The sequence below is a fragment of the Aythya marila genome, assembly GCF_965140915.1.
Source record: "Aythya marila genome assembly, contig: HAP1_HAP1_SCAFFOLD_580, whole genome shotgun sequence".
Classification (NCBI taxonomy): domain Eukaryota; kingdom Metazoa; phylum Chordata; class Aves; order Anseriformes; family Anatidae; genus Aythya; species Aythya marila.
Window position 1 is genome coordinate 1 of NW_028137651.1, and position 52,000 is coordinate 52,000.

Below are 52,000 nucleotides of genomic sequence, written 5' to 3' on the forward strand. Positions count from 1 at the left end.
AATATTGTTAATATGTTGTGATTTAAAGGAAAAAAATATATATTACCTCAAATATACATTAGTTGCCCACAAGTGGAGAGGGTGTACTCTGAACCTCCATAATCAAGCACTGAATCACATTCTTTTTCAGACTTGTATTTTCAAAACTGTCTGTAATGTATGTGTACATTAAGTTCCCAAGACAGTGGCACAGTGACAGAGAAACACTTATCTAACCTAATCTACATCTGGAAATAGCTCATTAAATTATAATTACAGAAAGGGCACATGGACATTTCAAGACCTGGAAATATTTATGACTTGGAATAAACAAATCTTGATAGGAAATAAAGAACCAACAACTGTTTCTCATGCTGGCAATATTTATTTACTGTCATTTTGGAAACAGGTTACCATGTGTATATCAGGACTTCAGAGTAAAAACACATCAGGATAATGACCTCTTAATATATGCCAGTTGAAAATTGAAGGACTAAATGTAAAGCTGACTTTTAGAAAACCTGAACTTGGTCTATTTTTGCCCCCCTCCCGCCTTTTTTTTTAAGCTGAACACCCCCACCCCCTCTCCATTACAATCTCAGAAAAATAAATGATCATCAAAATGCAACTTTTCCCAGTTTTACTAATGAACTAATGATCTGCTGGCCACCTCAGAACATTTATATTGTTGATTTTAACACCTTCAGAAGGAAGCTAACCTTTACAAAATATGTTCTTCCTCCACTTTAAGTAGCTACTGTGTCCAACTTAAAGGACTAAATTTAAGCAGATCCAAGATTTGGTTATATTAGACTACTGTAGTTTTATCATTGCAGTGCAAACATTCAACATATGCACTTGGCTGTTCCAGAATGAGCTGCATCAGTGCAAGATCTGAGAGTCTGTGCAAAAGAAGCTGCAGTGCTATAAACTCTTGAAAATACCTTTCCTCTCTTCTCTCACATGTATTGACTAGCAACATCTTCCTCCAGCTAAATTTCACCAATCCCATATACTATTGAAATAAGAGAGAGATGAAGATATTTCATGCTTTTATACAAAAAGCAAATACCCCCCCCCCAAAAAAAAATCCTCCTTTAATACCCATCCCCAAAACAAAGGTCAGAGCTATTTCTTCCCCACCCTCCCAATCCTCTTCTAGCTTTTTTAAGTCACCATTAGAACTAGTGCATTCAACTTGCTGTAGAAATATGAAGCTGCAGGCATTGTAATAACAGAACACTTGGAAAATATTTCAAGCATAAAAACTACACTTGATAACTGCAAAAATAAAGTCTCACTTTTTTTTAAAAAACATTTTGATCCAAGCTCTAGCAAAACAAACATTTAACAATTCCTGCTTCAGTTTACTTTCAGAGTAACGCCACCTTCAGAAATTAAAAACAAGTAACTCAGATTTTTGGTGATAAAGTAACTGACCATACCTTTTAATGACGTGAAATGGTATATACAACAATGGCACAGACCTTAAGCATCAACAACTTATGTCAGCCAAAAAGAAGTTCACAAGTCATCTGAGTAGTTCTTAGCATCAAAGAGTACTGATTACTAAGAACCATAATCTGCTAGGAATAGACATTAAGATACACTGGGATGAATGGAAGGAGAGATCCACAACATTGTACAGGCTCAGTTTTTGTCACTGAACTTTTTTTAGGCTAACAACTTCACTAGTGCAAGACCGTACGTTTACCTGATTAAATGAAACGCATAAGTGTCACAATTTAAGAACACTCATACAAAACTATTTTTTTCTTTTAAAAAAGTGCCACATACCATACTTTTACTAAAAAAAATACAAACTAATGGAAGACTGTCTGCCTCCATCTCTTGTCAACAAGGAACGGCCAAAGTGATTCCTTGATTCCAGCTCGAAATGGTGTTCTCTGACCAATCCCCAGCATCTCCAGCTTGGAGCAGTCTAGCTGAGCATTCCTTGGACGGAGGGCTCCCATAACTGGACAATCAGTAATCTAAAAAATAAATAAAAAACACATCACAAAACAGAAATGAAAAAAATGTATTATTTTATATGTTCATTTAGACGTTTCATTCATAGCTTTCTATATGGGTCATTTCCTCTGCTCCCTTCAACAATGCTATGTGCTCATTTTTTTGTGACTGTAGTTACAAGGTAAAAAAAAAAATGTGCTTAAAAAAAAAAAAAAAAAAAAAAAAAAAGGCTTTACTCATTACTAAGGACAACTATAGAACTATTCTGCAGAAACACTATCACACTGCATACAGCTCACCAGCTAGGTAATTTTCATAATCCAGCAAGTTAAAGTAGCATCCTCAGCAATAAATCTGCTATGCTAAACACACTCATCTAGATTGTCCCACAGAAGTTTACTTGCAGAACCACTGTGAGACTGTTAACCTACTACTTGAAACGATAAAGCACATCCCTCTTTCTACAGGTTCAACAACACATCACTTACTGGTCTTAAGTGGCTGCTGGGAAGGTTGAAAGCGTCTGCAATTGCGCATGCCATTTCATACTTGGTCATCTGTTCATTGCCAGACCAGTGAAATGTTCCTTTTACGGATGGGTCCTAGGAGGAAACAGTAAGCACAGGTGAAAAAATGCAGCTACCCTCCAGACTAATTCCTGTGCAGAATAAGCTTCCAGCAGGAGCCCATCCTGAGAGGCACTTCACAGCATTGCACTTTTCTGGGGACAACTCACCTTCAAGCACACCTGTCTAGGGATTGAGCCTGAAAATGTGTTACATTTATTTGGCCGGACTTTTCGAAGACAGTTTATATTTGGTAGAATTAACATAAAGGAAAGGAGCCAACCAACCAAAGTTAAACTGCTGACGAAGAACTCTGCTGTTGTATACTGTTCACTTAATTCAAGAAAAAATGCAGAAGACACCACTCACATTCCACTCACATTCTGCATGTTAAACTTGAAACCACGTAACAGTCCTGTCAGAGAGACTGACAGCACCACATCCACAATGTGTTTTTTTCATTTTTATTATTTTGCAAAGATGGCAGCCTTAAGATGCGGTGCTGAATAAATGCAATGAAGTATTTAAGTCCAGTGGTCTATCTTCTGTCGTTTCAATGTTCTTAATACAGTAATCAGTAGAATCTTTGAAAGTACTTTCAACCTCCGTGATTTTTTTTGATCAAAAGGGATAATTTGTAGAAGGCAGTGAATATATTTCTCTCCTGTATACTTGAAGAGATGTGACAGTTTTGAGAACAATCTGTTCTGTTATTTCACCCACTTTTGTTCCAAATATCAGAGCACCTGCACACACTGTCACGTAACAAAAACATACTGCAATATTACAGACAGACAGACAGTTCTTTCCTCCCTCCCAGTGTTTCAGAACTACAAAGAATAAGGCAGGTTAGATGCAGGTCTCAGTTTTTCAGAAAGAACTGGAACTGGTTTTACACTGAAGAGGCTTGTTTATTTAAATTCTTACCAGCATTCTTTTCTCTGCTAGTTGTCTGCAAACAGTTGCTACATCCTTAACGTTAGTAGGAAATCTTTGTTGCCAATGATCCATGTTGGCAGATTTATTACTGAACTGCACTTTATCAAACATAACAGTCACAGCGCTTTCCTCCAGTCTTTCTACCTCTCCATACAGGACAGGAATCCTAAGTACTGCAGCACCTAAAAAAAGAGTATTAAAAAGAGTATTAACAGTGCTTAGAAAAGGTATAAATGCTCTAGCAAAACCTGAAAGATGCTTTGGAAGCCTCAAGAATCATGTTGGTGATATTAATTGCTTTTTCCTTTTAATTTGTATGTGCTTAACATTTGTCCTCTGAATATGATTTTGAATTTAGCTCAGTTAAAACACTTCTTTACAAACACTAAGTTCACATATGCTCATTGTCATTTATGCCATTGATTTTCACAGTGTTAACAAGCTTTACTTAACGCTGCAAGCCTGTTTGAGTTAGGGAAAAACAAAGTGGAACTATGCAGTTACTCCAACATTCCCCATCTTCTCTTAGTAAAAGCAGGAACAAAAATTCCCACCATCTACAGTATTCAGGCATCAGACAAATCCATGTCACCTGGCATGCAGAAACCACTTGCATAAAGGAGGATACTCAGGCTATTATACAGCAGAAAAAGATAGGAACCTTGGAAGCAATAAGAAACATCACACATAAGGGGCAAATGCACAGAATAACTCAGTAAGTAATATTAGATGCCAAGACAGTGAATTGAGAAATTAAAGTAAGTGTAAACAAGTGCTAAGGGATGGACACCTAATGATGGAAAGCATCATACAGTTGTGTTAATAACACTAGAAAGATCTTTTGGCAAAAATTTCCAGAAGGGTAAGACATGGATTAATAGTAATGCACATTTTTTTTTGTTGTTAAAACAAACAAACAAACAAACAAAAACAACACAGCACACACTCTCTGTGAGTCACATAGAAGTAAAGAACTTAGAAAACAAAAACAAATACAATAAAAAAACCATGACATTGATTTCCTGCTGCTCTAGAAATACTTGTTGAGTGAATAACAGTGTTCTTCCTTACTTTAAATACTACTGAAGATATTTGAAAAGAGAATTGTCAAGCAGTGTTCATTAGCTAAGTAAAAGACCTTCCTTTTGTTCTCAGCTAGAGGCTTGAAACAAACATCAGCTTCATTACCCATAGTTCTATAAACCTACTGGACCTTTTTAGTTTTATATGCATGAATACTGAATATAACTTATTTCCCCTCCTAAGCAAACTAAAACATGTTTAAAAAGATACACAAAACCCAACTAATTAAACTTAAATAACTAGTGGGGATCACTGTATTACACAACAGAAATGAATAGGGAAATAAACATCTTCATATAACCACAGACATTTGATAGACTGGAAGCTATCAGTACAGTAATATCAACTTAGTGGCTAGAAAACTATTATGTGTAAAGTAGGTGTTTATGAAACATAATTGATGTTTCCAAGCATCTTACTAGGCACCATCTCAAAATGCTTTCTGCTAATACCACTGCTACTACCCACTAATGCTCGATCGTTCACGCTCAAAAAGGTTATGAAACAAAATTGCAACGTTGAACTGGGGGAAAGGATCTAGCAAGAAACCCACACGTACTTGAATTTGTTGCATCTTATCTTCATTACCAATCTAGAAGAGGGAGCAAACAGCGTCATAGTCAAACTCAGATTATATTTACTTATTGAAAGACTGTCATGCTAATTTATCAATTGGTCAATCTTGTGGTTAAATAGGGCAGACTCAGAATGACAGTACCACATTCACTTATCAGAAGCCTCTTTTACAGATGCATTGACATCTTCAAATTTCCTGAGGAAACAGGAGTGTAAACTGACAACATACTATCTAAAAACAGTCAAGCCTCTCTTACAAGAGCTAAATTTTACATACAAGGGAATATGTTCAGTCCTAAGATTTCTTCCTTGATGAAGCAGAACTTTAAAAAGTATGTTTCTGCATTTTGAGTGTTAGTTTTCATTAAGATTTATATCAAAAATAATCCAAGATGTTGCTTAAAATCAAAGTTACTAACCCTTTAGAAAGTTGTAATACTAGGAATCTAATGCATGTGGCAAGCAATGCATGTGGTGCGTAGAAATAAAACGGAAAGTCTTATGTAAAGAAAGCACAACAGGAAATTGGCAAGAAAAACAGAAGAGTACATGTAAAAGCAAAAGCATATGTTGATTTTGTCTGTATTATTGTTTTATGAAAAGTCTGTTTTTCCCTTTGAAGTGAGCACACATTCAGAACAATTGCAATGCTTCCCCCCTCAGTAACAGCAGCTATGAGTCAAGTATGGCAACGTTTCTGCTATTACAACATATTCTTGATATGTTTTATTTAGAAATAGTTGATTCACATCACACAAACTCTGGTGGATGTCCATCAGTAGAGACAAGGAAGACAAAGGAGAACAGCACAAGTACAAAATAAAGAGTTAGTCAACCTGTAAGTAGCAGAAATGCCTGATGAGCAAGGCGACTGACTCCTTGTCACACTGCTTTCCAACTCTGTTGTCAACAGTTTCACAACTTCATCACTGACGAAGTTGTATGTTAGCTTAATCAACTCCTAAGTAAAAATAGAAATCATGAAAAATGAACAAGTGTATTCTTACCATCATTATTCTCCAGGACTGCCTTTTCACCCTCCAGTTTGGTTTTACCATACAAATTCAGGGGATTTGGTATATCAGTCTCTTTATAAGGAGGGTTTGTTCCATCAAATACGTAGTCTGTACTAATGTAGATGAGAAATGCTCCAATTCCAGCTAGAAGGAAAACATTTGTAAGCATTATTTTAATGCACGCCTTCCTTGAAGTCTTAATTGAAGTTTAAGCAAATCTCCAGAAGACCTCATCTCCTAGCCCCATTCATTGCCTCTGTTTGTCTTTTCACGGATTCTTCACCTAAGATCACATAAGCTAGTCTTACGGAAAGTGCGACTGACACTGGTAGCAGAAACAACTGCTTCAGAACTTCAAGCAACTTATTCATTTGTGCATCAGCATAAATAAATGCAGTAGTCTAACAAGAAAACAAATCCATGAGACAGTCTCCTTACCTGCTTCTTTTGCTAGGTTCCCTGAAGCAGCCACATTGAGCTGAGAAGCAGCATCTGGTTGGCTTTCTACAACATCTGGCCGTCTCTCAGCAGCACAATGCACTATAACATGAGGCTGGAAATCAAAGAAAAATTTTGAACAAACATCCTCAAGAAGCTGCAGTTCCATCCTAACTGGAGAGATCCACTCCCTCAGGCAAACAGGCATTTTACTAAGCTGTAAGAAGTAATAAAAGTTGTATTGTTTTTAATCATTGCAATCTGAGGAGCATGTTTTCCTTAGGAAGCAAAACCACCAAGCTGCTTCAAGGTTTCACATCAGAATACCAAAGCTTTGACCATTAATTTTGCAACCACGACCTTCAGTATCTTCTATCTTACAGAATACCAAGGCTGTCTTATTTTTTTCTTCAACAGTGTAATAACATAAAATAGGGGAAAATGCAACACCTCACGTATGTAATTAAAATAGTTGGATTAAGTCTTTTTGGATAAACTATTTACCCATGGATTATTTGACATACCAAAACTATTAACAAGATATTTTTTAGAGTGGCACCCTACATCATGCTCTTCAGGTTTTATATATTCCTGTTGCAAGTTGGAGTGAAAGGACTGTGCACTCCTTGCCCTACTGCACGCTCAACAAGCCACAGCTGCTGTATTCTAGTGTTCTTCAACTTCAAAAGAACTACTTCGTGTTACTGGGTTAACAACTCACGTTTATCTTTTCCTTTAAACCACCCACGTGAGTGTACTGACACATACATCTGTCACCTGCATTCTCTCTGTGGTGACTGCAGAGAAGTTCGGAACTGTTTGCACCTACAGAGCAAACCCTGCTCCAGATAGCTCAGGCATGACAGCTGTATCCTATTTCAGGGCTCTGCTAATGCATTAGTTCCACCAAAGCCACATGACCCGAGTATCACAACAGCACTGCCAGCTCACTGCTAGACATATCAAGTACTGCTCATACTTGTACCTGCTCCCAAAACTCACCTGAAAATCACGGATAATCTCATGAACTGCGACAGAGTCGAGAAGATTAATCTGTTCAAATTTAGGCTGAGCTCTTCTGTATCCACAGCCAACTGCATTCCAATTATTTTGATTGAATTCTTTAAACACTGCTCTGCCGAGAAGTCCCGTAGCACCAGTAATTAAAACTCGTCTACTGGGAATATCGACATCTTCCTAGGGAAATGAGAACAGGACAAGGTTGCCTTCTAATGTTATTTAGTCGTTTTGCTTGTTTTCTGTCGCCTTTCTTATAAAGTTAGCAAGATTGCACCAAGTGCTACTGTATTCATTAGCTTTCCTTGTGATGCAAGTGTTTTGACTGGAGCGTCTCATGGAACACAACCATCCGGGAGCACTGATACCGTACTGAGCCAAGTACTTACACATAGTCTTGAAGATGCTGAAAATAAAATTCAAATAGGAAACTTCTTCCACAAGAAGTGGGGGAAACAAACCAAACAAACAACACAGACAAACTCAAAGGGCAGAATTTAAATTTCACTCAGAATCTGATAACGTTATTAAACTTGAAATAGAAGAGAGAACTTCTTTTGAACATGGACCTGAATCTTTCAGATTTAGGGTCCACATCCTACAGTAAATTATTTTGGACTGTGCCTGTAAAAAGCCCCAACAATACACTGCACCGTGGGCCTACACATTTGAAGACATATTTTAATATTAAATGCAGCACTAATTCATCAGCAACCGACACACTGGTTTAATATCCAAACAAAAATACAGCTCTCTAATCTTTGTTTTACTACATGCTTGTGGAAATGATGTGATCGTTTCAACTCTCCATCCATACTGCTAACTCAAGCTTCGCTTCAGCCACAGCACGTTTCAGTGCTTGAGATGGGCGTGCACATGAATCTGCAAAGTTCATTCCTCTCCACCACCACTCACTCGATCCTCAAGCTCTCAAGAAAACAAACACCAGATTCCCAGCGGTCTGTGCAACCTTTACTTCCACGTTTTACTTCTGCATTAGTCATTGAACAAGAGCCTGCCAACAACAATAAAAATGTGCTTATATGTCAATACTGAAGAAAGCTGCAGGTGTACAGAACTTCTACATCTTGGATCTTCCAAGCACGTTATATGCAGACAGCTTGTGATAACTGATGATATTTTTGTAAACGCTGTCTTACTACGCAGCTGTAACATTTCAGCCCCTTCTGAGCCCTCTCACATTTCCAGCACCGTAACCCACCACTGCCTGCTGGTCACGGCACGGGGCTCCTGCCCTCGGCCCTGCACGTTTGAACACTTTTGCTCCACAAAGGCCAATGCAGAGGTGTGCTACGGAGCTGGGCCTAGTCCAAAGCAACTGCTGACAGCACATCACATGTATTTTCTTTAAGGCTGTGGACAAAGGATGACTTATTCCCGCAAGTTACATGTAAAATTAGTAACTTTTATGTGGACTGTTTCCTGAAAGGGACAAACTACAGAAAACCCTGTTTAAAAAATCACTTTTATGTTTACAGTGAATTCAGCCTCACGATGCCAGTTGCGTGATTGTTCCTTAAAGCTGCCCGCGTCGGTCTGCACCGGGTGAGCGCAGGAGGGCCCCGATTCCCGGCTGCGTTTCGCACCCCCGAGCCTGGCAGGACAGACCACCGGCACCTGGCACGGGCAGCGCCTGCCCCCAGTAACCAAAGGCCGGCGGCGGAAAGGCGACGCGCACCCTGGTTTAATCGCCAGGACGGCTCCAGGCAGGATCGGTGCCCACAGCCGAGCCGCGGCTCTCCGGGAGCAGCCGGTGGCAGCCTCACGAGTGCTGGGACAGCCCCGGCCCCCGGCGCTGCTCGCAGGACACCGCCCCGCGCCGCGAGGAGCCCGGCCCGGCCCAGCCGGCGGCAGGAGGCCGCGCCCCGCCGCCCGGCACCTCCCGGGGCAGGGAGCGCCCCGCCGAGCCCCCCCCCGGCCCCGCGCACCTCCACCAGCTGGCAGCAGCCGGGCACGAAGCGGATCCGCAGCTCCTTCTCGCCGCCCACCATGGCGGGGCCCGGCGCGGCCCCGGCCCGGGCCTGCTCCTGTCACCGCCCCGCAGCACGCCCCGAGGGGCCGCCCCGCGCATGCGCCGCCCGGCCCCGAGCGGCCCCAAGGGAGCGGGCGGCGGAGGGGGCGCGGGAGGGGCCGGGCGGGCTCGGGCCGCCCCCGCCGCGGTACCTGCTGAACGCGGGCCCGGCCGACGGGATTAAAAGCAGCGGGGGCGGTTCAGGAGTTCATAAACAGCTTCTACCACAGCAATTAAGTTATTAAAAATATCAGATGATTAAACGTGAATCCTATATGAACGATCATGACGTACAGCAAACCAACAACTACAGGAGAACAGCAGAGCTATAACAACGCTTCAGCTGATTCCTCCCTTCTTGAAGGGGAAAGATTTTTTTCCCTTGTAATGAACTGTAAATAGATATTTATTCCCTTTCGGCTATCTCAGAATTTCATTCACAGTATCACTCATTCACAACTTGAAATGCAGAAGGGATGTGAAATGCCAAATTGTACAGCAATGCCAAGGAAACATCCGAACCACACCCCTTCCGCCCTATAAACACTGCCATACTTCGCGTTTTCGAAAAAAGTAGAAATAAATTCTACTTTCCAGACTTAGATCGAGATGAAAATAGGAAAACATATTAAGCCCCTAAGTCTCAAGCTATTGCTATAAATTCGTCAGTAAAATACCTTCAGCTTTGTCACCACTATACCTGCTACAAAAACTATATGCAATTTGTAAACTATATTTTGTTATAAATAACCTTAATTTGCACTGTATTCACTATTTTTTTCTAGTTTATTTTATTAGTTTTAATTATAGATATATTTATTTTGTGGAAAACGGCTTCCTTGGAGTAGTGGAATCAAAAATTGCCAATAGTCCGTATCAGTCATACCAGCATAATGCATCCCTGGATAACTGGAATGTACCATTCATAATTTAACATTTCAGGCTGTAATTGCAGGAAAAACAACTAATTTTCCCTCATTCTGCCTAGATTTTGTAACCAAAGTGTGGCAGCAAACTTCTAATGTAAATCTCCAGATTCTTACCTGATCCATTTCCACCAGCATTTCAGGCATTGCCTCAAACTGTAGGAGGAATTTCTAGTCTAGGCAATCAATGCCTGTTCAACAGTTCATTCGTGCCTTTGTCTGCTTTTGCCTGCAGAGAGCACGTGGACTGAAAGAAGCTGTAGCTCAGATGACCTTTGAAACCCAAATGCTAATCCGAGCCCTAGATCACGTGTGGTTCTGAATCCCGTTAAGCTTGGTTTTATTCCCAGTGGTACCATTTGAAAGGTGCAATATGAACTTCAATTTTGACTTCATAGTAGCCGGCATGAGCAAGTGCAACCATTGTGTGCATAAATTTATTCCAAGCACTGGCACTGAGCCTCATGCCATTTTCTTTGTATGGGAAACAGGAGGTGGGCTCTAATGAGGTCAGCCAGACTGAGGATTCTGGCGCTCTTCATCTTAAATGTAGGCAAAGTTGAACCCAAATCTTGCTACAATACTGAGAGACACGATCAGAGAATAAGTTCTTGTTACACATTGCTTTCAGTAAAAAACAGAATAAGGTATATGCCACAACATGAAATTAATGAATTCTTACAGCGACAGCTCAAGTCAGTTAAACAACTGGAAAATGGGTGGTTGATCACAAATATATTGCACATGCATGAAACAAGCAATACCCCTTTAACTGAAGCTGACAAAGCTTTCCAGAAAAAGCTTCTTTTAAAAAACAAAAACAAAACAAAACCAGGGAAGCTAACAAAGCTTTTCAGCTTTCCCCCCACCATCTCTCACAAACCTGCTCTATGCTATTTATTCATATTCTAACATTAAAGCAAAATCTGACAATGCTGTAAGGATGGTGTAATTATTTCTGAGTTGCCCTATTATTTTTATTAGTGTAAAACATTAAGAAGGATTTAAAATGGACTTTAGCAAAACTCCCAATTAAGGTAGAAAGTTCTAATCATTAAGGCTGTGTGAAAGAAGTATGTAGACAGGCATAAAAGCATACTTCTGTGATACTTGCAGTATTTTGCTTCACTTAGTGTTCTTTCACCCATTGCCCAACTCTTGCTAACTTTCTGCTATTTGACATGTTCTGCATCAGTAAGGTTCAGTTGAAAGTGTACATGAATTCAGTGCCATCATGTATGTTTGAGCTTTGGAGAGCCTTTGTTTAACATTCGTTCTTAATCTTTCATGTAATACAAGATTAGTTTACACATTTAAAAACACCTGGAACTCTTAATGTCTTTTTTTGGTCAAAAAGGTGTTTCATCAGATTTTTTGCATTCTGATTTATGAACAGTGTTTTTTTTCCTTAAAAACACCCTTAGGAGAAGAACACCAATGCAAGCGTTCAACTGTCAGCAACCTTGCTTAAGAGCATGCAATCTTGAGACAAAAACACCAGTATAATAGCAGTCAAGTGTTACAAGTGAAAATACAAGACCACAAGTTTTGTTGTTGTTGTTTTATATTTTTTTTTGTTGTTGTTGTTAGTATGGATTTTTCCCCTTGCCTTGTTACTCTTTGCTCTGTTGTTCACTCAGTCAAGTTTGGTCTAACCAACTGTTCATTTTACAACCACTGGCTGCTGGATGTAAATGACTGTGTAACATTAGGCTTTCCACAAAGACCAGGTTCTCATCAAATGAGTCAGTAAGACTAAGCTCTCTTTCTTGCATAGTTGTCTTTCATCCCACTTGCATCTTTCAGACAACTAAACCAGCTAACTTTATCATTTTCTCCACATGGAGAGAGAACTCTAGTCTTCTTAAATTATTACAGTAAGTTCCTCATTAAAATGCCTCTCTCTACTTCAGCCAACCCCATAAATTGAACACTAAGTATTTCTCAAATCAAACAGCTCATCTTCAGAAGCACAAGTAAACACACAAAGATGGCATTAATGTACAAGAACCACCAATTTATTTCTTCAGACTTAGAAAGCATTTTCAGTATTTCATTTCTCCGGTATTACTGTAAGTGACATGCTAAGCTTTGTATATTTTCTCTTTGCAGCACATGTATACAAAATATTAGTATATGCAATTAGTAAAAACACAGCTCATGTTTCACTTGAGTTCCAGTATTTATTTTTTATTAACAGAAATTCACCAGAAATAACAGAGTAAAAGAATTGCAAGCTGTATATATTGTACAGTTCAGATAAATCACTTCTTCTGTACAGTTCAAGAATTACATTGTCTTTCAGACAAGCCTGATATTAAGTTTTGTTGTGAAGATTTAAGATTAGAACACTAGGTCGCTTAGAGAGTAATTTTATGTTGCTTTTCTGAACCACTGGTTTAAGAAGGAAATGAAAAAAAAACTCATTTAAAACGTTTATTCTGCTAAAACATTCTTAATTTTAGATGCAGTTCAACAGATTCCTTCCATCTTGTCAAAATCCAAGTCTATAAAAATGAATGCGTAGTGGGCATCCTCCCACCCAATTAAAAAAAAGGTTCTGTTGATATTCCTGTCCACATAACATTGATCAGGTAAGACAGCTGGCTGCAACAGCTATGACTATTTAAGAATCCAGTGAGCACAACATTGGTAAAACAGATTTCCCTTAAGACCTTGATCTTAGCTATGGGATGCAAAGAGATTCACATAGACAAGGCAGACCAAGTCTGACCTGGAAATCCTCTTCCGGAGATCAATAGTTGCATTATCTAGCCCCAGGAAAGAAATCAGCATGTCCTGAATACAAATTAAAAAAAAAAAAATCCAAACCAACCATACAATATAACTTTTTACATCTGACCTGTATTACGTAGGCCACAAAGGAGAGAGACTCTGGAAAATGCTCCTGTCATTGCTATCAAAGCAACTATAATCAGCAAAATTAATTTAACATGGAACTGAAAAAATTAGGTACAAAATAACATCATACATGAATGCAGGGTTTGTTATCCTTTTCGCCTAATTATTATTCACCTTTTCTGAACTTAAGTTGCGCTGTTAGAAAAACAAACTAAGCAGCTTCTGAGTCCAAGATTGCGAGGATGTTACTGGGAGTCTAGAACATGCAGCCCTCTGTGGCCTCCAATTTGAGGATAACCAAGTGTAGTTTTTCTAAAAATAGGCTGTTCTATATCACTTCTCAAGTAATCATGCTAATACGTATAACATACAGCACCCAATTTTACCTTGAACAAATAGTCTGTTGAAATCTTCTGTATTACTTAAGTTTATTGATGACGTAAAATATTTTTCTTCATAGCAAGAAAAGATTACTCTTGTTTTCTATTACCTGCAATGCAAAAACATTACTAAGTTTGGATTTTGCACTACTGCTCCCTTGCATTTAACAACTATTTGTGTGCTGGGGGAAAGGAAGGCATTAGATTGCACATAACAGGCAAGACCAGAACTTCAGACACTGGAATACATTCTGAAGCAAAGGTCTGCTCAAGATCTGTATCCTTCCCCATCTCCATGTGGAATCTTCCACATTCACCTGCAGCAGGCTTTTTGCTTCCTACCTGTATACCTACAGCAGTGTAAGGTCCTGCAAGTACCAACTAAAAAAACAGGGCTCAATCCTCTAAGTCACCTTTACCCTTATTGCCGTTGCAGGAGATACTGACTACCACTGGATTAGCTACAACAGGTAAACTGTATGAGAAATCAGTGGGTGATACACAGCCACAAAACAAGGTTCGGTTGCACACTGGAACAGGCTCCCCAGGGAAGTGGTCACTGCACCGAGCCTGTCTGAATTTAAGAAGAGATTGGACTGTGCACTTAGGCACATGGTCTGAACTTTTGGGTAGACCTGTGCGGTGTCAAGAGTTGGACTTGATGATCCTTAAGGGTCCCTTCCAACTCAGGATATTCTATGATTCTATGATTCTATGAATCTCATGCAAAACAGTTGGGTCCATAACCCACTCCTCCACATTAAACACACTTTCTGTTGTCTGACCCGACAAACAGCCGTCTCAGCTAGCATTAAAACAGGGCTGGGAAATGCAATGGCCAAAAGTACACTGGAAATACCCCACAGCTGTAGCCTCCCAACACATGCTGTAAAACACAGGAGATGCTATCTCCTTCCTTCCCTAAGTGAAGCAGACTATGCAAGACTGCCGTATGTTCTTTGGATAAGTTAAAGAGATACAAGGACACAGATGAATGTCCATGCTTACCTTCTTTCAAAGGAGTTCTTGGAGAAATATTTTCCTTGCTGCCATGCTGGAAAGCTTTGGAAGGATCAAACCGCCTAATGCCCTGAATTGCACAGAGTTGCTCCTGAAGATCCCTGTTTGCTTGCTTTTGTTTTGCTAGCAGTGCACGCAGTTTGGAGACATCCTAAGGAAAACAATCCTTAGAAGTTAGATTAAGAACAAGAGAAAAGATCACCCTGTATACCACGTATCTAGTCCTCACTAAAACAGATTATCTTGCTGTTCTGGAACTGGTGGTTCATTCTAGCCTAGCACACACAAGGAATTTAAGAACCACAGAAAACAAGTAGCTTGCAGAGTTAGTCTGTAAGTGGTTAGAGAACTCAGCAAATAAACAAAAAGAATTAAGTAAATGAATTTCCAATTTCTAACATTACAATTAGACAAACCTGTTTCAAGTGGGTGTTCTCCTCCTTCAACTTCATAACATGCTTGATTTTTTGTTTCTGGTTCTGGTGGCCAAGTAGTTTCGCATATGCATCACTTAGTTTATTCAGTTCTTCTTGGGTTGCACCATGCTCACTTAAGAGAGCATTCTTCTCTGCTTCAAACGCATCTAGCTGGCGCTGAAATACATAGTACATTTTTTATTTTTCTTTTTAAGTCTAACTTTTTTTTTTTTTTTAAAGCTGAGATCTACAGAGAACGATTGTTTTGGGAAGTGACATAGCTGGATGAAGGGACGGTAACTTAGGAAATGATAACAAGGTGAATGCTGTAGAATGGGAGATAGCATGTTTATTTCTCAAGAGAAAAACTTGAGTCAATGTGCTAATAAAGTCTGAAGTCAACACCGTAATGAACATCTATTTCTTCACATACCTGAAAAGGCTTAGTTTTGTTATGCAACTCTTCATATAGATTACGCCAAGTCTTTATCTCTTCTTTTAAGCTAGAGGTCATATCTTCACTTACGGTTTTCCTAAGAAGCAAAAAATAGAATTTCAGCTCTCAGCATTTCTTCACAATAAAACGGGTGTGCTACAATACCCACCCAAGTTTAATTTCTGAAAAGTCACCTTGATCTTTGATCTGCTTCAAGTTTTTTTTGTAGATCTTCAGTTTGCTCTTTCAGTTTTTCCTGAAGCTTAGTAATTTGTGCAAGGCAAGATTCTCTTGTTCTCTCTGCTTCTGCTTCTTTCAGTGCAAGCTTTGTCTGGGCTTCTAAAAGCATCCTGAGGAAAACATCAACCATCCATAATGAACCATCCCTAACTTTTTTTATTTTATTATTTACACTAGTAATTAATATTAAAATACGAGTAACCATGTTTGAAAATCTGTTACTTGAACTGAAATGAAGGTTTGTGCTAACAGTACCGTAAGAGAACAACATAGTACAGAAAACAATCAAGTTCAAGATGTGGTTTAACTTCTATGAGGAAGCAGTGCTTTCAAAGTAAGGAAGTCTCGTGTTTCTTATTTGCGGCTGTTTAATACTAGCAGCTCTTAATGGAAGGTACTCCAGTAGGCTTTTCATGCAGAAGTTTGCTCAAGCAGAAGCTAGCCAAGATCATTCAGTGTGGATGACCTCAAGGGTTCACAAATTTTACATCTAAAATGTTGACTTCCCTCTCTTACCTAAGCTATTTATTTTTATCATCTAGGTGGAGACTAAATCCATCCCCCTGCCACACTCTACAGTAGGCATCTAAAAACAGAAAATAGCTCTTAGCTGCTTTTCTTTTAACAACTGTAATAGAAACTGGAAGAAATATCAAACAAGCAAGGAGAAAATAAAGGACATCATCTTAAAACCAAAGGTGCTTTAAAATAAGCTGCAGTAAGCTGTAATTCTTTTTTGGACTGTCTTAACATCCTGGCTATAGGTGAATGAAACAGCAGAAGCATTACAGAGACATTTTCTAAGTCAGCAAAGCGTTATGACAGATGGGGAGATCAGAAATGGCTCAACTTAGTTTGGCCAAAAAAAAGGGTTTTAATGCAGTTGCATGTGAATGGTTGACACATTCAACTGCTGAAAACATTAGAGCATAGTTGCAGACTTAAAACCAACTTCAGCTTTGGAAGCTAGCTAGTGATGACACTCAGAGAAGCAGGGAAGGAAATTTAGTGGACACACAATATACTCCATAATGCAGCACATGTACAGGCAGTTGCCTCAGTTGCTTGATAATGGCAGTTGTACACTGGGACCATTTATGACCCAATTCCCTCATTTCCTCCCATCACTTGCCCACAACAGGGAGCTTGCACATGGTCTGCCACACTGAGCTCAAAGGAGAACATGCACCACTAAGCTGCTGTTACCTGCTCAGAGAAACATATCCACAATACTGCCCAAAGACAACTGCTGGCTCTACTACTTTTCAGCTGCACTGTGATGTTGCATATTAGGAAGAGGGCAGATTTTTGTTTACTTCACTCTAGTGCGTTAATTTGAGGACTGTTAATCAGCATCTGCTTGTGAGCAGAACTTGAGATAACAGACATTATTCAGGAGAGTGGCAGATGGTTAGATCTGAATTAAATATATTTGTATGCCCCTGTGGATCTTACTAGTTCATGGAACAGTCATTATAACTAATATGTCTCATAAAAACAATATTCCAACAGAATTCGGTAAAGATTTTCCTTTACCTACGTTCCACCTAAAGGAAAATTTGCAAGCAATTAATTGAATCGATTAGTTTTCTAATACATACAATCCTAACGTATTTCGTCTATCAACATTTTCAACCTTCTGCATAGGGAAAAAGGAAGATATGTACAGTTACATCAAATGCTAATATTATTTGATAGAGCACCATGCTAAGTTCTAGTTAAGAAGGTAAGCTTCAGCTGGCTTAAGGAAAAGTTTGTCAGCCCAATACCTTGCATATTCTTCTTTTGCTTTGTCTTTAGCATACTCTGCTTCCTGAAGCAGCTGTAGATCATCTTGGCTTGTTTTTTTTAGTTCAGCAATTTGTTCTTGCAGAGATGTATTCTCCACTTTAAGGCTGCATATTTCTTCAGCTATTGTCTTCTTGTAGCTAGTATGATAGTGCAAATAAGAAAATACTTGTTACTTTAAAAGAATTCAGATTAACCAGTTCAGGCCCCATGAGAGCAATCCAAACTCAAGCTGCAAAGGCATAAAAGATTTTCTAATCCATTAAGCCATAAGCAGCAAAACTATGGCATATTCTGTGATACGTTTAACATTTCTACCTAGATATGAAAACACTTCCTATAAAAACAACTATATCTGAAGGATGCCCGATACTTCAGGTTTGCCTTACATTCTTAAAAATAACAGTATCAATATTAATATACTACAATTTGAATATTGTGACAACAAAGATCCGCAAGAACTGTAGGACAATCATCAGTTTTGAGCCTGAACAGCAGGACTTACTGCAAGATATTTTAATGTACAGAGACCATCTTTACTAGTTACAACTCTCATTGAGTATCAAGAGCACTTGGGTATTCCACTTGGTTGCATTTTAGAAGAAACATCCACAGCTTCCTCAGCAAGATTACATAGTTTGTCATTACACTTGACTAATACTCAAAAGGAATAAATAACATTTCTTAATGCTATCAAAAAAAAAAAACACACAAAAACGCTGTAATATCACACCAGCTGTCATATACAATGTGAAGTACTAAGGCAGAAGAATAAAGAGCATATGTTGTTATAGTTTCAGAGATCATTGCTGCCAGACATCTTAATGGAACTTAAATACCTTTCAAACTCAGCAAGAGTCTTTCCAAGTTTACACAATGTGTTGCTATGCTCTTCCTGGATTTGCCGAACCGCACTGCTGTGCATTTCGTTGATTTGCTCCAACTCAGCATTCTTCCTAAAATAAAAATGCAACACTCCATGCCTGAATGTGTTACCTGTTACAGAAGGCTGGTAGCAGCAGCAGCAATACTTGCATACTGACAAATCAGTAACGTCACTGCCACAACTTTTCGTGTATTAAAGCACCATCTTCATAGCAAACAAAGACTTCACCCACCCCTTAATTTCCAAGTTATCTTATGTGTGGAATAGATTTAATAGTTGCTAGTAAGATTTCAATACATAAAAGTTAAAAACAACTTGCTTGAAAAACCTATCCTAGGGATTGCCTTCTCCAGAACATAAATACCAATAAAAGAAATCCATGCAGCTTATTCTTCCCAATAACTTCACATTACTACAGTACTGGCATGTCAGACAACTCTCAGCATACTAATTAAACAGCTTTAAATAACATAATTTAAAAGTTATTTAAATCATTCAGCTAGATTGCTTCTAACTGCTGCCATTAATCAAAACCCAGCAAGAAATACATTCCGATGTGTTCAGGTTTCTTTAAAACCTGAATTAAACTTAAAAGCTTTGCTTATGCTGCTGATTTAACATGTTTTCCTTCCAAAACTGTAAACTGAGATTACTTCACTAACCCTTTCAACTTTACTTCCATCTGTGCAAGTTCAAGAGTTTTAGATTTGGTTTCTTGTTCCAACCACTTCACCAACTTCTCAGCTTTCTTCTCCTTAGCATGCAATTTATCCAGCTCATTCATTGCAACCTTCATCTCTTCTTCCAAGAGGTGTCTCTCACTTGTTACCTCATCTTGAAAATCTAGTAACCTCTGCTGGATAGATGCAGACAGCTCCTGTGGGCCGGAATATAACTGATTTTAAAATTACCAGAAGTTTTCTAGATATTGAAGGCTACTTTGCAATGCTCAAACCTTATAGCACCACAGTAAGAGCAAATTTATGGAAGAAGCAGAACTACTATCATGCCACTTTGATTCTTATAAGACATGGTATCACACAGTTTTTGCTGGCCAGCATCCATTTCTACATCCCACAGATTAAACCATTATTAGTATAGCAACTCTATGTTTAACCAAAATCAGAACATTCAGTCCCAGGCATTGGGATTAGAATATTTTTAGACTAATTTTAAGTCTGTATTTACCTTCTCTTGCTGCAGCTGAGAGAGAATCTCCTCCTGCTTCTCAAGCAGTTTTTGGTGTTCTTGTTCTTCTAAGCTGATTTTTTTTTTCAGATCTTCTATTTCAGCATTCATACTCAGGATTTTTCCCCTGCTCTCAGAAGACTCTTTTTCTGCATAGAGCAATTGTCAGTATAACAGGTAGTGCCTTCTCTACCTTCAAAGAAATACAGCACCTTTTCTTCATAGTACTTTAATTCTAATTCATCCTAACTTTAAAGTTAGACATAGGAAAACAAAAACCCTCATCTTTTACTTGCCCAGGAACTCACCAAGAATTCCACTTCAAATAATGTTTTAAGGGATAGGACTTTTAAGGGAAGTGATATTTTATCTTTCGTTCAATGAATTAGCTTTTATCAAAACAGCTAGGAATGGGGACAGCTATGGCTGAGGAAAAGCTTCTGAATGATTCCCTCAAAGATGGGCTGGTGGAGATAGGAGAGGGGAAGGGGAGAATAGGGCAGGTCTGAAGGTTTCCTGGATGCACAGTACTTCAATGAACTAGTGCATAAACCTCTAACAATGTATTACAGCAATATAGCACTGATTCTCAAGGAAGATTATGGAACAAGTCATTTGTGTTCAACTTTCAGATTAAAGCCTAGCATGCAAACAACTTTGAATTCTGTAGTGCCTACCTTAGTATACCTCCATGGAAATATAAATTTAGACTGGACAGAGGTGTTTCCAAGGAGTTTTCCCATATACATGTAATTATTGGCAAGCTGTTCTCAGTTGGAGCTTAGAGAGCTGACTTAGTTTTGAACCCACACAGACATTTTAAACAAACCCATTAGAGATGCTTTAGGATGTATAAGTGAGCCCAACTATGTGAACAGCAAAAAGGCACTAGCGATTACCTTTTTCTTGTTCAAGCAACTCACACCTTTCATTAAGTTCTCTGATCAGCATACATGATTCGTCCTCTTTTGTTTTGAGTGTATCAGTCAGGATCTTGATGTCTTGGTCTTTCTTTATCAATGTCTCTTTCATCTGGGCAGCATCTAGTTTGTATTTCTCTACAGTTTCTGCAATACTACTGTAGAAGAAAATTCAGGTATTTGTTAACACTAAGTTTCATTTTTAAGCTTACACTTCAGCACAAAGGAGAAATTCTTCAAATACTTAGTACAGGTGGTTTTCGACAGAAAAGCAGCCTTCAGCTAGTGTTCCAGATAAGTTTTTGCGCACTAAGACAGGTTACTTAAAATCAAACGCAATTGATTTCAAAATGGATGTTTTAAGAAAAACCTAGATGGTCACACAACCTAAAATGGTTTTGTATTTTCACCACATCCTGAACTAGGTACACTTGACTATGAAAACTGGTTAGTGTTTCTATCTGTTACAAAGCACCGGACTGATAATTTTTACTATCAGACTATGCTCTTCTCAAGCGAAAGCAACATGGATCAACTCTTGAACGAAAACCAGAATATTACAAAGTCCACTGGAGGTTAAAACTGTTTTTACAAGTGAGTGCTCAAAGGCATTACTGCCAGTAATTTAGAGGAAAACAAGTCTAGCTTGATTTATGAGTTTAAATAAACCATGTTAGAAAACTGATTTCAGGACTGATACAAAACTTGTCCATAATACTGCTTAGCCCACAAAAGTGGGGTCATTTAGAAAGGTAATTAAAATATTACCTTCTGACTCCTTCCTATTATCTGGAAAAAGGTCAGATTCCCCTTCCCACCCATTCATTTCAATACTATTAAACATAATTGTTGCCAAGCTTCTACTTCATCCGGCAAGAACAAGGCTTAGTTTTACTGCCCTCTTAACTTACCCAGTCCAATCTAAGAACAATTTGTTTTTACCTGAGCTCTGTGATATATTCCAAGAGTTTTTCAGTGTCAAACTTGTCTTCAGCTTTCTCTCTCTCCGTAGCAGATCTAAAAATCAAGAAGCTTTCATGATGGATGTATTAAAACAGTTCAGAGCTATTTATAAGCTATTTGTTTACAGATAAGCAAGTACAAACAAATTGTTTGACCACAACTTAAGAGTAACATATTCTTTCTGTAATCCAGTGTGGCTGACAAACTCATATTGACTCTAAGAGGTGATTCTATGATCTTCTGCTCTTTATTCCATATGGTCTTCTCATTTGCACTAAAGATATTGTGAACTACCTTCCACCATGAGCAAATATACTAGAGGGGCTGCATGAGCTAGACAAATCATCATTGCTTCCCACTGTGAACTGCAGTACCTGTGTTATTAGCTTTGTGTATTTCAACTTAATGTAAAACATCGACTCATATTCAAGTACTAGGATTTTAGGTAAGAGCAGAAGGCACTTGAGTGTAAGGAAAACTTGCCAGTGCTGAGCTTCTTTCCATCAAGTTCATTCCAGGCCTTTATCTCCCCCAAAACCATATGCTTGCTGGGAGTATATGCAGCTAAGCCCAGATACATTGCCGTCTAAGTTCATTTCCTACATTACCACTTACAGTTTTTCTTTTAACTCTGCTACTTTTCCTTTTGAATGCTCTAGATTCCTTTGCACCTCCTGCAGCTTCATTTCCATGTCTTCCTGTTTTGCAAGTGCAGTCTAAAAAAACAAACAAAACCAAAAATAAGTCCATTGTCTAAGACAAAGATGAACTGAAATTAATTCATAACCAGGGTTTAATTACAGTACTTGCTACTACGCTAAATGTGACTCCTATATTCAAATTATCCACCTGCAAAGATATTAACATTTGTTAAAATTACAGACAATAACCACCCAAATAAACCATGTCTAAGCTTCAAACCACATTTCCAACCACTGGTTTTCAATGATATTAACAGTCTGACCAACAGACTGATACTGTTACAGAAGTATTTCTAGGCTTCCTTCCTCAGTCTTACTTACTCAGAGATACTTTACATCAACAGCAAAAACAAGATTTGTTGTTTGATCTTTCTTTCATAATTCCACTGAGCAAAAAGTAGAAGAAACTACAGAATTGAGGATCGAAACTGAGCATGATCTGTGGGAACGCTGCAAGCCCTTCATTGAAAAGTTCCTGAACAGCTCAGTTATTATCCCGTGCAGTGCAAGGCAGCTTACTTTTTCCTTAGCATCCCTCTTGTTTCTGAGCTTCATTAGCTCCATACACAGGCTGCTCATTTTCTTCTGCACACCATCTTCACACAGCTTATTAGAAATAAACAGCAAATCAATAAGTATAACAGTTTCATATCGATCATTCTTCAGGCTGTCAAAAGAGCATCCCCCTACCACCCACACCTCTGATGATCTCTGTCTGTCCTGGACAGCAATGTTAGCCAGTCCAGCTCTGTCTTTAGATAAACACGCAGTACCTCAAGATGTGTTCTATACCTGTGGCCATGAAGGGGCACAGGGAATGCATCAACAGGCAAGTTCCCTCTTCACCAGGGAACTCAGTAACATCAAAGTCAAAGCAAAAAAGTGATATATTCATTTGAATACCTTAGATTTTAGTAGTTCATTGGTTCTTGTTAGTTCCAGAAGCTGTTTTTTCAGGCAAGCAACATTTGCCAAAAGAGATGTTTTCTCCTGAACTGCAGCACTCAGCTTAGCTTCAATCTTAACAAAATCCTCATCCAGAGCCCGAAGTTTTTTATCCTGCTCTCCACGCTCTCTCACTAATGCACGAATCTACAACATAACAGGTATTCTTTTTTATTTAATGATATAACTTTTATTAAATAATCACTAAGCCATGCCTTTTGTTTTCCTAGAAAGGCTGAGTATCTAAACTGTATTGACTTCCATTCAGAACACGCATCTTAAAGTTTGTCATTCACAGAAAAGGACATGAGATAATCACAATTCCATATTGTTAAATGCCATAGATTTGCAGTCCTAAATCTCAACTGAATTATTTTGCGCTACTGAGCCAAATATATTTCAGTAAAAAGTTAGAATAGGCTTTGCTTTAACTTGTGAGAGAAGAAAACTCTCCTCCTTGGCTGTGGAATAGAAAGGCATAGTGTGCTATCTGAGACAAACGGAACATAGATTAGTAGTAAGCTTATTGTTTTGATTATGGGAAGCAGTAAACATATTCCAGAATTGCACACACACAATGTATTCATACCTCCTTCTCCAGTGTCTTCTGTTTCTTCTTCTCTTTCATGAGTATGAGATCTTTTCTAGGCTTCAGACTCCCACTAACCGGCTTTTTAAAACAAACTTATTAGAAATATTTAACTGATTTCTCGCTGCATATTAATTTAACATTAGAGTTCAGCATAACAGTAGGCAACACTGTTAAAGACACACACAATAATCAAAAACAAATGTCTCTCTCCTGCAGATCAGCCAGATTAGAGTCAGTTTTACCACTGTACTGTTGTGTAAATATTACCATGAACGGACAGCTCAAGGCCTTAGTGACAGGAAGGAGACTAAGAAAACCTGAGACATACACATCCCCTGAATTCAATAAAAACACTTTAACCTCTTAAGTTCAGCCTAACCTTAAAGTTCTGCTTTGTTTGCCTAACTTCCTCCTATATCATGAGTACTAGTAAACTCAATTACTAAGTCAGGGTTACCATTCAACTCATTAACCCATTTATTTCCTTGCATATTGCACTGACAACCTGTATATACAGTGTTGTCCCCTCCTTGTTTCTTTTAGCACTGTGTTTATGCTCTGGCCTGTACACCATAGAAAAGCAACAGAAACAAGATCTCACATAGAAGCATCTGCACCACAATTACAAGGTAAGAGAAAAAAAAATAACCCCCAAACCACAAACCCATAGCAACCTACATTAAAGCAAGCTTCGTAAAGCCACCCAACACACCACTCAGTAGTCCCCAGTAATCATATGATCCCAAAGAAAGTTAATCCATTTCCCTTCTTTGCAACTAAGGAATCAACACAAAATAACGTGTTCCATACATAGTTCACCAAGATAGGTTAATGGCAATTGTACAAAGGGACTAGGTGATTTAACTAGTTGCAGGGATGTTGAACCAGAATTCATAGCGCTACAGATACCACAGAAGAGTCTTACCATTGATCCAAAAGATCCACATCCCCCTCCAGTTACAGAGGTAGGTGCATTCTTCTCGCTGTTCTGATTTGTCTCACCTGCAGAAGGATGTAGAAAAGAACAGTGAAGGAAAGCGTTGGGCGTGCACATAGTGAGAGAAGTTTCACCAAGCTAGACAAAGTCAACTGATTTTCTATACAAAGGACAGAACGCTATCTGCTTATAAAACTACTTGCCTAACAACTTAAGGCCAGCTATTTTCCTACTGTCATCAAGCAATTCAGTATTAGTCAGCGGGGCACTTGACAAGGTTCAGAGGCAGACTATCTGATGACAGCCTGTTTTGAGAATTCAGCTTCTGCCAAGTTCTCCACCACCATCCAGATTCATGCTGCCAGTTTTCAGTTGAGGAGTATCTTACATCTTAACAAACCATGAGAACGTCACTAAAAGCAAAGTGTCCTGGTTTCAGCTAGGATAGAGTTAATTTTCCTCCTAGTAGCTATTAGGGTGTTTTGGATTAGTAATATGTTTTGGATTAGGATGAGAAGAGTGCTGATAACCTGCTGATATTTTAGTTGTTGCAGAGTAGTGCTTGCACCAAGCCAAGGATGTTTCAGCTTCTCACTCTGTCCTGCCAACGGGCAGGCTGGGGATGCAGCAAGAGCTGGGAGGGGACAGACTCAGGACAGGTGACCCAAACTGGCCACAGGGGTATTCCATCCCATCTGGGGTCATGCTGAACAGTATATAGGGGTGGCTGGCTGGGGTGGGGGGGCTGGGCTGCTCGGGGTTAGGCTGGGCATCGGTCAGCAGGTGGTGAGCAATTGCATCGTGCATCACTTGTTTCTTACACATTATTATTATTATTTTCCTGTCTTAATAAACCGTTTTTATCTCAACTCACGGGCTTCACTTTCCCGTTTATCTCCCAGAGAGGGAGGGGGGAGGGTGAGCAAACGGCTGTGTGGTGTTTAGCTGCCGGCCGGGTTAAACCACAACACAAAGCTCATGAAGTACTTGAATCATACGTTTGAACTCCTGATTAACAGAAATTACATATAAAATTGTTATAGAAAAAAAAAACTCCAATAGACATGTTGTTGCCGCTCTAGTTGAGATGCAGGATAGGCAACGAGCCCCATTACCAAAGCAAAGCAAGTAATATTGTTTTAAAAAAGCACAAAGCAGGAACAGCGTGGCAGCACGAACAAACGCAGCTGCCAGAGGCGTTATGCCACCCGCTCCGCACGGCCTTAGGGACTACTCACCCTCCTGCCTCCCAGCCCGGCGATGCATTTCGGAGGACAGCGCACGCCCCGCGGCCGCTGAGGCCTCGCCACGGGATCCCGGCTGCGGGCCGCGAGCTGGAGCTGCCGCGCACACAACAGCCACGGGTCACGAGGGGAACGGCTGAGGCCGGTAACCCCCAGCCCCACCTCGGTCAAGCTCCCGCCCCCCCTCGCCCTCCCCGTGCCCAGGCAGAGAGGCGAAGGCCGCGGTTTCCCCTCAGAGCCCCCCCTCCCCCCCGCCCCGTACCGCAACCGCCGCGCCGCGGGGCCGCTCCACGCGAGGCCATGGCGGCAGCCGCCGGCCGCGCCGCGATTCGAATGGGGCCAACGGCCGCGCGCCGCGGGGAGCCAATCGCCTCCCCCCGCTGCCGGCGCCGGCGGCCAATCGGCGCGCTCCGAGCGGAACGCGCGCGTCACCCGCCGCGGGGCGAGACGGGCGGCGCGCGTGCGCCGTGCCCCGGGTCGCGGGCGGAGGGGCGGCCCCGGCGGCGGGGGCTCGATGGCGGCGCCCTTCGAGGAGCGCAGCGGCGTGGTGCCCTGCCGCACGGCCTGGGGCCGCTGGTACCAGACGCTGGAGGAGGTGTTCGTGGAGGTGCACGTCCCGCCCGGCACCCGGGCCAAGGACGTGAGCTGCAGCCTGCAGAGCCGACACCTGGCGCTGGCCGTGGGGGGCCGGCAGCTGCTGCAGGTAGCGGCCGGGGGGTGCGGGCGGTGCCCGCGGGCTGCCGGGCAACCCCGCTGCGCTCTGCTCCGTGAGCGGCCGGGCACCGCCTGCGGGCGTAACTTCGCTGCTGAACGCAGCAAGAGAAGCGGGGATTGTCTTTCTCTGGGTTGAAAAGCGATTCTCGGTGCGGTGACATCCGTGTGTTACGCCGTAGGTGTGGCACCCTCAGTGGGCACACGGGAATTTGGATGGCGAATGAATTCAAAGTCCTGTTACCCACTGAGAAATACGGGCCTTCCTATGAGTTAGGACGCTGAAACTAAACGTATGTTTTTCATGTCAAATACCTGATTAAAAAGACACAACACTTTGATAGGCCATGTACAAACCTGTGCTAGTCAGGCCTGATTGTGCTACTCCTTGCGAAGGAATTCTGAACGCAGGGAGGTGGGTAAGTTATGAGCAAAGCTATGCAATGTGGGCTGGTCACTGAGCAGGTTTTCCTGTTAAGTAATCTTGGTCATGTCTTTTGCAGGGTAAACTTTTTGACTCTACGATAGCTGATGAAGGAACATGGACATTAGGTAATAACCTGTCTCTCAAATGACATTTTGGAGTATAATAGAACTTGCCAAAATACGCTGTGGAAGAGTTGACCCATGTTTTTTGTTATGGGAAATGCTTTCTTCTGATTCTGATCAAGTTATGATTCTCTGTGAAAAATGATAATTGTTATTGCCAGACTAAGGAACTAAGGTAGTACAAAAGCCCTAAGGTATTAAGGACTAGGGGAGAAGTGCCACGTCTGGGAAGGTAGTATTCAATCAATTAGGAACACTTCCTTAGAACTAACGTTTACTTTTTAGGAAATTAGTAGTAAGAAGATTTTTGCAAACCCTTATTAAAACTGCACTGGTACAGTTATGTCCAAGAGAATCAAAAAGCAATCTAACAGTTGGGCTAAGGTACTTAAAGGAGCAAAACACTTCTCTGATTGTTGCTTTGTAAATATTGTGGTGTTCAGAGTAGTTTTGAAAAACACATTTGTGGACCGTGCCTATTGATGCTTTCCTATAACGGGTTTTATTTTCCATTAAGAATAAACATCGATTGGTAGTTTGGTAACTTAATCATTAAAATCAGAAGTGTAAATAAACATTGCAAAGTGAAGCCTACTCTTTTCTAGCATGCAAACAGTCTTCAAAATACACTTTATAATGTTTCACTTCCTCAATTAAGTTGAACTAAACATGTAGATGTTACCTTTGAGATGCACTTCTAATACCTTCATGATACTTCACACTGCCTGTGTTCAATAGCAATTGATTATAATTCCATGTTGCTTAAACTTAGTTCTGGTTTTATTGGTAATAACCTCCCTGTGAAGCCTGACCTGAAATACTTTGTTATTACCGTAGCTGATCTGTATATACTAATAGGTTAAATCTCTGTTGTGAACCTCTCTAGAAGGTTACTTTACATTGGAATAGAAGTATTTATGAACGGTGTTTTAATTCCTCAAAACAGCTTTAGTATTTTACAGGCCTGAAAGCGTGGGCTGCATAGGCTTGCTTTGTCTCAGGTTGTGTTTCTTGGTAATGGTTTTATTTATTAATAACTCCATTGGCATTAAGAATTGAAATTACTTCAAGAAATCCCCTGCTTTGACATGTTAACAGTGAATACAGCAAAAAAGCTTGCACGAAGGACAGAGTCTAATAGGTGTGTTTTGTCTCTTCATTCAATAGAAGACAGAAAACTGATACGCATTGTTCTGATGAAGACGAATCGAGATGCTGGAAATTGTTGGACGTCTCTGTTAGAAAATGATTATGCTGCTGATCCTTGGGTACAAGACCAGATGCAAAGGAAACTTACACTGGAACGATTCCAAAGAGAGGCAAGTCAAAGGTCCCTGATTACTGCTTATATTTTGTTTGCACATGTAGGTTATGGGCGTGAAAGCTGGGTAAAACGTCTGCTGTCTTGTGCCGTGGAAACGTATACTGTAGGTCAATAAAGACCTGTGAACATTCTGTATCAGTGTATTTTTAAGAGGTTGTTCTGTCTGTAGTCTGTCTGAAAGTTAAGTGAAAAGTTAAGGTGAGTGCCAGAGTGATACTGATTTTACGGTTTTGATATGTAACTAACAAATTTTTATTTAAGTTAGGCCACGTATAATTTCTATTATCTAGAATTACAACATACCTATATCTACAACATAACATCATACTCTACTGAAGATGTTTGCATGTAATGTCAGATGATGGAGAATAGTTAGCTGGAAAATATTTTCCTTTGACTTCAACTAAAATTGCTTAAATTGTTTCGGTATAATTTTAGCACTCAGCTGTTCTTACTCATGTCAGCAGGTTGTACAACTACAACTTATTACCTGACAGCTGAATCAGCACATTACATGCTGCAACAAATACTATTTTTATCGATTTTGTTTATCCAGCATGGCAGGTACTTAGAGTCTTTAAATTGTAATTTCAAGGGATATCAAAAGCCAGAAAACTTTGTTAATTTCCTTAATACTACTTCACTGTGAGATAAAACTGCTTGCCAAGTTAATGACATTACAAATTTAGGTAGTGGGCAACCAAACTATGGCAATGCAACGTTTACTTGTTGATGCATTCTCCAAGCAGAATGTCAGTGCTCTGGCAAATGGTTAACAAGTTGATAGCTGCATGATCTTCTTAGAGTGTTAACCTGTTAACAGAAATGGTTTTTTTGTTTTGTTTAAATCACTGCTATTCAAGAAAAATCTGTCTGCTAAACTTTTATCTCCATCAGAACCCTGGATTTGACTTCAGTGGTGCAGAAATCTCTGGAAATTACAGCAAAGGAGGACCAGACTTCTTTAGCCTTGAAAAATGAACTCTTTTAACCTATGTTCCTGGAGAGAAATTACACATTTTACTGGAGGACAGGAATATGTAATTGGTGAAGACTTCAGTGATCTAGTCAGCGGATTGTTGGCAAGTAATTACTTCAGCAAAGAGAAAGGAGGTCTCTTCTAGCAGAACGAAGTGTCAGCATCTGATTCATAAGCCGGGATAACTTTCTAGCATTAAAGGGATAAAATGCATGAAAAGATGTATACAAAAAAAAAGTAACATCTTGAAGCAGAACACTTTCTCTGATACAACAGTAAACTAGTCAGTTATAAATATACCACTTGTCTTATGTAAGAATATCTTTACCGTTGAAGATGGATCCTGTAAGTAAGATACTGAATATTTTTTCTTAACTTGCAACTAGAAGGATATTGGGAAGGCTACAGTTGCACTTCTGAAACAGACTTGCACTTCTAGCAGCCCTATAAGAATTTGTACCTTATTCTAAAATAGTGGTTAATAAACTACTGCATCTTGCCTCAACTGAGGATTTACAATCCACTGCATTGCCCCATATATCACTAAAAGGGGCTCTCAGTTCTGTGTGCGTGTCTGGGAATGGGCCTGTGAGTGCTGCAACTGCAGCCAGGCTGTGGGGCAGTGGGCGTGTGTGCCCACAGCTGGAGTGAGTGCAGGCTGTGCCCAGGGAAGTGGTGGCATCACTGTCCCTGGGGGTGTTCAAGGAAAGGTTGGACCTGGTGCTTAGGGACATGGTTTAATGGGTGACGGTGGTAGGGGGATGGTTGGACCAGATGACTTTGAAGGTCTTTTCCAACCTTAATGATTCTGTGATTCCTTGCTGTCAGGTAAGTGATACTGGAAAATGGACAAGTCAAGTGAAAGTCTGGGTATACGTAACTGTGTTAATGTCATAAAGTCTTTCAGTAGAAATATTTAAAACTTAAAAAAAGTACGAGAATGTAGTAATTCTTGAAAAGAGTAGGAAGTCCTTAAGAAAGAAAAACCTTGCTTCTATTTGCAACCACCATACAGTACAAGCTGCTTATATAAGTTGAACATGCAGCTGTAGATTTCTGCAGTTAGTTTTCAGTTTGATAGCCACACCGTAACCTTGGCCCCTGCATAACTTAATATTTTGCATGTGCCAATTACTTATCATGATTTTTCTACTTGTTCCTAAGGATGCAGCTCAGAAACCGTCCAACTGCATCACACGGGACGAATGGCGTGGCAAACTAGTAGGAAGAAAACACAATTGCCAAATTCTATTGTGTTCAGAACACTGAAACTATTGCCTGTAAGTAGGTCCTAAGCACAAGTTCCCTGGAGGTTGCCAACAGCATCTAAGTTCAACCTTACTAGAAAAATTGCATCATTATTTCTTTTGGGATATGGCAAAAATAAAGTAAGTTGTTGACAAATGCTTTCGCTGTAATTACATCCAATGCTTTCTTGCACCAGTAAGCAAACCAGCAGTACTCCTGAAATAATAAAGCGTGATTTTTCTACCCCTGTCTTCTTTACAGAAATATATAGTAGGTTCAAATACCATGGTAAGGTTTTAGAGAGCTTGCTATAGTGTACAAAAGTAGGTACAGGTTGGTATTAAGTGTTGAGGTTTAACACGGCTGGCAGCAAAAAAACACACAGCCATTTATTCACATCATCATGTTACCAGCAATCATCTCATCCTAAGCCAAAACATAGCATTCTACCAGCTACTAGGAGGAAACTTAACTCTGTCCCAACTGAAACCAGGACATACGCATATGTGAATTCAGCTTAAAGGTCTAAACCCAGGCTTCTCTCATGTTGCAGAACTGACAGTGAAACCTCTGCACACTGTAAAAATAGCACAGAACCAGTAACAAGGATGTCCGAAGAATGTTACATGGGAGACGTTTGGTTCTTTGTGATTTTTTTTTCATAGGTGTTTGTACTTTTGGCTTTTAGAGAAATTACCCAGTTAAGTTAATCCGTATTGCTTTCTTTTCCTACTTCATGCATTTAGTGTATCCTTAGATATATCTTAAATTAGGGAGCTTATACTGGATGCACAGGACAAACCAGGAGCTACAATCCAGGTGAGATGTTAGTGACCAAGATGAGTGACTTCTTTTAAAGGTCCAGCACCCTTGCAAAAATGCTTGTGATGGCTTCCCACATGCAAGAGCAGGAAGCTGGACACGGAACTAACTTTCTGCTTCTTCTTGATCAAGTCCTTCGGGAATTAGCCTAAGACCTTCTGAGGCTGGGATTATCAGTCTCAGATGCAAGCTCTATTGTTACTGCAGTTCTGGAGACTGAGTTCAGACTGCCGTTGGTCATAGAACTGTGAATAGTCTGCTTCCTTCCAAACGAATTTTTAGTCAGAGGTGTATGGAGAAGAGCACCGTATGTTTTTGCAGCTTGTGATTGTTTGCTTCCCTTGGAAGCTTTTTCATTTGTCTATGCTGTATGGCCCTTTTACAAAGAGGTAGAAGCAATGCGAATGCACAGCCAGGTGAAATATTTGTTGTTTGCTGCACAGGTGAGTGAAAGATACGAAAAAGTTGGCAAGAAGGCCCTAGAAATTCTTCCAGACGGGGTGTGCTGTTCGCACAGGACCTTAGAGATTTTGAAGTGGCATCTGTGTTGCGTACTTCAGTGATACGCAGACAGGATGGCACTGAAGGCTTCTTTTGTTGAAGCTTATTGCTCAGGCCTGTAGGAAGTGGATAAGAACATACCTGTGCACGCATCTAAAAACTTGAGTGGGTTGACTAACATCTTCATATAAGATAAAAGGTGTGGTTAGTTTATCCGGTTAAACTGATGGAACCCATCAGCCTCTGAAATTAGTACGACATTGAACTCTTGGTTGATGTTGTGGCTCAGAAAAGGCCTATACTTTCTATTAAATCTTTACAGAAATAGCTTACTGCTTTTACCTTTCAAGCAGAAAACCATTTTTTGTAGTCTTTTCTGTCATTGCGAGGGTACATGAAGAGAATTCTGCAGAGAGGGGTGTGATTTAAAAGGCTAAGAGAACACACTGATGGTGTTGGCTTGCTTTCGAAATTGCGAACATATCAAATCAAATCAAAGCATAGGAAGCGAATCAAGAAACGAGGGGTTGCACATCTTCCGTTTCTGGCATTATGTAGTGTTTATTCTAGTTGGACCTACAGAGCAGCCTCTGGCAGAGCACTGGCATTGCAGAGCATCACCTTGCTGAAGCAGCACTATTGAAGTCACTAAGCATTTGCAAGAAACGGTGACAAACTGGGAAGAGATTGCTGTTTGCTTCTGTTAACATTGCCTGTCTGGGAGACTGATGTCCCTCCCCAGCTGGAGAACCCAGAGGGACATCAAGGAGGCCAGAAGGGGGCTCTTCAGGGGACCACACAGGGAAGGGGAAGCAAGGGCCGGCTGAGGAGTGATCCCCTTAAATACCTTTACTTGCTTCTTGGCTCTTGAGTCAAAACAGCCATAGCTATGTTGCAGGACCAGCAACATGTCTGCTCCGGCTGCTCCGGCCAGAGCCACACTGTGATATCATCGTGATGACACTGGGGCGTCATGGTGATGTTTGAGCTTCCCCCACCAGAACCCCCAGACAGTCCGTTGAGCCTCGCTTGCTGACTGGCAGGACCAAAAGTAGCCGTTCGCAGAAATGGCTGCAGATGGAAACTCGAGTGACAACGAGATCAATGAAATTAAACAGGAGCCACTTCCAGAAGACACGTCATACGGTTTTGCTCCAGACGAGCTGTTTGAGGCTTTGGACTCCCCTTCTCCTGAACCCCTGGGACAGGATGAAGGAGCAGCTTGTGATGCTCGTGCAGCATCCACAAGGGGAGAAAAAGATCCCCAAGCTCTCACTGATGACCGTGAGACCAAACACGTTCCTCATAATTCTTCTGAGGAGAACGCTGGCAACAGCAACGTCTTCTCATCCCTCAGCTTCCCAAAGAAACTCTGGCAACTGGCTGAAAGTGAGGAATTTAAGGCCATCTGGTGGGGTCACTCTGGAAACTATATTGTGATCGACGAGGAAATGTTTAAAGTGGAAGTGCTGGGAAGGACAAGACCTCCGAGAGTTTTTGAGACGGAGAGTATGAAAAGTTTCATTCGTCAGCTTAATCTGTATGGATTCAGCAAACTGCAACAGGACCTGCAAAGATCTCCCTTGCTTCCTGATCTTCCGAAAGAAGAGGATGCATTTTCTGCTCGTAGGAAGTACCTCCATTGCTCCACACGTGAACCAATTCTCACAATATTCTGGTGGGAGAGATGGGTGTTCCAATAAAATAAGCCTTGGCAATGGAGGAGATGAGGATAACAGTAGATGTTCTGATCTTAATTGCGTTTTCAGGCTGCTTCCAGGTGTTTTAGAGCTAGCTTTGCGGAGGACTAGACATGCAGATAAAATACGTTTGGGTGGTACCCAATGAGTTTGAACCCATGGAACACAAAGATAAGTAAAGCAGGCTATGATGAGTCCATTTATTTTAAGGCATTTGCAGCGTACCAGAACTGTATCATCAGGACTGTATCATTAAGCTTTAGTCAGCCTAAGCTTTAGGCTTAAACTGACCAATAGATCTTTGTAACCCATGACTGCCTTTACCAATTACAATCCTCAGTTCTTGTCTCTTGCTGTTTCTCAGTCCCAAACACGTAGCAAGTACTTCTCCTTTGCATTTTTTTAGATACTCTACTACTATAACCCCAGCTTCAAGAGAGATTCTCCCCACCTGCTCCAGAACTGCAAGCAACGAGTTGCCCTGAAGAGGAAAGCCCTGCAGGCGGGGCTGGATGAGAGCTGCCCCAGCAGCCGCCTATATGCCCAGCCTGGGTGCAGAGATGCCGATATGGATGAGGAGGACCCGCTGGCAGCAGCAACTCCAGCAGAAGCCACACAGCCAGCGGCACCCGCGGGGTCCCCAGGCACTGGGCAAAAGCCACCCCTCAAGCCAGCGGTGCCCCTACAGCCTCGCAGGGAGCTGCTCCCAACCTGCCAGGTCCTGCTGCAGCAGCAGGCAGGGACAAGCAGCAGCGTCTGGACCCCTCCCTGCTGCTAGCAGGCAGCAGCCAGACCTCAGCTGCCGCTCCTGCTCCCTCCCCACACCACGTCCTACCTTCCCAGATAGCCCTGTGCCCAAACGCAGGAGCTCCGAAGGCTCCCTCGGCTGCCCTGCCTCCCTTCGGTCACCCACTCCTTCCAGTGGCCTTGCTGGCGGCAGCCTCTGCTGCAGCCATTTTGCAGCCGTACAGCTGGCAGGGCCTGGCAGCCCCACACTGCCCGACCTGCACCTGCGACCAAGACGGGGCAGCTGCAGGCGACAGAATGGCACCCACTAGACACATGGGACCCACTAGACACAGCAGGGATAGCAGCACCCCCTTACAGCTTCACAGTCTGTTAGTTCATAGGTTGATTGTTCTGGAGTTGACCTGCTTGAATAATAAAACTTCTCCAGTTCCAGTTGTCTTTTTGGTATTATTTTTAAATGGGGAAATCTCGGGTTGAATTTGTATTTTGTCTCTCAAAAGGAAGTAGAAGCAACTGTTTCAACACCAATTTGATCGTTTTCCACAACAGACCAGCTCTCTAGGTTCTTAGCCACAGAGAGCAAAAGAGTGGATAATGTCTGCATGCCACATGCACCGAGGATGCTCTTCCTAATGATGACTTCTAACGGAAAGTTAGGAGAGAGTAATTAAATAACACCACTTTAATTATGGAAGGCTCAGAAAGGGAATGTCACAGACTCACAGAATTGTGGGGGTTGGAAGGGACCTCAAGAGATCATCGGGTCCAAACCCCTGCCAAAGCAGGTTCCCGAGAGCAGGTTGCCCAGGTAGGTGTCCAGACGGGCCTTGAGTGTCTCCAGAGAAGGAGGCTCCACAGCCTCCGCAGGCAGCCTGTCCCAGCGCTCCGTCACCCTCACCATGAGGAAGTTCTTTCACACGTTGTTGCGGAACTTCCTGTCGTCCATTTTGTTGCCGTTGTCCCTTGTTCTGTCCCCACAAACCACCGAAAAGAGGTTGGCCAAATCCCTCTGTCTCCCACACTTTCTTTACTTTCTCCAGTGGGGTTCCCATCTGCTACAGCTTCACCTCCAGTTAGCCTTACTAAGGGAACAAAACCTGCAATTACCACTGAATTTCCTTCTGCTAATTTTGGAGGAAAGTAACTCCAAATCCCAAATATAAACAACTCCTGTAGATAGAAATGTGAGGAGTCCAAAGTAGTGGAATCTGAAAGACTGTTTGCTTTGCTAGACTTTCTATGAAAGAGGTCATTATTAAAACAATACTTGAGATCCTTCTCAGGAAAAGCAAGAAAAATATTTAATTAAATAGCTGGTGTGGTTCTGTGTTCTAGATTTAGGATCAGAATGCTGCTGATAACACACTGGTTTTTCAGCTGTGACAGAGCAGTGCTTACACAGAGCCAAGGACTCATCAACTTCTTGTGCTGCCCTGCCAGCGAGGAGGCTGCAGACGCTCAAAAAAAAAGCTGGGAAGGGACACAGCCAGAACAGGAGACCCAGGCCGGCCCAAGGGATGTCCCATTCCATATGGCATCATGCAGAACAACAAAACTTTGGGTTTTGGCCAGGGATGGAGAGGTGTTGTTTGGGGCCTGGCTGGGTATCAATTGGTGGATGGTAAGCAATTGCATTGTACATCATTCATTTTGTATATATTTTATTGCTATTGTTGATGTTGTTATTGTTTTCGCTCCTTTTCAAGTCCAATTCAAGTGTCTCAACCCACAAGTTCTGTTTTTTTTTTTTTTTTTTTTTTTTTTCCCCAGTTCTTTTCCCCCATCTTTTCACGAGGGTCGGGGAATGAGCGAATGGCTGTGCGGTGCTTAGCGGCCTGCCAGGTTAAACCACAGCAGGAGTGTAACACCAAAGTATATACATTGGCTCAGAAATGTTTTTAATATGAATGGGTACTGTTTGGGGCATCGTAATTGAAGTCCAGCCTGGCATTCCACCTAGCGTGATGTAGAGCTGGCAAGTGAGAGGACCCTACAGGAAAAGAGCCACGGGCTTCCTGGCTGACAAGTGCAACATTTTCAGGAAGCATTTCATCATTTAACCATTCCGCTTCCTACCTGGAAAAAAAGAAGTGCTCCTGTGAGTCCTGCACGAGTGAAGTAGCTACAACCTGATGATGGCTTGGAGAATGTGAACTATATGGTAAAAAAAATGACAAAGTCTTGATGAATCACTGGAGTACTAACTGGTACAGTCACTGTGTCCTCTTTGCTCTCTTACTGCTCTCTGGAAGACTTACAAAAAAGACCTACAGAAAAGACCTAGAAAAGACTTATAGAAAATAAAAGATGATAACTTGGTAGACAGTCCTATTGAATGTAACCAGACTGCGTTCTGACACATGCACCAAAACCATGATCTTCAGTATTGATTATTTAAATTACGTACCAATATTTCTGAAGAGAAAACTGCGTATTCAGAAATGAAGGAGTTTCCCTTAATGTAACACACTCCCGAGTGTTATTTCACAAAAAAATATTTTAGATAATTACATTATAAACAAGGCCAATGTTTTAATGTGTAAGATAAACCCCAAACCTATGGAATCAGTATTTCTGTGCAAAGTGACAGTTGCTTAATGGATTTTTTTTTCCCCTTTATCAATGAGCAAAATGGTTATAATCATCTGGCCAAGCTTTTTTGTTAGAAATGATGCTGCTACTATCTGGAGAGAGCTGGAAGTGAGTTTTCCTGGAATAAGATAGTGCAGTTGGAAGAGACCTTCAAAGATCGAGTCCAACTGTCTGGCCTCTTCAGGGCTAACCAAAAGTTAAAGCGTATTCTTGAGGGCGTTGCCCAAATGCCTCTGGAACACAGGAAGGCACAGGGCATCAACCACAGTTCAAGGAAGCCTGTTCCACTATTTGACCACCCTGAAAGAAAGCAGGCCACCTGCAGGACAGCATCTTCAAAGCAGTAGTAATGTATGTACTTACTTAATGTATGCAGTCTAAGTAGGACTGGTACGGAAGTCTCCATTCTGATTTAAAAATAAAAATAGAAATCTGAAGACTAGTTGCTTAATCTAATGAAGTCATGCACATTACTCTCTGCCATAAGGTGACAGTTGCTCCAGTTCTTTTCAAGAATGGAGTATTGCTATTACACTCTGGGAAAAGAAAAAAAAAAGGGGGGGGAAGAGGGGGAAATGGTGGGAACGGTGTAGTCCCTAAGTGGATAAAAGAGTAGAATTCAACTGTAATGTAGAGATCTTGTTCGTATGATACACATATGTGAATTCAGCTTAAAGGTCTAAACCCAGGCTTCTCTCATGTTGCAGAACTGACAGTGAAACCTCTGCACACTGTAAAAATAGCACAGAACCAATAACAAGGATGTCCGACGAATGTTGCATGGGAGGTGCAACATGGGAGATCGGTTCTTTGTGATTTTTTTTTCATAGGTGTTTGTACTTTTGGCTTTTAGAGAAATTACCCAGTTAAGTTAATCCGTATTGCTTTCTTTTCCTACTTCATGCATTTAGTGTATCTTTAGATATATCTTAAATTAGGGAGCTTATACTGGATGCACAGGACAAACCAGGAGCTACAATCCAGGTGAGATGTTAGTGACCAAGATGAGTGACTTCTTTTAAAGGTCCAGCACCCTTGCAAAAATGCTTGTGATGGCTTCCCACATGCAAGAGCAGGAAGCTGGACACGGAACTAACTTTCTGCTTCTTCTTGATCAAGTCCTTCGGGAATTAGCCTAAGACCTTCTGAGGCTGGGATTATCAGTCTCAGATGCAAGCTCTATTGTTACTGCAGTTCTGGAGACTGAGTTCAGACTGCCGTTGGTCATAGAACTGTGAATAGTCTGCTTCCTTCCAAACGAATTTTTAGTCAGAGGTGTATGGAGAAGAGCACCGTATGTTTTTGCAGCTTGTGATTGTTTGCTTCCCTTGGAAGCTTTTTCATTTGTCTATGCTGTATGGCCCTTTTACAAAGAGGTAGAAGCAATGCGAATGCACAGCCAGGTGAAATATTTGTTGTTTGCTGCACAGGTGAGTGAAAGATACGAAAAAGTTGGCAAGAAGGCCCTAGAAATTCTTCCAGACGGGGTGTGCTGTTCGCACAGGACCTTAGAGATTTTGAAGTGGCATCTGTGTTGCGTACTTCAGTGATACGCAGACAGGATGGCACTGAAGGCTTCTTTTGTTGAAGCTTATTGCTCAGGCCTGTAGGAAGTGGATAAGAACATACCTGTGCACGCATCTAAAAACTTGAGTGGGTTGACTAACATCTTCATATAAGATAAAAGGTGTGGTTAGTTTATCCGGTTAAACTGATGGAACCCATCAGCCTCTGAAATTAGTACGACATTGAACTCTTGGTTGATGTTGTGGCTCAGAAAAGGCCTATACTTTCTATTAAATCTTTACAGAAATAGCTTACTGCTTTTACCTTTCAAGCAGAAAACCATTTTTTGTAGTCTTTTCTGTCATTGCGAGGGTACATGAAGAGAATTCTGCAGAGAGGGGTGTGATTTAAAAGGCTAAGAGAACACACTGATGGTGTTGGCTTGCTTTCGAAATTGCGAACATATCAAATCAAATCAAAGCATAGGAAGCGAATCAAGAAACGAGGGGTTGCACATCTTCCGTTTCTGGCATTATGTAGTGTTTATTCTAGTTGGACCTACAGAGCAGCCTCTGGCAGAGCACTGGCATTGCAGAGCATCACCTTGCTGAAGCAGCACTATTGAAGTCACTAAGCATTTGCAAGAAACGGTGACAAACTGGGAAGAGATTGCTGTTTGCTTCTGTTAACATTGCCTGTCTGGGAGACTGATGTCCCTCCCCAGCTGGAGAACCCAGAGGGACATCAAGGAGGCCAGAAGGGGGCTCTTCAGGGGACCACACAGGGAAGGGGAAGCAAGGGCCGGCTGAGGAGTGATCCCCTTAAATACCTTTACTTGCTTCTTGGCTCTTGAGTCAAAACAGCCATAGCTATGTTGCAGGACCAGCAACATGTCTGCTCCGGCTGCTCCGGCCAGAGCCACACTGTGATATCATCGTGATGACACTGGGGCGTCATGGTGATGTTTGAGCTTCCCCCACCAGAACCCCCAGACAGTCCGTTGAGCCTCGCTTGCTGACTGGCAGGACCAAAAGTAGCCGTTCGCAGAAATGGCTGCAGATGGAAACTCGAGTGACAACGAGATCAATGAAATTAAACAGGAGCCACTTCCAGAAGACACGTCATACGGTTTTGCTCCAGACGAGCTGTTTGAGGCTTTGGACTCCCCTTCTCCTGAACCCCTGGGACAGGATGAAGGAGCAGCTTGTGATGCTCGTGCAGCATCCACAAGGGGAGAAAAAGATCCCCAAGCTCTCACTGATGACCGTGAGACCAAACACGTTCCTCATAATTCTTCTGAGGAGAACGCTGGCAACAGCAACGTCTTCTCATCCCTCAGCTTCCCAAAGAAACTCTGGCAACTGGCTGAAAGTGAGGAATTTAAGGCCATCTGGTGGGGTCACTCTGGAAACTATATTGTGATCGACGAGGAAATGTTTAAAGTGGAAGTGCTGGGAAGGACAAGACCTCCGAGAGTTTTTGAGACGGAGAGTATGAAAAGTTTCATTCGTCAGCTTAATCTGTATGGATTCAGCAAACTGCAACAGGACCTGCAAAGATCTCCCTTGCTTCCTGATCTTCCAAAAGAAGAGGATGCATTTTCTGCTCGTAGGAAGTACCTCCATTGCTCCACACGTGAACCAATTCTCACAATATTCTGGTGGGAGAGATGGGTGTTCCAATAAAATAAGCCTTGGCAATGGAGGAGATGAGGATAACAGTAGATGTTCTGATCTTAATTGCGTTTTCAGGCTGCTTCCAGGTGTTTTAGAGCTAGCTTTGCGGAGGACTAGACATGCAGATAAAATACGTTTGGGTGGTACCCAATGAGTTTGAACCCATGGAACACAAAGATAAGTAAAGCAGGCTATGATGAGTCCATTTATTTTAAGGCATTTGCAGCGTACCAGAACTGTATCATCAGGACTGTATCATTAAGCTTTAGTCAGCCTAAGCTTTAGGCTTAAACTGACCAATAGATCTTTGTAACCCATGACTGCCTTTACCAATTACAATCCTCAGTTCTTGTCTCTTGCTGTTTCTCAGTCCCAAACACGTAGCAAGTACTTCTCCTTTGCATTTTTTTAGATACTCTACTACTATAACCCCAGCTTCAAGAGAGATTCTCCCCACCTGCTCCAGAACTGCAAGCAACGAGTTGCCCTGAAGAGGAAAGCCCTGCAGGCGGGGCTGGATGAGAGCTGCCCCAGCAGCCGCCTATATGCCCAGCCTGGGTGCAGAGATGCCGATATGGATGAGGAGGACCCGCTGGCAGCAGCAACTCCAGCAGAAGCCACACAGCCAGCGGCACCCGCGGGGTCCCCAGGCACTGGGCAAAAGCCACCCCTCAAGCCAGCGGTGCCCCTACAGCCTCGCAGGGAGCTGCTCCCAACCTGCCAGGTCCTGCTGCAGCAGCAGGCAGGGACAAGCAGCAGCGTCTGGACCCCTCCCTGCTGCTAGCAGGCAGCAGCCAGACCTCAGCTGCCGCTCCTGCTCCCTCCCCACACCACGTCCTACCTTCCCAGATAGCCCTGTGCCCAAACGCAGGAGCTCCGAAGGCTCCCTCGGCTGCCCTGCCTCCCTTCGGTCACCCACTCCTTCCAGTGGCCTTGCTGGCGGCAGCCTCTGCTGCAGCCATTTTGCAGCCGTACAGCTGGCAGGGCCTGGCAGCCCCACACTGCCCGACCTGCACCTGCGACCAAGACGGGGCAGCTGCAGGCGACAGAATGGCACCCACTAGACACATGGGACCCACTAGACACAGCAGGGATAGCAGCACCCCCTTACAGCTTCACAGTCTGTTAGTTCATAGGTTGATTGTTCTGGAGTTGACCTGCTTGAATAATAAAACTTCTCCAGTTCCAGTTGTCTTTTTGGTATTATTTTTAAATGGGGAAATCTCGGGTTGAATTTGTATTTTGTCTCTCAAAAGGAAGTAGAAGCAACTGTTTCAACACCAATTTGATCGTTTTCCACAACAGACCAGCTCTCTAGGTTCTTAGCCACAGAGAGCAAAAGAGTGGATAATGTCTGCATGCCACATGCACCGAGGATGCTCTTCCTAATGATGACTTCTAACGGAAAGTTAGGAGAGAGTAATTAAATAACACCACTTTAATTATGGAAGGCTCAGAAAGGGAATGTCACAGACTCACAGAATTGTGGGGGTTGGAAGGGACCTCAAGAGATCATCGGGTCCAAACCCCTGCCAAAGCAGGTTCCCGAGAGCAGGTTGCCCAGGTAGGTGTCCAGACGGGCCTTGAGTGTCTCCAGAGAAGGAGGCTCCACAGCCTCCGCAGGCAGCCTGTCCCAGCGCTCCGTCACCCTCACCATGAGGAAGTTCTTTCACACGTTGTTGCGGAACTTCCTGTCGTCCATTTTGTTGCCGTTGTCCCTTGTTCTGTCCCCACAAACCACCGAAAAGAGGTTGGCCAAATCCCTCTGTCTCCCACACTTTCTTTACTTTCTCCAGTGGGGTTCCCATCTGCTACAGCTTCACCTCCAGTTAGCCTTACTAAGGGAACAAAACCTGCAATTACCACTGAATTTCCTTCTGCTAATTTTGGAGGAAAGTAACTCCAAATCCCAAATATAAACAACTCCTGTAGATAGAAATGTGAGGAGTCCAAAGTAGTGGAATCTGAAAGACTGTTTGCTTTGCTAGACTTTCTATGAAAGAGGTCATTATTAAAACAATACTTGAGATCCTTCTCAGGAAAAGCAAGAAAAATATTTAATTAAATAGCTGGTGTGGTTCTGTGTTCTAGATTTAGGATCAGAATGCTGCTGATAACACACTGGTTTTTCAGCTGTGACAGAGCAGTGCTTACACAGAGCCAAGGACTCATCAACTTCTTGTGCTGCCCTGCCAGCGAGGAGGCTGCAGACGCTCAAAAAAAAAGCTGGGAAGGGACACAGCCAGAACAGGAGACCCAGGCCGGCCCAAGGGATGTCCCATTCCATATGGCATCATGCAGAACAACAAAACTTTGGGTTTTGGCCAGGGATGGAGAGGTGTTGTTTGGGGCCTGGCTGGGTATCAATTGGTGGATGGTAAGCAATTGCATTGTACATCATTCATTTTGTATATATTTTATTGCTATTGTTGATGTTGTTATTGTTTTCGCTCCTTTTCAAGTCCAATTCAAGTGTCTCAACCCACAAGTTCTGTTTTTTTTTTTTTTTTTTTTTTTTTTTCCCCAGTTCTTTTCCCCCATCTTTTCACGAGGGTCAGGGAATGAGCGAATGGCTGTGCGGTGCTTAGCGGCCTGCCAGGTTAAACCACAGCAGGAGTGTAACACCAAAGTATATACATTGGCTCAGAAATGTTTTTAATATGAATGGGTACTGTTTGGGGCATCGTAATTGAAGTCCAGCCTGGCATTCCACCTAGCGTGATGTAGAGCTGGCAAGTGAGAGGACCCTACAGGAAAAGAGCCACGGGCTTCCTGGCTGACAAGTGCAACATTTTCAGGAAGCATTTCATCATTTAACCATTCCGCTTCCTACCTGGAAAAAAAGAAGTGCTCCTGTGAGTCCTGCACGAGTGAAGTAGCTACAACCTGATGATGGCTTGGAGAATGTGAACTATATGGTAAAAAAAATGACAAAGTCTTGATGAATCACTGGAGTACTAACTGGTACAGTCACTGTGTCCTCTTTGCTCTCTTACTGCTCTCTGGAAGACTTACAAAAAAGACCTACAGAAAAGACCTAGAAAAGACTTATAGAAAATAAAAGATGATAACTTGGTAGACAGTCCTATTGAATGTAACCAGACTGCGTTCTGACACATGCACCAAAACCATGATCTTCAGTATTGATTATTTAAATTACGTACCAATATTTCTGAAGAGAAAACTGCGTATTCAGAAATGAAGGAGTTTCCCTTAATGTAACACACTCCCGAGTGTTATTTCACAAAAAAATATTTTAGATAATTACATTATAAACAAGGCCAATGTTTTAATGTGTAAGATAAACCCCAAACCTATGGAATCAGTATTTCTGTGCAAAGTGACAGTTGCTTAATGGATTTTTTTTTCCCCTTTATCAATGAGCAAAATGGTTATAATCATCTGGCCAAGCTTTTTTGTTAGAAATGATGCTGCTACTATCTGGAGAGAGCTGGAAGTGAGTTTTCCTGGAATAAGATAGTGCAGTTGGAAGAGACCTTCAAAGATCGAGTCCAACTGTCTGGCCTCTTCAGGGCTAACCAAAAGTTAAAGCGTATTCTTGAGGGCGTTGCCCAAATGCCTCTGGAACACAGGAAGGCACAGGGCATCAACCACAGTTCAAGGAAGCCTGTTCCACTATTTGACCACCCTGAAAGAAAGCAGGCCACCTGCAGGACAGCATCTTCAAAGCAGTAGTAATGTATGTACTTACTTAATGTATGCAGTCTAAGTAGGACTGGTACGGAAGTCTCCATTCTGATTTAAAAATAAAAATAGAAATCTGAAGACTAGTTGCTTAATCTAATGAAGTCATGCACATTACTCTCTGCCATAAGGTGACAGTTGCTCCAGTTCTTTTCAAGAATGGAGTATTGCTATTACACTCTGGGAAAAGAAAAAAAAAAGGGGGGGGAAGAGGGGGAAATGGTGGGAACGGTGTAGTCCCTAAGTGGATAAAAGAGTAGAATTCAACTGTAATGTAGAGATCTTGTTCGTATGATACACATATGTGAATTCAGCTTAAAGGTCTAAACCCAGGCTTCTCTCATGTTGCAGAACTGACAGTGAAACCTCTGCACACTGTAAAAATAGCACAGAACCAATAACAAGGATGTCCGACGAATGTTGCATGGGAGGTGCAACATGGGAGATCGGTTCTTTGTGATTTTTTTTTCATAGGTGTTTGTACTTTTGGCTTTTAGAGAAATTACCCAGTTAAGTTAATCCGTATTGCTTTCTTTTCCTACTTCATGCATTTAGTGTATCTTTAGATATATCTTAAATTAGGGAGCTTATACTGGATGCACAGGACAAACCAGGAGCTACAATCCAGGTGAGATGTTAGTGACCAAGATGAGTGACTTCTTTTAAAGGTCCAGCACCCTTGCAAAAATGCTTGTGATGGCTTCCCACATGCAAGAGCAGGAAGCTGGACACGGAACTAACTTTCTGCTTCTTCTTGATCAAGTCCTTCGGGAATTAGCCTAAGACCTTCTGAGGCTGGGATTATCAGTCTCAGATGCAAGCTCTATTGTTACTGCAGTTCTGGAGACTGAGTTCAGACTGCCGTTGGTCATAGAACTGTGAATAGTCTGCTTCCTTCCAAACGAATTTTTAGTCAGAGGTGTATGGAGAAGAGCACCGTATGTTTTTGCAGCTTGTGATTGTTTGCTTCCCTTGGAAGCTTTTTCATTTGTCTATGCTGTATGGCCCTTTTACAAAGAGGTAGAAGCAATGCGAATGCACAGCCAGGTGAAATATTTGTTGTTTGCTGCACAGGTGAGTGAAAGATACGAAAAAGTTGGCAAGAAGGCCCTAGAAATTCTTCCAGACGGGGTGTGCTGTTCGCACAGGACCTTAGAGATTTTGAAGTGGCATCTGTGTTGCGTACTTCAGTGATACGCAGACAGGATGGCACTGAAGGCTTCTTTTGTTGAAGCTTATTGCTCAGGCCTGTAGGAAGTGGATAAGAACATACCTGTGCACGCATCTAAAAACTTGAGTGGGTTGACTAACATCTTCATATAAGATAAAAGGTGTGGTTAGTTTATCCGGTTAAACTGATGGAACCCATCAGCCTCTGAAATTAGTACGACATTGAACTCTTGGTTGATGTTGTGGCTCAGAAAAGGCCTATACTTTCTATTAAATCTTTACAGAAATAGCTTACTGCTTTTACCTTTCAAGCAGAAAACCATTTTTTGTAGTCTTTTCTGTCATTGCGAGGGTACATGAAGAGAATTCTGCAGAGAGGGGTGTGATTTAAAAGGCTAAGAGAACACACTGATGGTGTTGGCTTGCTTTCGAAATTGCGAACATATCAAATCAAATCAAAGCATAGGAAGCGAATCAAGAAACGAGGGGTTGCACATCTTCCGTTTCTGGCATTATGTAGTGTTTATTCTAGTTGGACCTACAGAGCAGCCTCTGGCAGAGCACTGGCATTGCAGAGCATCACCTTGCTGAAGCAGCACTATTGAAGTCACTAAGCATTTGCAAGAAACGGTGACAAACTGGGAAGAGATTGCTGTTTGCTTCTGTTAACATTGCCTGTCTGGGAGACTGATGTCCCTCCCCAGCTGGAGAACCCAGAGGGACATCAAGGAGGCCAGAAGGGGGCTCTTCAGGGGACCACACAGGGAAGGGGAAGCAAGGGCCGGCTGAGGAGTGATCCCCTTAAATACCTTTACTTGCTTCTTGGCTCTTGAGTCAAAACAGCCATAGCTATGTTGCAGGACCAGCAACATGTCTGCTCCGGCTGCTCCGGCCAGAGCCACACTGTGATATCATCGTGATGACACTGGGGCGTCATGGTGATGTTTGAGCTTCCCCCACCAGAACCCCCAGACAGTCCGTTGAGCCTCGCTTGCTGACTGGCAGGACCAAAAGTAGCCGTTCGCAGAAATGGCTGCAGATGGAAACTCGAGTGACAACGAGATCAATGAAATTAAACAGGAGCCACTTCCAGAAGACACGTCATACGGTTTTGCTCCAGACGAGCTGTTTGAGGCTTTGGACTCCCCTTCTCCTGAACCCCTGGGACAGGATGAAGGAGCAGCTTGTGATGCTCGTGCAGCATCCACAAGGGGAGAAAAAGATCCCCAAGCTCTCACTGATGACCGTGAGACCAAACACGTTCCTCATAATTCTTCTGAGGAGAACGCTGGCAACAGCAACGTCTTCTCATCCCTCAGCTTCCCAAAGAAACTCTGGCAACTGGCTGAAAGTGAGGAATTTAAGGCCATCTGGTGGGGTCACTCTGGAAACTATATTGTGATCGACGAGGAAATGTTTAAAGTGGAAGTGCTGGGAAGGACAAGACCTCCGAGAGTTTTTGAGACGGAGAGTATGAAAAGTTTCATTCGTCAGCTTAATCTGTATGGATTCAGCAAACTGCAACAGGACCTGCAAAGATCTCCCTTGCTTCCTGATCTTCCGAAAGAAGAGGATGCATTTTCTGCTCGTAGGAAGTACCTCCATTGCTCCACACGTGAACCAATTCTCACAATATTCTGGTGGGAGAGATGGGTGTTCCAATAAAATAAGCCTTGGCAATGGAGGAGATGAGGATAACAGTAGATGTTCTGATCTTAATTGCGTTTTCAGGCTGCTTCCAGGTGTTTTAGAGCTAGCTTTGCGGAGGACTAGACATGCAGATAAAATACGTTTGGGTGGTACCCAATGAGTTTGAACCCATGGAACACAAAGATAAGTAAAGCAGGCTATGATGAGTCCATTTATTTTAAGGCATTTGCAGCGTACCAGAACTGTATCATCAGGACTGTATCATTAAGCTTTAGTCAGCCTAAGCTTTAGGCTTAAACTGACCAATAGATCTTTGTAACCCATGACTGCCTTTACCAATTACAATCCTCAGTTCTTGTCTCTTGCTGTTTCTCAGTCCCAAACACGTAGCAAGTACTTCTCCTTTGCATTTTTTTAGATACTCTACTACTATAACCCCAGCTTCAAGAGAGATTCTCCCCACCTGCTCCAGAACTGCAAGCAACGAGTTGCCCTGAAGAGGAAAGCCCTGCAGGCGGGGCTGGATGAGAGCTGCCCCAGCAGCCGCCTATATGCCCAGCCTGGGTGCAGAGATGCCGATATGGATGAGGAGGACCCGCTGGCAGCAGCAACTCCAGCAGAAGCCACACAGCCAGCGGCACCCGCGGGGTCCCCAGGCACTGGGCAAAAGCCACCCCTCAAGCCAGCGGTGCCCCTACAGCCTCGCAGGGAGCTGCTCCCAACCTGCCAGGTCCTGCTGCAGCAGCAGGCAGGGACAAGCAGCAGCGTCTGGACCCCTCCCTGCTGCTAGCAGGCAGCAGCCAGACCTCAGCTGCCGCTCCTGCTCCCTCCCCACACCACGTCCTACCTTCCCAGATAGCCCTGTGCCCAAACGCAGGAGCTCCGAAGGCTCCCTCGGCTGCCCTGCCTCCCTTCGGTCACCCACTCCTTCCAGTGGCCTTGCTGGCGGCAGCCTCTGCTGCAGCCATTTTGCAGCCGTACAGCTGGCAGGGCCTGGCAGCCCCACACTGCCCGACCTGCACCTGCGACCAAGACGGGGCAGCTGCAGGCGACAGAATGGCACCCACTAGACACATGGGACCCACTAGACACAGCAGGGATAGCAGCACCCCCTTACAGCTTCACAGTCTGTTAGTTCATAGGTTGATTGTTCTGGAGTTGACCTGCTTGAATAATAAAACTTCTCCAGTTCCAGTTGTCTTTTTGGTATTATTTTTAAATGGGGAAATCTCGGGTTGAATTTGTATTTTGTCTCTCAAAAGGAAGTAGAAGCAACTGTTTCAACACCAATTTGATCGTTTTCCACAACAGACCAGCTCTCTAGGTTCTTAGCCACAGAGAGCAAAAGAGTGGATAATGTCTGCATGCCACATGCACCGAGGATGCTCTTCCTAATGATGACTTCTAACGGAAAGTTAGGAGAGAGTAATTAAATAACACCACTTTAATTATGGAAGGCTCAGAAAGGGAATGTCACAGACTCACAGAATTGTGGGGGTTGGAAGGGACCTCAAGAGATCATCGGGTCCAAACCCCTGCCAAAGCAGGTTCCCGAGAGCAGGTTGCCCAGGTAGGTGTCCAGACGGGCCTTGAGTGTCTCCAGAGAAGGAGGCTCCACAGCCTCCGCAGGCAGCCTGTCCCAGCGCTCCGTCACCCTCACCATGAGGAAGTTCTTTCACACGTTGTTGCGGAACTTCCTGTCGTCCATTTTGTTGCCGTTGTCCCTTGTTCTGTCCCCACAAACCACCGAAAAGAGGTTGGCCAAATCCCTCTGTCTCCCACACTTTCTTTACTTTCTCCAGTGGGGTTCCCATCTGCTACAGCTTCACCTCCAGTTAGCCTTACTAAGGGAACAAAACCTGCAATTACCACTGAATTTCCTTCTGCTAATTTTGGAGGAAAGTAACTCCAAATCCCAAATATAAACAACTCCTGTAGATAGAAATGTGAGGAGTCCAAAGTAGTGGAATCTGAAAGACTGTTTGCTTTGCTAGACTTTCTATGAAAGAGGTCATTATTAAAACAATACTTGAGATCCTTCTCAGGAAAAGCAAGAAAAATATTTAATTAAATAGCTGGTGTGGTTCTGTGTTCTAGATTTAGGATCAGAATGCTGCTGATAACACACTGGTTTTTCAGCTGTGACAGAGCAGTGCTTACACAGAGCCAAGGACTCATCAACTTCTTGTGCTGCCCTGCCAGCGAGGAGGCTGCAGACGCTCAAAAAAAAAGCTGGGAAGGGACACAGCCAGAACAGGAGACCCAGGCCGGCCCAAGGGATGTCCCATTCCATATGGCATCATGCAGAACAACAAAACTTTGGGTTTTGGCCAGGGATGGAGAGGTGTTGTTTGGGGCCTGGCTGGGTATCAATTGGTGGATGGTAAGCAATTGCATTGTACATCATTCATTTTGTATATATTTTATTGCTATTGTTGATGTTGTTATTGTTTTCGCTCCTTTTCAAGTCCAATTCAAGTGTCTCAACCCACAAGTTCTGTTTTTTTTTTTTTTTTTTTTTTTTTTTCCCAGTTCTTTTCCCCCATCTTTTCACGAGGGTCGGGGAATGAGCGAATGGCTGTGCGGTGCTTAGCGGCCTGCCAGGTTAAACCACAGCAGGAGTGTAACACCAAAGTATATACATTGGCTCAGAAATGTTTTTAATATGAATGGGTACTGTTTGGGGCATCGTAATTGAAGTCCAGCCTGGCATTCCACCTAGCGTGATGTAGAGCTGGCAAGTGAGAGGACCCTACAGGAAAAGAGCCACGGGCTTCCTGGCTGACAAGTGCAACATTTTCAGGAAGCATTTCATCATTTAACCATTCCGCTTCCTACCTGGAAAAAAAGAAGTGCTCCTGTGAGTCCTGCACGAGTGAAGTAGCTACAACCTGATGATGGCTTGGAGAATGTGAACTATATGGTAAAAAAAATGACAAAGTCTTGATGAATCACTGGAGTACTAACTGGTACAGTCACTGTGTCCTCTTTGCTCTCTTACTGCTCTCTGGAAGACTTACAAAAAAGACCTACAGAAAAGACCTAGAAAAGACTTATAGAAAATAAAAGATGATAACTTGGTAGACAGTCCTATTGAATGTAACCAGACTGCGTTCTGACACATGCACCAAAACCATGATCTTCAGTATTGATTATTTAAATTACGTACCAATATTTCTGAAGAGAAAACTGCGTATTCAGAAATGAAGGAGTTTCCCTTAATGTAACACACTCCCGAGTGTTATTTCACAAAAAAATATTTTAGATAATTACATTATAAACAAGGCCAATGTTTTAATGTGTAAGATAAACCCCAAACCTATGGAATCAGTATTTCTGTGCAAAGTGACAGTTGCTTAATGGATTTTTTTTTCCCCTTTATCAATGAGCAAAATGGTTATAATCATCTGGCCAAGCTTTTTTGTTAGAAATGATGCTGCTACTATCTGGAGAGAGCTGGAAGTGAGTTTTCCTGGAATAAGATAGTGCAGTTGGAAGAGACCTTCAAAGATCGAGTCCAACTGTCTGGCCTCTTCAGGGCTAACCAAAAGTTAAAGCGTATTCTTGAGGGCGTTGCCCAAATGCCTCTGGAACACAGGAAGGCACAGGGCATCAACCACAGTTCAAGGAAGCCTGTTCCACTATTTGACCACCCTGAAAGAAAGCAGGCCACCTGCAGGACAGCATCTTCAAAGCAGTAGTAATGTATGTACTTACTTAATGTATGCAGTCTAAGTAGGACTGGTACGGAAGTCTCCATTCTGATTTAAAAATAAAAATAGAAATCTGAAGACTAGTTGCTTAATCTAATGAAGTCATGCACATTACTCTCTGCCATAAGGTGACAGTTGCTCCAGTTCTTTTCAAGAATGGAGTATTGCTATTACACTCTGGGAAAAGAAAAAAAAAAGGGGGGGGAAGAGGGGGAAATGGTGGGAACGGTGTAGTCCCTAAGTGGATAAAAGAGTAGAATTCAACTGTAATGTAGAGATCTTGTTCGTATGATACACATATGTGAATTCAGCTTAAAGGTCTAAACCCAGGCTTCTCTCATGTTGCAGAACTGACAGTGAAACCTCTGCACACTGTAAAAATAGCACAGAACCAATAACAAGGATGTCCGACGAATGTTGCATGGGAGGTGCAACATGGGAGATCGGTTCTTTGTGATTTTTTTTCATAGGTGTTTGTACTTTTGGCTTTTAGAGAAATTACCCAGTTAAGTTAATCCGTATTGCTTTCTTTTCCTACTTCATGCATTTAGTGTATCTTTAGATATATCTTAAATTAGGGAGCTTATACTGGATGCACAGGACAAACCAGGAGCTACAATCCAGGTGAGATGTTAGTGACCAAGATGAGTGACTTCTTTTAAAGGTCCAGCACCCTTGCAAAAATGCTTGTGATGGCTTCCCACATGCAAGAGCAGGAAGCTGGACACGGAACTAACTTTCTGCTTCTTCTTGATCAAGTCCTTCGGGAATTAGCCTAAGACCTTCTGAGCTGATGATTATCAGTCTCAGATGCAAGCTCTATTGTTACTGCAGTTCTGGAGACTGAGTTCAGACTGCCGTTGGTCATAGAACTGTGAATAGTCTGCTTCCTTCCAAACGAATTTTTAGTCAGAGGTGTATGGAGAAGAGCACCGTATGTTTTTGCAGCTTGTGATTGTTTGCTTCCCTTGGAAGCTTTTTCATTTGTCTATGCTGTATGGCCCTTTTACAAAGAGGTAGAAGCAATGCGAATGCACAGCCAGGTGAAATATTTGTTGTTTGCTGCACAGGTGAGTGAAAGATACGAAAAAGTTGGCAAGAAGGCCCTAGAAATTCTTCCAGACGGGGTGTGCTGTTCGCACAGGACCTTAGAGATTTTGAAGTGGCATCTGTGTTGCGTACTTCAGTGATACGCAGACAGGATGGCACTGAAGGCTTCTTTTGTTGAAGCTTATTGCTCAGGCCTGTAGGAAGTGGATAAGAACATACCTGTGCACGCATCTAAAAACTTGAGTGGGTTGACTAACATCTTCATATAAGATAAAAGGTGTGGTTAGTTT

General features: G+C 42.2%; 4 protein-coding genes across 7 annotated transcripts; 2 read left to right on the forward strand and 2 right to left on the reverse strand.

Moving 5' to 3' along the window:
* Window positions 1–7: 7 nt before the first annotated feature.
* Window positions 8–9,672, reverse strand: MAT2B (methionine adenosyltransferase 2 non-catalytic beta subunit). Its single transcript, XM_082785096.1, has 7 exons — window positions 9,538–9,672; window positions 7,574–7,768; window positions 6,572–6,686; window positions 6,125–6,277; window positions 3,447–3,640; window positions 2,442–2,555; window positions 8–1,973 (listed from the first exon to the last, which is right to left on the reverse strand). The coding sequence occupies exons 1-7, from the start codon at window positions 9,598–9,600 to the stop codon at window positions 1,803–1,805; spliced, it is 1,005 nt and encodes a 334-aa protein (XP_082641222.1). The 5' UTR covers window positions 9,601–9,672; the 3' UTR covers window positions 8–1,802.
* A 2,912-nt stretch (window positions 9,673–12,584) lies between these two features.
* Window positions 12,585–26,365, reverse strand: HMMR (hyaluronan mediated motility receptor). Of its 3 annotated transcripts, none has more exons than XM_082785092.1 (18): window positions 26,327–26,365; window positions 26,059–26,160; window positions 24,809–24,885; window positions 23,881–23,961; window positions 23,250–23,438; window positions 22,866–22,952; window positions 22,261–22,361; window positions 21,625–21,699; window positions 20,662–20,840; window positions 19,763–19,911; window positions 19,237–19,451; window positions 18,528–18,644; window positions 17,670–17,828; window positions 15,855–16,010; window positions 15,658–15,757; window positions 15,225–15,401; window positions 14,797–14,959; window positions 12,585–13,898 (listed from the first exon to the last, which is right to left on the reverse strand). In XM_082785092.1, exons 2-18 carry the CDS (start codon window positions 26,084–26,086, stop codon window positions 13,879–13,881), a joined length of 2,073 nt encoding a protein of 690 aa, XP_082641218.1. In that variant the 5' UTR covers window positions 26,087–26,160; window positions 26,327–26,365; the 3' UTR covers window positions 12,585–13,878. The 3 variants fall into 3 exon arrangements, with proteins under 3 accessions (XP_082641218.1, XP_082641217.1, XP_082641219.1); XM_082785091.1 differs by having other exon boundaries at window positions 19,237–19,469; XM_082785093.1 differs by lacking the exon at window positions 26,059–26,160 and having other exon boundaries at window positions 19,237–19,469; window positions 26,327–26,357.
* Window positions 26,366–26,545: 180 nt separating this feature from the next.
* On the forward strand, window positions 26,546–31,518 carry NUDCD2 (NudC domain containing 2). 2 transcript variants are annotated; one of them, XR_014319437.1, is made up of 5 exons: window positions 26,546–26,767; window positions 27,279–27,327; window positions 28,492–28,643; window positions 29,546–29,972; window positions 31,429–31,518. XR_014319437.1 is itself a non-coding variant. In XM_082785095.1 (4 exons), the coding sequence occupies exons 1-4, from the start codon at window positions 26,579–26,581 to the stop codon at window positions 29,627–29,629; spliced, it is 474 nt and encodes a 157-aa protein (XP_082641221.1). In that variant the 5' UTR covers window positions 26,546–26,578; the 3' UTR covers window positions 29,630–30,777. The 2 variants fall into 2 exon arrangements, 1 of the variants encoding a protein (XP_082641221.1); XM_082785095.1 differs by lacking the exon at window positions 31,429–31,518 and having other exon boundaries at window positions 29,546–30,777.
* A 1,564-nt stretch (window positions 31,519–33,082) lies between these two features.
* Window positions 33,083–34,298, forward strand: LOC309890665 (uncharacterized protein). The gene has a single exon (XM_082785094.1). It carries the CDS (start codon window positions 33,266–33,268, stop codon window positions 33,899–33,901), a length of 636 nt encoding a protein of 211 aa, XP_082641220.1. The 5' UTR covers window positions 33,083–33,265; the 3' UTR covers window positions 33,902–34,298.
* The last annotated feature ends 17,702 nt before the right edge of the window (window positions 34,299–52,000 follow it).

Coding starts and splice junctions, on each gene's coding strand:
- NUDCD2 (XM_082785095.1), top strand. CDS start 26,579: ATGGCGGCGCCCTTCGAGGAGCGCAGCGGCGTGGTGCCCTGCCGCACG. Junction 26,768..27,278: donor GGGGCCGGCAGCTGCTGCAG/GTAGCGGCCGGG, acceptor TGTCTTTTGCAG/GGTAAACTTTTTGACTCTAC. Junction 27,328..28,491: donor TGAAGGAACATGGACATTAG/GTAATAACCTGT, acceptor TTCATTCAATAG/AAGACAGAAAACTGATACGC.
- LOC309890665 (XM_082785094.1), top strand. CDS start 33,266: ATGGCTGCAGATGGAAACTCGAGTGACAACGAGATCAATGAAATTAAA.
- MAT2B (XM_082785096.1), bottom strand. CDS start 9,600: ATGGTGGGCGGCGAGAAGGAGCTGCGGATCCGCTTCGTGCCCGGCTGC. Junction 3,641..6,124: donor AGTCCTGGAGAATAATGATG/GTAAGAATACAC, acceptor CTCTTTTTTTAG/GTGCTGCAGTACTTAGGATT. Junction 1,974..2,441: donor CCAGCAGCCACTTAAGACCA/GTAAGTGATGTG, acceptor TTTATTTTTTAG/ATTACTGATTGTCCAGTTAT.
- HMMR (XM_082785091.1), bottom strand. CDS start 26,086: ATGCATCGCCGGGCTGGGAGGCAGGAGG. Junction 16,011..17,669: donor GCAAAAGAAGAATATGCAAG/GTATTGGGCTGA, acceptor TGTTTTCCTCAG/GATGCTTTTAGAAGCCCAGA. Junction 15,402..15,657: donor ACAAAACTAAGCCTTTTCAG/GTATGTGAAGAA, acceptor TATGTATTTCAG/CGCCAGCTAGATGCGTTTGA.